This window comes from Callithrix jacchus, chromosome 17 (assembly GCF_049354715.1).
Source record: "Callithrix jacchus isolate 240 chromosome 17, calJac240_pri, whole genome shotgun sequence".
Classification (NCBI taxonomy): domain Eukaryota; kingdom Metazoa; phylum Chordata; class Mammalia; order Primates; family Cebidae; genus Callithrix; species Callithrix jacchus.
Genome location: NC_133518.1, coordinates 34,925,402 through 34,997,490, shown reverse-complemented (window position 1 = coordinate 34,997,490; position 72,089 = coordinate 34,925,402). Strand labels below are relative to the sequence as shown.

The window sequence follows — 72,089 nt, the reverse complement described above, 5'->3', positions numbered from 1 at the left end:
CCTTATGTGAGACATGTAATCTTTCACTGATTGGGCCAGTGTGAATACAGGCCTGGTTTTCTGAGTTCTAACAGTCACGGATGGGAGCTCCTTGTTTTTTGAAGCAACTTTTAGTTTTTTTGCCACCAGAGCCACTGAAGAATGTCTGACCAGCCACAGAAAGAAGCTAGGCAGCTGGGTTCTGAATTCCTTCCTTGTCTAGAGATCCAGGCAGGCTGAAATATTTTAGAAAGAGTTGACTTACCAAACTTTCTTCTGGTTTTCCACAGTGTCATTTTGTGTTCCTAGTTTTAAAATGTCTAGTTTTACATTGGATTTTTGTGTTTTGAGCCTATAAAGAACTAGATTTAAGATTTCACTGGAGCCTGGCAGAATGATTTAAAGGGAGAATTCCTTGAGAAATCGAAATCAGGACTGGTTTTTCCAAAAGTTCTGCTGGGATTATTTGTGATGGCTCTTATTTTTACAGTGAGTTCAGCTCCCCCTTCCCCTTGCCTTCTGCCTCCCGTTTGCATGCATAAGACAGCCTCATTCTGGTGGCCTGTCTTGAAAATCACCATAATGGAATATATATGAGGATTAGGCATAGAAATGTCAGGTCTTATTAAATTTCAGTAGTCAAACTCGCCTTTGTGTTTCCCATTACCTCTCCAGTCTTTGAGACTTTCCAGAGAGGAAGGAAGAATTCTCCATGTCCCATAGGAAATGTACCCTCCCCCAGTTTTAGCAGAACCTTGCCTGTTGTCAGTCATTACTGGAAGACTATGATGTTTTCCACTTTCACTGATTTTTTAAAAAATTCTATTACAGAAAAGACCTTTGGGTGATTCATGCAATCAAATTCTGTTAGGGAGGAGAAAGTCTAGCTGTCAGTGGTATTATTAAATGCCCGGTGTAAAACCACAGAATCTGGGCATTCATAGCTCCTCTCCCCAAGGAGCTTAGTGGGCTTTGGATGCATTACTTTCCTTTATTCATCCTCACAAGGGAACTCAAAAAGGAAGTGGGGGCTGGGAGCAGGCTTCTGTAAGCGATCTTCCTAGCATTTGTAGCTGCTATAGTGTGTGTAAGACAGTAGTTCCTCCCTAACCCCCATAATCCACAGTTTTGCTTTCTGTGATTTCAGTTACCTGCAGAAAGCATTATAAGATATTTTGAGAAAGACAGAGACCACATACACATACATTTTATTAGAGTGTATTCTTATGATTGTTCTATTTTATTTTTAATTATTGCTGCCAATCTCTTTCTGTACCTAATATGTAAATTAAACTTTATCATAGGTATGTATAGAAAAAAAATATACAGTCTGTATAAAGTTCTGTACTATCTGCAGTTTCAGGCATCCACTGGGGGTCTTAGAACGTACCTCTGCAGATAATGGGGGCTACTGTATATAGATTGTTTTTCACTCTAGGGTCCTCCAACTAAGTAGAAATGTGGAGACTTGACAAGGTTTAGAAAAGACCTGAAATAGCTATTAAAGGTAGAGCCACCAGATCAGTGCAGCTTTCAGGGTTTGAAGGCATCCCTGCTTCTGGAGCTGGCAAAGACCTAAGGAATCCACTGTGAGGAGAGAAGGAATGGGCAGGGACACAGGCAGGTGATTTAGGAGACTGAGGATGCACCTCACCCCGAGGCAAACTCTCCCACCCTCTGCCACCAAGGAGAGTGCTGGCACATCTCTCTGGCAGTCTTCCACTTTAAAGAGCTAATCTGCTGGTTGTCACACACTCATCTTCCTGTAGGCTGCCAGGAAGAATCTGGGTCAGTGGGAGTTTACAGCTGTAAAAGCAGCCAGACCAGGTCACGAACTATGGTGAGTCCACATCTCTCCTGGTGGTCAGAGTGACCATAAGCACTCTTAAGAGAAAAGGCTCTCATACCAAACCTGTTACTATGCAAAAAGTAAACCCAGCCCCTTTGACATCTGTTGTCCCTCTGGAACATTGGTCATCGTGCTCGCATGCACGCGCGTGCACACACACACACACACACACACGCACACACACCCCTATCCCCAAGCTCTTATTAGCCCCCAATTCACTTTGCTCACCTACTTTGCAGAAAATATTTAATAAATCCTTTAAGGCTATGTTGCCTCTCCCAGGGGCATTTGCATTTATAAAAGAACCGATAAACAAAACCATTATTTTATATAAGAAATCAGCAAGCCAGGTGGAGCAGGCATTTAAGCCATAGTAGATCCCTCACCTAGACACAGACTACACTGGAGTGTGTGGATAACTACTGTACCTATTCAACATGCAGAGCAGAGGAACAGCATGGAGACTGGCACAGAGGAGAGCCGAATTCTCAGAGGGCTGCCGCCAACTCAGCAGTGAGGGGCTCAGACCCTTCACCTCTCTGGGTGTCCATGTGCTTCTCTGTAGAATGAAGGGTGGGAAGAAGAACCAGTCCCCACCACTCCTTCCACCACCTCCTCTCCTCATCCCTCTTCCTTTTCTCTCACTGTTGGGGCGGCCGTGTGGATATCAGAGTTCAGCTGTATAAGCCAGAGTGGGAAGTTCTGCCTGATTGCCAGTTTTCTTCAGAATTTCTCTACAGGTCGAGTTAGGGAGCAGCAAGCTGGTGGCAGCAGGGAACCACTGTGTGTTGTGCTTTCCATAACATGAGATCCACCTCTTCCAAGCCACTCTTTTCTCCAGTACTGACTAGCTGATCTCCAACATACCTGATGGTCTAGTTTCAGGATTAGCCCTGTGGTCTGACCCACTGCTACTCCAGATGGATCTCTCTCCAACCCCTTCTGTGCTTTTGGCCTTCTCTCTGGGCAGAAATGCACCCGGGAAAGGACATAACTAAACCGGTTGTATCAGAGCAGCCTGCCTGAGAGAGATCAAGAAGGACATAGGTTAAAATGTTAATAAAAATTAAAAAAAGAACCTGCAGAACAGGTATTGCTCTTTTTCAGTCAGCGGAAGCCTGGTGCCAATATCAGAGTGATCCCTACCAATCTGATGAGTGTGGGGAAGGCCACAGAAGAAACCAGCGAATGCTGGTGCGATGTGTGTTATTTTCCTGTTTCTGAAATCCTGTTCTTAGTCTGCATACCTTGTCCGAGGCTCTAATGTTATCCAGGTGATTCATCATCTAATGCTGTTGGCTTCAACATGGATTTAATGGGAATGAAACCAAGTGCATGCTATGTGAAGATTTATTCACTTGAAGGTCCTTCAGTGCAGGCCACCAGGTATGCCCCTGGGCTCCTGCCGCAGCTGATCAGGTGCTAGGTACTGAGGATATGCAGTGAGTTCCTTTCCTCTGCTCAGGGGCAGGTGTACAGATGGGTAACTTTAATATGATGTTGGATACAGAGAGGGCCAAAGCAGGATGAAGGAAGGCCCTTGACCTTCCAGGTGGTGAGCTGGGGACCTTGGGAGACAGAGTGAGGTGTAATTTGCAGGATGAAAGGAGTTACCCAGGTAAGCGGGAGGAAGAGAATGGCATTCCCAGCAGAGGGAGCTCTCTTTTTATATATTGTGGACAGGAAGGAAGTGGGAGATGGGAGGTGGGAAGAAGGTGGTCAGAAGGAAGAAAAGGGATCGCATTATCTCCCTTTCCTATTCTCATCTGCACCCTTTTTCCTGCAGAAATAGAGAGAGAAGAAACACATCTAGGGTTGGTCTTTATCAGCTCAAAGAGGTAGAATACATTTGGAGTACTGTTTCTGATAGCAACAAAACAAACACATCAGAAAAGCCAACCCGCACACAACCTGAATGTCTATTCATAGGAAGATGCTTAAACAAACTCAGTACATTCATATATATTATGGAATAATATGTAGTAATAAAAAAAACAAGATAGCTCTATATGTGCAGAGAGATCTCCAAGAAATATTAGCAAATAAAAAGCAAGTAATAGGAAAATACATATAGTGTATATGTTCCCATTTATGTAAAGAAATATGTACATCTTACTTGCATTCATGTATTTTTGTGTACTTATATACATGCACACATATAAACACATAGGAAAAAGGTCTGGAAAGATTCTTCTGGGTAAGAAAGTGAGATTGGAGGATGGCAAAGAAGGACTTTCACTTTCTGCTCAGTTCACTTCTATATTGTTTATATTTTCACCTGAGCATATATTACTTAGGTAATTTTTTTTTGGTGGGGAGAAAGCAATTGGATAGATGTGAAGCTCTCCAAAGGAGACCTATAAAGTCATCCTTGTTTTGTTCTTTCTTCTCATATTTCTGCATTCTGGGCATTCTCCTAAACTGGGGAGAAACCAAAATGCCCAGAAGTTCAATTCTGCAACTGACATCATCCAAAATGCCAAATGAGAACCAAAGTGTGCTGGATTCTATATTGTTCAGAAGGGGTGGTTAATTTGATTGACTCTTGGGAGCTGTTTTTCTAGCACTAAGTAATGCTAGGGTGCCCTTATGTGATCATCTCTGAGTAAATAAAGAAGTGAAATTGCAATTGAAATTAATAATGACTCAACTTTAATGCTCTTATAGAGAATATAAGCTAAATTACAATGTGAATTTAAATTGTGTCAGAGGCACATTACCCCAGTGGCAATATTTTCTGAAATGTCTTTTCTTTTTTCTTTTCTTTTCTTTTTCTTTTTTTTAGACAGTGTTTCACTTTTGTTGCCAGGCTGGAGTGCAATGGCGCAATCTCGGCTCACTGCAACTTCCACCTCCCAGGTTCAAGTGATTCTCCTGCCTCAGTCTCTCAAGTAGCTGGGATTACAAGCACCCACCACCATGCCTGGCTAACTTTTGTATTTTTAGTTGAGATTGTGTTTCACCATGTTGGCCAGGCTGGTCTTGAACTTTATTATACTTTTGCATAATAAACATATACTCGCCAAATCCCAAAAACAAGAGACTAAATGCTATCTTGTCAGAGCACAGAGATCATATTTTAATCATGTATCCCAACAGCTAGCCCTCGATTGATGTTATTTTCCAAAAACCTTAAATCCCTCCTACTAAATTAAAACTCCATTTTGTTTACTAAACACAGGTGATCCGCCTGCCTCAGCATCCCAAAGTGCTGGGATTCAGGCATGAGCCACCGCACCCCACCTAAAATGTCTTGTTTCACCCAGCTCCACCTCCAAGCACACATGCCTCTCACACATCCATGATTTTGTTGTCTAGTACAAAGCCAACCACAAAGCAGAACATCTAGCACTAACAAATGTTTGGATGACACACTTACGGCAGCTCCCACCAACACCAGATAGGCTTAGGGGATATTTCACTCTTTAGAATCTCCCCTACCGAAGCCTGCAAAAAATTTCTTTTTTTTTTTGAGACGGAGTTTCGCTCTCGTTACCCAGGCTGGAGTGCAATGGCGCGATCTCAGCTCATCGCAACCTCCGCCTCTTGGGTTCAGGCAATTCTCCTGCCTCAGCCTCCTGAGTAGCTGGGATTACGGGCACACGCCACCATGCCCAGCTAATTTTTTGTATTTTCAGTAGTGGCGGGGTTTCACCATGTTGACCAGGATGGTCTTGATCTGTTGACCTTGTGATCCACCCGCCTCGGCCTCCCAAAGTGCTGGGATTACAGGCTTGAGCCACCGCGGCCGGCAAAAAATTTCTAAGCTTATCTGGTGCTGGTGGGAGCTGAGTTCAACCCCACTAGACCACAGAGTCCCAGACTGTAGTCCCAGGTTCAACCTCTGGTTCATGTCAGACCTAGCAAGAGTTTGGGGCCACCTTAACTTTTCAACTTGCCAGGAATAGAAAGTGTTGATGGCCTTTCCCACTGTTTATTTATGTGGGTCAGGTCACTTAACCTGGGTAGGCTCCCATTTCCTCACATCCACAGGGGTGTGCAGTTTCTAGACCAGAGAACGTGTTTAAACTGCATGTCACCCTTGAAAAAAATGCTCTGAAAGTAAAGAAGATCCTCTTTTTGAAGAGGCAATCTCACACCAAAACAAAGCAATCCATAGAAGACTCTTTACTTTTGCCTCAGGAAGTTCTCTCTCTCTCTCTCTCTCTCTCTCTCTCTCTCTCTCTCGTCTCTATCTGAGACGGAGTCTTGCTCTGTCTCCCAGGCTAGAGTGCAGTGGAGTGATCTTGGCTCACTGCAACCTCCACCTCCCAGGTTCAAGCGATTCTCCTGCCTCAGCCTCCCAAGTAGCTGGAATTACAGGAACCACCATGCCCAGCTAATTTTTGTATTTTTTTTTTTGGAACAAGGTTTCGCCATGTTGCCCAGGCCAGTCTCCAACTCATGAGCTCAAGCAATCCACCCACCTCCCAAAGTTTTGGAATTACACTGTGAGCAGCCACCGCAGAAATTCTCTGAATGGAGAATTAGTGGTGGGAATGTTACCCCTGATAGCGCAGAGGTCTCCACATCCAAATTTGTCCAAGGTTTATTACTGGGATCCCTGGACATAATCCAAAGGGTTTACAGCCTAGTTGGATGGGGGAGGAATCACTATTTTGAGTAACCCCTCTCTGAAATTTAGCAAGTTTTATATTTTAAATATGGTAACATCGCTTCTTAGCCTTTTGGCTAAGATCAAGTGTAGCATCTGTTCTCATCAGTTTAAACATAGTAACAAACTACAGTAGGATTATTGGTACCTGTGGCTTAGTCACCAATAGAAATCAAGATAATTTCATATAACATTATAGTTACCCCAGATATCTCAAAATTTTTGCCCTGATCACTATTGCAAAATTATGGAAGTTACTTAACTTGTCATTAGATCTTTTTGTATAATGTTTAATAATAAGAACATATGAAAATCTGTCATAGATTAAAAAAAACAGTTTAATAACTGTATTAAGAACTACAGTGTGGCAGGTAGCTCTTGCTAGGTTCTCTTCACTGGGTTACCATTTGATGTTTCTGGCTTTGAGCTGTTTCACTCACCCCTGGTTGCAGGGACTGAGCACAAACAAGCTTCACTGTTAGAAAGAACAATGGTTGACTAAGCATGGAAAAGGTATACCCAGATGCGTTTTTAGCCCAGTGTATTTTCTTTTCATAACCCAATTTATTTTCTTTTACTGTTTTATCTAAAGGCAGTATTCTGAGCAGGATGCATAAACCTCACCAGTCCACCAAAGGAATCCATGTCCAATAAAGATTAAGAACCTCAGCTCTAAGTGAGGTTAGAATGGGGTTTGCAAATGTTGCTCAGGGTCTGTGTCAATGTCACTTTATTTAAACATTCCTGAGATTCAGCCTCCAGCTCATTGAGCTCCTCCTAACCAAATATGTGAAGGAAGAAGCTGCATCTGTATAAACATCATCCAGCTAAAGTGTCAGGTTTCCTGCTCTTCTTCACAGTTGTTTGAAGCCAACAGTTAAAGACATTAAAAGGATCAAATATCCTGTGTGGCTGGAAGAAGAGAAAAGAACTTTGGAATTACAAACCAAGCATTTTGGTTTAACTCTGCTACGCTGTGTTCTTTGTTTGAATTAAGTGCCACCAATAAGTGCTCAAAAAAGGAAAGAATAAGACATAAACCTGTAAGTTACTGGTTTAATTTTCTCAGGAGGGCGTTAGGGCATCACCTAATAGCTGCTTAACAGCTTGATAATGAAGAGTCATGGCTTCTGATCAGTGCCTAGACATGGCGTGACAAATGCATTTCACCGGGATCTGATCCAGTTACCACTGTGTTGGGAAGGGCTCTGAGGCCATCTCCAGGTCTAAGGAGGGGAAAGGTGCTGTGGTAGATCACTCATGTCTGCTATGGTAAAGGGATGGAGCTGTATGCACGCCCCCATAATTACCCTGAGTCCAGCCCTAACTGGTGCCAGTGGCCACCTTTACTTGAGACCCAGATAGAAATATATTCCTGAACGTTCCTTCCATATCACCACTCTGTGCTGAATAGAAAAGGGAACCTCAGTTCCTGTAACTATTTTGCCAACTTACTGCTTTATACTGATGAATAAGAAACATGAAACACAACATGACATTGTATAAAACTGTCTGGGATGCAAAAATATTGTAGCACAATTGATAAGAGAGAATTGACTTAAAACATTAATTAATAAATTGATCAAAGAAATGGGATTCCTGTGCTTCTTCCTATTTATTAGTATTACAAAGTTTGACCTCATGACTTCTGCTTGGAAACACTCTAACTCCCAAATTCAGTGCTTCCTGACTCACTTTCCCTGGCTTTGTTTCTTTTGTAGGCCTTCATTGGTGGGGAGCTGGGGGAGGAGGTGTTAATGCTACCTCGAAAATACAGAGGACTTTCTCAAACACTGTCTCCTATGATGCCTCCCAGCAGACAGGAGAGGCTCTATTGTAATCATTATTTCTATTTTGCAGATGAAGAGACTGGGGCTCCAGGAATTGACTTTCCCAGAATCCCATTGTCACTTCAGGGCTCTCAAGATGTTGCCTTCCAGAGTTCTGCTTGTATCAGGTTCTCCCAAAGAAAGGAAGTCATTAAACAAGAAAACAAACCAACATTCCACGATGGATTAAAAATATACTGTCATTCACCTATTAGCTCTTCTACGCTGGCCCGGATGGAGGTGACATTTCTGGTTTTCTTATCTTTCCTCTTGTTCTAGCAGAATTTAAGGAATCTGCTTAACCATTTTTACTTTGTTCTACTGCCAGTCCAAACAATTTTAATCAATGGATTCCTAAGCCAAGCTTCTAACTACAGCTCACCAGGCATCCTAGTTGGACTGATTTTGTTTTTGTTTTGAGAAATTATGAAATAGGCAAGTTGTCTTACATGTAAGTATTGACCATTTGAGAAGAGCTGCTATTTGCCTCCAGTTAAAATATGCAAGAAAAGGAGAGGGATGGGTTTGGGGGCTTGCCTTAAACTAAACTAATCAGGATGGCAATTCTTAAGTAATTCATGTTTCCTAGCGGTCTTGTTAAATCAGTGGGTGGGATTCCTGGCCTCAGATTTTGCCACAGCTACTAGTCCAATTCTCTGATCTCTGTTCATCCACACCACAGCCCTGGACTCTGGTCACAAGAGTAGAAACATTCTGTTGTTTCGTCTAATTTTGTACCTTCATTTGTGCATCAACTATGTGCCAGTCATCCTAAAGAAACTTACAGCCAAGTTAAAGACAGACAAGCTAAAGGGCAATTTTATTTTTAAAAAGAGAACTCTACAGAGTATATGTTTGTGAACCCTGGTCTTTGAGATTCAGGGGAAATTTTCTGGAGGAAGAGACATTTAAACTAAGGCCTTAAAGAAGAGTAGGAGAAAGCAAGGGGAAGGAGTGAAAGAAGGCAGTCAAGGTAGAAGAAGACTTGTGCAAAAGGCAAGTAAAAAGAGTGAGTTCGAGTCTAGAGCAGAGAATGTAAGGGATGGTATAGAGGTGGGGAGAAGTGGGAAGAATATGGCTGGGAAGGTAAGCAAGAGCCAAATCATAAACAACCTCACATGTGAACTAAGAATTTGGGACCACATCCTGACAGCAATAGGCAGTCACTTTATTATTTATTTGATCAAAATTGCATTGACTGCTCCATGGAGAATGGACTTTAGAGGAGCAATATTGCAAGGAGGGAGGCCCACTTCAATCCAGGGGAAGCTTTCTGGAAGCCTGAAATATGATGGGGAGAGTAGAGATGGAAAAGAAAAATAATTTCAGAATCACTAGGTCAGCACTCCAGTGCGACAGGTAGTTCTTGCTAGGTCCTCTTCACTGGGTTACCATTTGATGTTTCTGGCTTTGAGCTGTTTCACAAACTCCTGAGGGGGATAGTGATATGCAGGGACTGAGTATAAACAAGCTCCACTGTTAGAAAGAACAACAGTGGATTAAGCATGGAGAAGGGTTCGTTTTATGTCTCATGTCCAGTTAATAAGTTGCAAGGTTGTACATATGTTTCATTATAGACACCAATTCTGATGATCAAGTCTGAGACAGATGTTAGAAGTTTATTTTAGGATGCGCAGGGAAGTAAGGAAGCAGAGGGAGCCATCTTAACAGTGGTCAGACCAACCTTCATAGAGCACTAAAATGTCCCTTAAGACAGCACAGTAACTCCAGAGACTCTAGAGAAGTCTGGCAGCCAGCATTTCTCTGCCTCTGCTTTTGTGCCACTATCTCGACTACTACTCCCTGGACACCTCAGAGCTTCTACTGCCTCATGGTTTCTGTCACCACCATGTGTGTGTGCTGCTCAGTTTGCTGTAGGAGGGTTTCCCCATACCTTGACACCCTGAGCCCCAACCCAAAGACGTGAAATGAAATTATCTTCCCTGATAGCTCAAGGTAGAAAACTCCTTGGGAGGATCGTTATTGGTTTTGTTTGGGCTATTCACCTAGCCCTGCACTAATGGCTGCCTACGCATGTATCCTCAGGCCAAGAGGCTGAGGATACATGTGTAACCAGCGATTTGGGGATTCCAATTCAACCACATGTCATGAGGGAGAGTTCTCCAAGAAAGTGGTGATCCACTAGTAACTTCTGGCAACTTTTATGAGAAGAAAAAAAAAACGTCATTGGCAGGCACTTTGGGCTTCACGTAACGTTTTTCTAAACGTAAGTAACTACATTAACGACTTCGGGTTTCAACTTTTTCTGCTGGAAAATAAGTTTGCCAGGATGTTAGTTTTAAAATGAATCTTACATCTATGGAACATTCATAAGACTTTGTGCAGAAAGGGATAAAACAAAGACAAATTATTACACGCTGTCTTTTTCTCTATCAAGAGTCTTTTAGGGGAAAAAAACGATACCAGTTATGTTCCTTCGGTTGCAAGCAACAGAAATCAATGCTGGCAAATGTGAGCAAGGTAAAGTGTATTGGGAGAATATTGAAAGAGCCAGTCACTGGAACATCTGGGGTCTATGAAGCAGGACTCACAGAACTGACTGACTTTATAGCAGGAATAGTATGTCAAGCATACCTTTAGGAGGAAACAGCTCCAGATGCATACAGGTGGTCAAATTATAAAGAAGAGCAAGAAAATCATCCTCATAACAGTTATGATAATGGTCCCCTTAATAGTGAAGGCACAACTAGCTATATAATTTGTGGGTCTCAGAGCAAAATTAAAATGCAGGGCAACTTGTTCAAAAATCATAAAAAATTTCAAGAAGGCAACGGCAGACATTAAACCAAGCATGAGATCCTTCTGAGCATGGAGCCTTGTATGACTGTGCAGGTCCCAAACCGATGAAGCTGTCCCTTAGGGAAGAGGAGGGCTTCGACTGGTGAACAGCATGCAGAAGGCTTTGGCTGGTTAATAAACGGGACAATCGTGCTACATGGCCATTTGCTTTCAGTTCTTTGCAAATCTTTCGTGTAGCTTTTGCATGTTTCTTAATTGTGTTATACTTCACAATTAAAAAAAAACCAAACTATATCTTCTGTCCTTGTGTTAACCATACAACATTCAGTATTCCAAGGAATCTGAGTGGCAAGTATAGGTCAAGGACCCTTGTCCTGGCTGTGCAGAGGGTAATACTACTATGAATAGCAGCAAAAATGAGAAGGCAAACAATAACAGGATGAAGAATAAGAGGAAGAAGAAGAAAGGAGGAAGAGGAAGAAGAAGGAGGAGGAGGAGGGGGAGAGGAAGAAAAAGAGCTAATACTAGTAGTTGCCACATGTTTTAGGTGTTATTTCTAAATTAACTCATCAAATATACTCATAACAACCCTATGAAGCAGAAACTTTTCCCTTCAGCTTTCGAAATGGGAAATGGGTAGTGTGCTTGGACTTTCCGAGTACTAAGAGCTCATGCCGTGACAGGAGATAATACTCTAACAGGAAGCAGGGTTTACTCGGATATAGAATGTATTGTGAATAGCCATGAAGTAACAAATGTCTATTACACAGGTCAAATTTCTTAAAAAGATGGCTTTACTACAATCTAGTCCTTCTCTGTTTTCTTTTTTCTTTTTTTTGCTTTGTTGCCCCGGCTGGAGTGCAGTGGTACAATATTAACTCACTGCAACCTCTGCCTCCTGGGTTCAAATGATTCTCCTGCCTTAACCTCCTGAGTAGCTAGAACTACAGGCGTGCACCACCACACCCACCTAATTTCTGTATTTTTAAATAGAGACGGGGTTGGCCATGTTAGGCAGGCTGGTCTTGAACTCCTAACCTCAAGTGATCCACCTGCCTCAGCCTCCCAAAGTACTGGGATTATAGGTGTGAGCCGCCATGCCTGGCCTATTCTTCTTATATATAATAATCATTTGTTGATTTTCAAAGCTTAATGCCCCAAGCTAAGTAATATATAGGAGAGACAAAATTAAACAAGACAGTGACCTCCCAGATACTATGTCACTTAAGAGAAAAAGGGGAAAAGAGGGACTACACCCTCTAAGGAAAGTTTACCTACAAAGAAACAATATATGAAATACCTAGTAACTGAAGAAGGTGAGTCTAGGACATGTCCAGGGTCATCATGATCACAGCACACATCACATCCTCAAGGTAGCTTCATTCTCTGCAAAGTTGAACTCAGAAAACTAAATTCACAGTAAGTCTGCCCTCAGATTTAACCTGGCCACAGCCATCATCACTTATTTGCCAAACTAGAACAGCTGAGGAGCACGACTACACACAGACATTAGATTCACAGATATGCAAGCCTGCCAAATGGGGACTCATGAAGAGGGAGAAATCTGGAAATCCCATTAGCGACAGATGCAGTGCAGCATGTGTGTCTGGGGGGGCACTGGCCCAAGCCCTTGGGGAAAGGCAGATCCATCTTGGATCTTGACAGCCACTCCAAACCAATCTGAGGCCAGCGTGAGGGTGAGACGCGGCACAAAGAAGGGGTGGATAAAGCCAGGCAGTTAGCAGCCATCTACTTGGCCCGAAGTAGGGCAGAGACTCCTTGGTTTCCGAGAGAAACAAGTTCAAGTCCTTGGAGGGCCTCTAATTTGATTTTTGAATGAGAACCAGAGTGTGTGACTTTGAATCCTACCTCTATCACTCCACCTTGGGCAGATGACTTCACCTCACTTTTTCTTCTCTGCAAAATGAAAGTCACACATTCTAGGGTTTTGTAATAATTAAATGAAAAAATACATATATACTGGCAATAGTAATTATTAATTGTGACCTATGTAAAATGAGGACATTGAATGAAAGAATCTCGTGCTTTCTAATGCTAAGATTCTGTGATGATACCTGATATCAGATATCCCTGGTCCATTCCTTTTCTTCTTACCAGCATCTAAACATTTATGATTTCAGATTTCTCTAACAGAATAGCTGTTTGATTGAAGGTATTACCTGTGTGTCTATTTTCGCTTGGTTTCATGCCTATTAAAATCTCTGATGATATTCGTGCACTAGCTCACGTAAAAGACAACAACTTTCACCTAACCACTTCGACATTTGCAATCAGTGCAACCAAATGTTGACTAGGGAGGGAAACTTGGAGGTTTAACTTGTGTATTTTTACTCAGTCCTACCTTTCACAGAGAACTCATTCAGGAAGGGATGAAAAGGCTGAAAGGGGCACACAGAAATGTGAAGATAGTCACGTGACAGGAGAATTCTAGATTTAGAAGTTCAACGTGGAGATTACACTTGCTGAAAATAATCTTAATGTATATTTTAGTGGTGAATTGTTAACATTCTTTCCATATTTCCTGACCTCAGCTATTCCCTTTCCTCCGCTGTGGTTAAGGGTAAAATTCAGGAATGGATAACTTTCAGAGAACCAAGGAGACAGGATTTTGCCTGTGGTCAGGGGAAAAAAAAAAAGAAAGAAAAGAGAGAGAGAGAAATTTCAGTTGCTTCGAAGCTGGTTTGTGAGAGGTCAGCGGTGGGGAAGGCAGAGGGAGGCGGTCTCTCCAGGGGCCTCGCCAAGGCTCCAGCTCCCTTTTTGTTTTAATCTGGTTTGTGGTCCCGCTGGCCCAGGGAAAACATGAACTTGCACTAATGTAGCCCAGGAAAAATACTGGAAGAAAAAAAGCTTAGATACTTTGTATAAACTACAGAAAATAAAAGCAATAAACTGCACAAGCAGATGAGACTTTCCTGCTGGAAGTGCTGTGATTTCTCAAAGCCAATAAAAGAGTCCTCAAACACATCCTCAAAGAGACTTGATTGTTTATTGTGGTATCACATTTATGACCCACATAAGTAGCAGTCAACTAATATCTTTATAAAACTCTGATTTATAGGTACTTTGATTGGGCTTTTCTGCCTACTGGGACCCCAAATATGACAGGGCCACCTCCCTATTTGCATGAGGAATTCTTGTAGTTATTGAGTACTGTGGGTGTCCAGTAACCAAGATGGTTACTGTTGATGACAGTTTTACATATGCCACTTTTCCAAGGGGCAAGAGTCACATGCATGTGACCAAATTCTTGGTAGAAGCTCTTTTCATTTTCTTCATGACGATAATCAGAGACAAAGAATTTCCTTAGGAAAAGGTCTCTAATAAAATTATGAATAAATCACTTGGACTGATCCCAAATGAAGAAATCAATTTGATTTGTAGAAGCTAAGCCCTTTAGATTCTTCTTCAACATTTCAGTAAATTCATTTTTAAAAAACAGCAGCAAACCACAAATTCGTCCCGTAAATCATGTAGATCACCCGATCTGGGAGAATAGAGGACCAGGAAAAGATGACGACAGTAACCCAGCCAATGTTGAGTTTCTACCCCCAACCCCGAAAGGAACAACTACTCTTTCAGAGCCAAGGCCTGACTCCAGGGCTGCCCACAGTCTTGCTCTCTGAAAGTCCTGTAGAGAATTAGAGGGGCGGAAGGCAATCATTTAAAGTAGATCACATTCAGTTTTGTTAAAAAACCAAAACAGCTGGGGTATTGATTTGCAAGCTCTGTAATGCCATTGGTATGCCCGACCTGGCCAAGATATTAAAAAGATATTTAAGGAAATGTCAGTAAGTGTCTCAGGCACAAGCTTTGGCATATTCGACCAGCATTGTGGTGCGGTGGGTAATTCATCTTCCTTTATGTTTTGCTATGCAGCACAGAGGGGAGGGGAATTTACAAAATGATTTACTGTGACACATCCATTATAATGAAAGCATGTGCCGCTTGCCAGCACTCCTGGCCCATCTTCTCCCTCCCAGATGCTCGGCCATATGTCCCATGCTTGGTGTGAGAGACAGTTGTGTTGGTTAGAGAAGGAGTCCTGGGATCTCGGTGTTTTTAACAGAAATCCCAGAAAGCTCTGAGGTTGCTGGCTCAGGTAAGAAAAGCAGCAGGAAAGGTCCCGTCGTTTGGGACTAAGTGTTTTTAAAGATGCTTCAGTGGTGTAACCATAGGATGGAGTGAGATTTACTGTCTCCTCAGGGCCAGGAGGACGGCTGAGAGAGGAGCTCAAGCTTTGCTTGGGGAGTTTTCCACCGTTGCTGGCCTCCCAGCTCAAATTCTCTTTCCTGACTCACCCCTCCCCAAGATAGCTGGCTGCTCTCTGCTCTATCTTCCAGCAGCAGCCGTTCCTCAGTTACCAGGGCCTTGCATTCAGTTCTGAGCGGCATGCATCACTGCTACTTCGGGACAGCAGCTGCTACTGTGACCACGTGGAGCTCCTGACTCCCTAACTATTACAACCCTAGCTTCATTGCCTCTGCTCCCGGAATACAATCAGCACGTATTGAACACCTACTGTATGAAAGACATCTTGCTAGGCCTTGTGAAAAAAGAAAGAAATTTGGTATACAGTTGGTTTTGCCTTGAAAAGTTTACCATCTAGTCGTAAATTAGTACCCCCATCTTATGTCCTAGCAAACACTGGGCAAGTTTCTTAACCTTTTTGCACCTTGGTTTCTCCATCTGTAAAAGAGGGAATAGCAGTATATAGGATTTATGTAAATAAATTAATATGTATAAAATGCTTAAACTAGTGCATGACACATAATAAGCACTCAATAAATGTTAGCTAAATTTGACCCCTAGTTGGAGGAAAGAGGAAAAAAAATGAATAAAATTATATTTATGTGCTGTACCTTGTAATAAAATTTTATGTATGTTCACTGAATTCTCCTTACAATATTATGTAAGGTAGATATTACTGTTACTCTTTAATTTTTAGTAAATTGAGGCTCTGCTGGGTTAATATTTTGTTCAAGCGTTCAGTGTTGACAAGCTTACATTCAAGGCCAAAACTACTTGGTGCCAAAGCCCATGATTTGAAAAGACAAATAATTTAAAATTTAAATAATGTTCACAAGACACTAGAGGTAGTCTAGCAAGGTCAGTCTCTGATCGATTTCCCAATAAATTGCATGAAAAGACATTGCCTAAGAGTTCACTTTGATATGGAGCTGGCAACGGCAGGGAGTTTTTACCACCATAGACCTGAATGAAGCATCTAGGAGCCATTCTCGGAAGCCAAGGAGGGCAGTCGAATGGAAAGGGCTACCTGGCAGGAGCTGTATCTCTGCGTGGAGGGACATGGCCAACCTGCTGGAACCAGCAGAGAAGGGGCCAGGAAAATACTCTGATCTTACCTCCTACTTCCTCTCTCCTGCCAGTGCCCTTGGGTAAGCAAGCCCTTTGCTGCTGTCTAAATAAGTCATCCTCCCTGGGCAGAGAACAGGATGGAGAAGAGTAGAGAGAGGACCTGGGGGTGCAGATTTAAGATATCCAACACAGGAAGTTTGTTATAAGATTAGATAACTTACATGGCACTGTGTCTGCTACACAGAAGATACGGACCCCCTGATGGTTTCTATTATTGCTTATTATTTGCCTGGCTTTGGTCGGCTTGGTATTTATGTGTCCAGCTCAGATCCTCTGCCTTCACCACAAACAAAAGAGTTTTCTAATCCCTGTAGTAGCATGAGAAGTGACTCACTAAAAAGCCAATTAAGTTTCTTGTCTACAATCTTTTGCCTCTATGTTTTTTAAAGGAAGCTTTAAAATGGGGTTGGGGGTGGGGAGCTTGGAAATCATTTTTTTAAACAGAGCTTTGTAATTTGTCACAAAGCTTGTTGGAAGTTCTTAACAGAGGAAAGGGGCCTGTTTGTTTAGATTGCTATGCAACAGGAGGCATTGAGTAAATGGTTTCCCAGTTTTTATTATTTTAAACTTCACCCAGGAGAAAATTGATCCAAGTTTAAGAAAGAGAGGAGGAATGGAATATAGACTCTAATGTTTCCAAAATTCTAAATGGCACTGCAAATAGTAGAACCCTAAAACAAACATTCATAACCAAAAAATTATCTTTGTATTTCTCACTTTCAAGGTAAAATCCATAGAAAATATGTCTTCATCTCTTCAAACAGATTTTTTTCCTGCCAATTCATACACTATATGCTAAATAATTACTGAAAGTTAAAAATTTATCACTTGCCACCAAATATCAGCAAAAGGTTAAGTTGCTGTCGAAGAATTATTTTTTACCTTCATTCTTGGCCCACACATACAGAAAGCACAACTAGGCAGAAACCATCATTGATGAAGAGGAAAAAGCGGCAGATGCCTCCTCAAATATTACCCTATCTCAAACTCAGTTCCCAGGTTTTACAAAAGCTTCAGATTCCCCCATCGAGCCATTTTTTGTCAGGCCAAGAGGTTTTGGGTTGACAGTCCTGTTTGTGCTGACCCTCTTAGGCTGGCAGCCTTAAGGCAGTTTCTGAATTTTCTGTTCAAGCTAAAGGGGAAAATGCACATGTGTAAAGTGTCCTGAACTTGGTTAAATCAGACATCTGGAAGCCAATGGTGGGGAAAGAGAGCAAAGGTTACAAGAAAAATAACACTCAGTAGCAACCAGCAAAACAAACTTTTGTCTGGAGCAACAAGAAGGCACAGCAAACACATCAGCCCATGTGGCACTAGCTCATCTTTTTCAAAACAGTTTCTCACTGCTTTTTCTAACGTCAGGAGATACAAAAACATAAAGAAGTAAATACAAATAATTACAATGCCTCATTAAATCACCCAGTCATTAAAATGCCACTACCCTAACACTTTAATATGTTTCCGTCCAGTTTTTTACACATACGTATTCTATAGGTATACATACACAAGATTGCAAAGAAATACAAAGTATATTTTACAACTAAAAAACAGAATTATTTTACTCTTGCAGTTTTATGTGTCGTATTTTAAGTCTACATTATCTTTGTACATTTCCTCCTATCATTACATATTGTCAGAATGGCTATTTCTTCAGTTAGCTACGTAATAGTTCATCCTACAGATGTGGTATAATTTAACCAAGCTCTTGTTGTTGGCATTCATGCTGTTTCTCCAATTTTGTTTTACTGTTATGAATAATATTTTGAAGAATATCTTTGAAAGAATATCTTTGTAATTCTACCTGTCGAATAAATTCCTAGAAGTGAAATTACTGGATGAAAAGGAAGCACTTAAAACAGAGTCAAATTTGCCATCTAGAAAAGTTATGTCAAGCCTTGGTCTTGTGAAGAGTTTAGTAAAATACCTATGTTACTATACCCTATCAGTCTGGAGAGTTACCATCTTTAAAACTCTTGGCCTATTTGAGAGGTAAAAACGGTGCCTTAATATTAAAAATTTTTATTTTTCTTACTTAATAGTAGTCTGAACATGTATTGACCATGACAGATCAGTTTTTGTCATCTTTGAAAACATTGACTTCCTTTTGACTGGACTTCAAAGTGCCAGTTTCTATAGAAAAGTCAACTTCCATGGATGTGTGAATGTAGCCCTCCTAATATAAATATTACAAACTCCATATCAGCCTTCATTTTAATAATAATGCCAAACAATGGATTCTTTTCTGTCACATTTTGCAATATACTCATGTCATCTTTCAAAGGCTGGCACACCCTAGGATTACAAACACAGTCTGTGGCAAGAGATATTGGCAGCTCTCCAACCCAGAATGACAAGCAAGCATCCCTGTCATTCTGATCCCACAGGATGATGGTGCAGGGACAGGGGACCTAGTGACACGGGTAGCCATTGGCAACCTGACACGTGTTCAGCCCTCACATGTTAGAATTCCTGACTTTCATGCCAGGGACCCCTCTGACAGGTAAAACCTACAGAGCCCTTCTCAGAATAATGCCTTTAACTGCTTAAAATAAATACATAGAATTATAAAATAATCCAATTATATTGAAATATTGTTATCAAAACATTTACAGAAATCTGTGGTATAGTAATGTAGGTGCTGATTAAGCACTATTTAAGAAAATCTAGCAGCAGATCTAAAAACTACTATCATAGCAAAGTGGTAAAAAAAAAAGGTAAAGATATTTCAAGATATCACAACAGCTAATGTAATATGAAAACATTTATTTCTATTAATGACAAAGTCCAAGTACTGCAGACACTGTTGTGGTTTATAACCTACATTCGTAATGAAGGTAATGACGCATTTCAGTGAGACTTTAGTAAAAGATGTCATTTTTTTTTCCTGTCTTGGAGCGCCTGAGTTCTCTCCATGGGTCCTAGGTTAATAACCCGTGGTCACATGAAGTGTTCTGAAAGTAGAAAGTTATGTAAATGCATTATCTCCACCTCCTCCCACTACTAGAAATGTTACAGTTTCTCTGGGTCCTCTTTTTTTTCTTTGCTCTAATTACTACCATTCTGGGAAGCTGTTGGAACAGTACCGTAGGGTTGGCTGCGGTGGAAGATCTTAGTCAAAGGGTTGAAGTCACCATGTTAAAAATGCCGTACTTAATGAAGTTGCAGACCTGTGCTCCGGGATCGCATGCCACACGTAGCCCCATTACACCACACTGTGATTTAACAACCCATGCCTGAAAGTCAGAAGCTCAGGGTTCTAGTTACAGCTTTGTCACTAAGCAGCTGTGTGACTGTGAAAAAGCCCCTTGACATTCCTGAGCCTTAGATTTTTATAACTAAAAAAAAAAAAAAAAAAATGGAAAAGACCATCTCCCCTTTCAAGCTCTCACAATATTTGCCTTTTAAAACTTTTAACTTCCATTGTATTTTGATGATGAGTGTATCCTTGCAGCAGAGTTCTTTAGCATCCAGAACAGACAGGCTTGCCTGTTTTCTAAAGTAAAGTTTCAATCTGCTTCTTTGTCCCTGCCAGTCCCTCTTTTCCATTTTTCCTTAATCCTCTGTAAAAGGAGCGTCTTCTTTTCCTGAAAGCAACAGAATCTGAATTCTTCTGTTGATGCTAAAGTAGAACTTGAAGTTTCTCTGGATCTTCTGTTTGTCATATGACTTCTCCAGTCAAGTCTGAATGCCCAGGCTAGCCAGTGTCAATTTCAGCAATGGCTCCAACGTTCCCAAATCTCCACTCACGGAGCATTCTTCCTTCCTCATCAGGTAAGCTTTTCTACGTCTTAGGCAGGGATTTCTTAACTTTCTATGTGTTGCTTCGCTGAACAAGGCAAAGCATTCTGTTCTCCTACTCATATAGAGTTTACAGAGTAAATATTTCTGAGAGCTTTTCCTTCTTTATAACCTAACATTTTTAAACACTTGGCATTGTGCTCTGTTCAAGTGGTTGAGCCCAGATTCAGGAAGAGCCCTGAGCTTTTGGTGTCAGAGTGATCAGGAGTGCTGGGTGAATGAGGCAGCCTGGCAGGGACACCATAGGCCCCTTGAGCTGTAAGAATACTGACAATGCTGAAGAGAAAGACAGAGGCAGCCTGCGCTTGGCGAGCCCAGGCAGGGTTCCCTTTGATGTGAAGTCTTGCTTGATATTGCTTTGTGTGTCTGCGTTTGTCCTTGGCAGGCAGAAGGCAGTTCCTTTCCAACAATGAGGTGCCCTTGTGTATTGCTGCCATCCACCAAAACAGTGATGCATGCAAGCAGCTCCCAGGGTGATGAGGTAGGCAGAGTGAGGTTGAGGCTGGTGAAGGGGGTGGGGAGGACTCTCAAGGAGAACCCAAGTGCCAAGGTGAGGATGTTAGCAAAGAAGCTGTGACAGGCCTGAAACTGCACCAGGGCTCTCAAAACATTTCACTGATTGCACCTTGAAGTAGGAACAATTTGAGAGGGATACAGAGTAATTAGGAGCAAAATGTTGAAAGTGATTTCTTTTGATTGAAATACAAAGAGGTTTAGAAATGCTGACTGCAATTGCCTCAAGTTAGTCTGGGTCAAATACTAGCCTGTGAATGTTAATCATTACAATTGGGTCTGTGGACATCATTAGTGCTGTTCTCTAAATATTTCCAGTTCCCCTTCTTTTCAAACACAAGGTAGATTGTTATTCCTGATCTCTTTGTTTGGACAGAACCATGTGACTAGTTCTAGCCAATGAGCAGAAGTGATATGGGTCTCTTCCTGTCTGGAATATTGAATTATTGATGCAAGACACCCCAGAACTCTTTCTCTCTACAATGAGGGTCACTGATATGGGGACTCTATTATGTCAAAGTCCTCCTGCCAACCCACAAGGGCCAAGTAACATAAACAAGAAATCAACATTTTTTGTTTAAAGCCACTAATATTTTACTGTTTTTCATGATAGAAGCATAACCTAGGTTGTTGTTAACTGCTACAGGTCCCAAAGACAACTTTCCTTGTCCAATTGCACTCACAGAGATTAGATATTGAAAGGATCTTTGATATCCTTGAGAAAGCACCCCTGCCTGATTTAAGCAAGGAACTCTTATAGCCAGGGAATCTCTCCAAAGGAGTAGCATTGGGAGTCGACTGTCTATGGTTGCATCTCAAATCCTCAAGCTTTGGGAAGCCCACAATGTTGTAGAGCCATAGTAGGTTCCAAGAAAAAAGCAAGAAGATGCTCACTGAGTCTTGCTTAGCCTAAAAGGAGCCATGAGAGAAATTAATCAACAGACTACATTAAGTGTGTATTTGCATATATTTCTGTGGTTAGAGGTTGCAGTCCCTAAGCAGCTTTTAATGTAAGAGTGAAAAAAGTGATAAAAGAAGAATATGGTTAGAGAAAATTCAGACTCTAAAGGACCTAGAAAGAATACTGGCTAAAAATCAGAATTCTTTTGATTTTTACTGAACAATTTGCACTGAACAGAATTCTTTTGATTTTTACTGAACAATTTTTACTGAACAATTTGCACTGAACAGAAAGTAATGTGCAGCCCTGGTAAGGCACAGAAGAAGGAACATTGATTGGCACTTCCTGTGAGGTGCACGAGAGCTGCAATTAATCCGGAAATGCTTCCGGGAGGTGTTCGTTTAAAGAACGACTTGACATTTACAAGGAAAGATAGAATGGTGAGTCAGGAGAAGGACAGACAATACAGCCTGCAGCTCTTCTTGGAAAAGGACTCAGATACAGGTCAAGGTGGCTTTACAATTGGTCTTTTTTTTTTTGAGACAGTCTCACTCTATCACCCAGACTGGAATGCAGTGGCATGATCTCGGCTCACTGCAGCCTCCGCCTCCCGGGTTCAAGCAATTCTCATGCCTCAGCCTCCCCAGTAGCTGGGATTACAGGTGGGTGCCACTATATCTGGCAAATTTTTGTATTTTTAGAAGACATGGGGTTTCACCGTGTTGGCCAGGCTGGTCTCTAACTCCTGGCCTTAAATGATCTGCCCGCCTTAGCCACCCCAAGTGCTGGGATTACAGGCATGAGTCACCATGCCTGGCCAGCTCAAACTTCTATGATGACCATTTGTAGGCAGGCTCCTGTAATCCCAGTTATTTGGGAGGCTGAGGTAAAATGATTGCTTGACTTCGGGAGGCAGGGGTTGCAGTGAGCCAAGATTGCACCACTGTGCTCCAGCCTGGGCAACAGGAGCGAAACTGTCTCCAAAAAAAAAAAAGTTTAATCCGAGGGACTCAGTGGGGTGTTACATTTTCAGGTAAGTCGAGAAGAGAAAAGTCAGGTGGACTGATAGAGAATTTTTTAATGCTGGCCGGGTGTGGTGCCTCACACCTATAATCCCAGCACTTTGAGAGGCTGAAGCAGGAGGATCATTTGAGACCAGAAGTTGTAAATCAGCCTGGGCAACATAGTGAGACTCTATCTCTAGAAAAGTAATAATCATCAATAAGCCAGGTGTGGTGGAGCACATCTGTAGTCCTAGCTACTTGGGAGGCTGAGGCAAGATAATTGCTTGAGCCCAGGATTTCTTTTTTTTTTTTTTTTTTTTTTCATGACTCTGGTTCACTTTATTTTTGGCCCCCAGTCAAGTCTCCCAAAGGGTGTCCCAGCAGTCACTTCAGAGTCTCCTGCAGAGTCACCATCAAGCAGACACCTTCCTCAGGAGGCTGTGTAATTGCCCCAATCTTTGACTTCTAGTATCACCATCTCCTGTCACCTGGGTTCCAGTCTCTGTCCAATGACCTCACAGGACTTCAAAGCATAGCTACCAGTTTGAAGGTGCCCTCAGGTTTGGTAGGAACCACGTGGACAAAAGTCTTGTAGAGCACAGCACCCTTGGGCAGCCTGGTGATGAGATCCACAGCCTCCATATTTCTGGGATGAGGCATGTAGACATCCTTAGTGTAGTGGACTATCCCCTCTTCCAGGGCATATAGACATTTATTCTTCCCAAGACCCACATGGGCACCTGGGTGCCAGCGGAAATGGCGCTGTGTTCCAAGGATGTTCCCAGCATGAACATAGTGTCCTTCCATTTTCTTAATGCCTAGGCGTCTGCCTGATGACTTTCCACCGAGGTTTTTGGAGCTACCACCCGTCTTCTTGGAAGCATATCTGACAGCAAGAGCTGTAGCTGGAGAGGGGCTCAGCAAGGATGTAACGGCTGTCCGGATCCTTAGCGCCACCGCCGCCGACGCCATGTTTGCGTTCACCCAAGCCCAGGATTTCAAGGCTGCAGTGAACTATGATCACATCACTGCACTCCAGCCTAGACAACAGAGCAAGACCCCATCTCTAAAGTAAATAAATAAAAAATAAAAGTAACTAATGTGAATAGAAGTAGTCCAGGCAAAATGCTTCAGGAAAGGGCAACAGGCCAAAGTGACAAAAAATGATATCAGCAGAAACATTAAGATTAACACTTGGAATGAGGGTAGCTTTGGGACCTGAGATGCTAAGAAAGAGAAAAATGCTTCTGTATGAAGGACTGGCTAGTCACAGTTATATGACTGAGAGCACTAACTATCGTCCAATGTTCATTCACACCTTCAGGAGGGAACCTCAGTTTCTCCCTGAGTACACAGCTGCTCAGAATAAAGATTGAATTTCTCAGTTTTCTCTTCAAATAGGTATGACCACAGGGAACAAAGAAACAGCAAAACGTCACATGTGATTTCCTTAAAGAGAAGGGATGTGTTCTTACTTTTCTTTCTCCCTTTCTCCTGGCTGGAATGTAGTATGAGAGAGTGAGCTAAAGCAGTCATCTTGGACAATGAAGTGTAAATATGTGTCAAGAATAGCAGAACTGTAACAGAGTAGGAGCCTGGGTTCCTGATGGTCTTAGAGCCACTATCCCTGGACTACTTACTCCTGAACTTTTTTATGTGAGAAACAAAAAATGTAAAAATTTTTTTTTTTTTTTGAGACAGGATCTTGCTTTGTTGCCCAAGCTGAAGCACAGTGGCATGATCACAGCTCACTGCAGCCTTGATCTCCCAGGCTCCCTCACACCTCCTGTGAGGATCTCCCAGGCTCAGATGATCCTCACACCTCAGCCTTCCCAGTAGCTGGGACTACAGGCACATGCCACCACATCTGGCTAATTTTTGTGGATTTTGTTTGTTTGTTTGTTTGTTTGTTTGTTGTGGAGATAGGGTTTTGCAATGTTGCTTGTGCTGGGAAATGTCTACTTAATGTAAGTTGCTTGTATGTTGAGTTTTCGGTCTCTTACAGCTTAACCTCATCTTTACTGATTCAAAAAGTTATCTCCCACTAGTAGAATTACAAATGCTTTTTATTTCCTTCTTCATAATTTTCTGTATTTCCTAAGTTTTCTACAATGAATATATTTATATTTGTAAATTGGCCAAAAAAATGTTGTTGTTTTTCTTTTCAGATAAGTAAGGGAGAGGGTGGAGGACAAGGGCCTGCATTGACATAGACTGAAAGGCACTTCGATGCCCTTTGTAGTATACAAGAGCCTTGGACTTGAAGTACTTTCATTCAAAGACAAGTCAATGTGGGACTGAAGAACTTTCACCCTCTGCCATGCAAGTTTCCTCATCTTTTATTCCAGTAAAGATTTGGTGCAGGAAATAGAAAAGGGTTTAGGTATTTCAAGTAGAAAGGAATTTAATGCAGGGAATGGGGTGCTACAAAATCATTGGAAGAACTGTAGAAATGCACATGAAGAGGTCCTGTTAGACTTACAGATCATGCCGATGTTAGGTTATAAGGTTATAACCCTGAAGCTATGAACCAGAGGTCAGGAAATCATTGTCAACACGCAGAGGTCAAGAAACTGCTGCCAATTTCACAGTTGCTTCACATTCATGAAGCTGGTCACTAGAGAGTGATTGAGAAGCCTGTCCACTACGAAATGCACTTCTGCCAGGGCTTACCACTGGAGTAGAAATAAAAATGGTCTCCACCAGCATTTCACTTTCCAGATCTCACGGGGGGGATCTTATTTCCTGGATTTCACCTCAAATCCTGGCAGCAAGGGAGCCTGAGAAATGTAGTTGTTAGCCTTCCAGCCCCTATGACACAAGAGTGTGCAGAAGGGGGTAGACGTGAACAGTGAGTGCCAAAAGAGCATGTCTGGCTTATCTCTAAGCTGTCAGACATTCTCAATGCCTTTTTTGATGGTTCCCCTGCTTATGTATTTTTCTATAGCCAATTAAAAACTATTGCTGTACAGTTATTATGTGCTAACACTGTGTTAGGCACTTCAGAGTGTACAGGATGATAGCATGGTTTAGATCACCTGACACCTCATGCACTCTAAAAACTTATGTTTAATGTCTATCGGGTACTCAAAAACCATCAGTAGCTCCTCATTATCTATCAAACAAAGTCCAAGGGCCTTAATTTAAACCTAACAGACTCTCCATGTTTTTATGACCTCAACTCATGTTTTAAACCTTATCTCTCATTTCTCTGCTCACTGAGCTCTTGTGGACCAGGAAAACTGGATGATTTTCTATTCTTTATACATGAGCTTCTCTTTTCTGCCATCAGCACTTTAGATTTTTCCTCCCTAGAACGTCCTTCTTTCCATCTCCCTGTGGCAAAGTACTGCTGATTCCTTAGTGTCCAGCTCAGATGTCACCTCTGCTGTGAAGCCTTTCCTGATGTGGGACAGCTGGAGATACTCTTTTCTTCTCAGAATCTTGGGAACTTGGTTTATTCTCCTGTGTAGGATTTAGAACAGTCTATTCCCCATTACAGTTTTGTTGTTGTTGTTGTTATAAACATTATTTCTTACAAAGCAGACCATGGTCCACAGAGGAAAAGAAATTATTTCTTATTTATTTTTGATCCCCCACCTAGTTTCATAGTGTTTATTGAATGGATAAACATAAAACCAGAGGACAGGCTTTGCTCTCAAAGAATTTATAATCTAATAGCAAGAATATAAAAAGTACCAATCACTCTCTGAATAGTATCTAAAATTATTTGTTCAGATATCATACTTCCCAGATAACTGACATCCCGGTTCTTAAATGTTTAATTTTCTGTGAGAATAAATAAGCTTTTTTGTTATTGCCACATGTCATTCATCTTTCATTTCCTGTTATTCCTGCAATTAAGTGTGTAATTTGTGTCATGTTATTTTCCACTTGTTACTAAACCACCAATAAGATGAAAATGTCTCCTTATGTCTATAGCAATAAAAACAATTAGCAAATTGTGTTTCTGTTTCTAATGTAAACCAATTAGTGCAAAAGTTGTAGCTTGAGTATAAATGATGAGGAACGTATTCACAGGTGCATTTAAAAATTTCACATAGGGAAACTCCATTCACCAACTCTCTTCATTTATTAACACCTCCAACTATAAAGCAAATCATAAACCTTAATCCTTTTTAATTAAGCAAATGCCCTGAACATAGAATTGAACACAAAAGCATTATAATTCAATTGTACCTTTTTCTTCCAAACATAGAATTACCCTTTACTAAAACAATAGTGTTTATAAATGTTCTTGTTTTCTTTCTCAGATAAGTTTTCTATGCTCCTCTAGTTCAACTAGTTCATAGGTTCTTCAACGGAAGGAACATAGGTTTCTTCCCTTGAGCTTTTAACCTCTAGTCTATTACACCCGGTAATCTGGTCTTCAAATACTTCTTGATATTAGATTGGCGCAAAAGTAATTGCAGTTTTTTGCCAATGTTTTGATGTCAAATAATTAGTACTGAAAATAGAATGAAATAAATTGTCATTGATTTCTTTCTTCAAAGTTGTCCCTCCAAATATTACCTAAGCAACTACGGTTCACTGTTCAATAGAAGGATAGTCTTTCTAAATATTTCTAAAATTAGACCCAAGTCGGTTTGAAAGATCACATGATCAGGGGCTACAAAATGAGTAGGTAGACAGCCAGCAAACTACATAAATATGGGCTGTACGTACTATTATGGAGATAGAGACACATGCTAAGGAAATATAATGGAAAGAATCATTACCTCCTCTTGGGGCCCACCTCCACCAGTCTAAACCACCAGTGATCATTTGTCTAACAGGTATATGTCTTGGTTATGCTTCTGAATTTTTATAAGGAGCGCTAACCCTACTCTCTCCCTGGTTGGTTATCAAAGCTTATGTATCTGTCCTTATCAGCAATGCAGGCTTTTGTGCTCCAGGTAGGTTTGTGTTAGAGATTACAGCCCTTAACTCCCTGTGGTCCCATTTATATTCAAAGTCCAACTGTGAGAAATGATATTTATGGAAAGGTGGTTCAAGGGCATTGCTGTTCATACATGACTCTAGATAAGCTAAATGTTACCCTTGGATTAAACTAGATCACAACAAGGCTGTGTACTTGAATGCATTGCTCGGATTTCCTGTTAGGAGACCTGCCTTCTCCCAATTTGTGCCTTGGTCTAAACCATCAGCCTACAGAGAGAACCATGAAACTCCACGGTACATGATGAATTTACTGTTATAGTTATTTTATAGGTTGATGTTAGGACATGGTCTGATGTATCACACAGTATCTTCATTTGATGACACCCAGAAATAAGGTTGCTCAATATCAGAAAAAAAACTGTTCATATCCTGTGTAAAAGATACTAACCCAATGCCATTCCCAAGACCTATTTTTGCCCTTCTTTCTCTAGAAAGGTCAAAATGGCAGATTCTCATTTTGTAGTGTCTCTTGTAGCCAGGGATATTCATATAATCCAGTTCCGGCCATGAAACTTAGAAGGAAGTCTACGAGGGTGCTTTTAGGATGGCAATTGCTTCTGATGAAAGCTAGAGATGAAGAAGAGCTCTCTAGTCTTCCCCCGCCTTGGTCATGAATATGATGCCACAAGTTAGCAGTTCACTTGAAACAATGAAGCTACAGGTATGATGGAAACCAACACCCTAAAGATAGCAGAGATGACAGATAGAAAAAGCCTGCATCATCGATAATGTGACTGAACAACTGCCTGTCTCTGGGCTTCTTGCTGTCTTAGAAAAATATCCTAACAATGCCTGTAAGCCACTCCTAGTTAGGTGTTCTGTTACTTGCAGCCTGATGTGTCTTAACCAATAATCTAACAACCAGATTCGTTTTTTTTATTTTATGGATTGTTATTAGTCGGGCAATTAAGTCTACTTTGTCTTACCTTTAGCCACCAGGAAGTTAGAAAATTTTAACTTATATCTACCGTGACACTGTAAGTTCTGCTAGTTCAACATCCTCAATCCTAAACATAGGTTGATGTTTATTTTCCAAAATATTTATTTTGTTTTTTGTATTATATGTACTTTTATAAGTCAAAATTTTTCTAGAGCATGGCAAGGTGTAAATAAACCTATAAACAAACCCCCAAAAATGTAACTCCACTGAAGGATTGAGAAAGTAGTTGCTTTATTAAAGGTTTCACAGAAGGATGACCCCCGGGCCCCACTCTTTAGCTCAATTCACGAATTCCAATCATTCTTAAGGTTGTAACTGAAGTGAATTTGTATGTAGTTTAAACCGTAGCCTATTAAAAACTATGCATCTATTAAATTCAACACTTACTATAAGATCTTAAACTAGGGGCCCAAAACTGAACTTGAGGAAATCTATGAACTCCATGACATAAGCAAATTCTGATTTTACACACAAATGCGCATTTTCCTGGGTGAAGCTCTGAGGCTTTCATCCGATTCACAAAGAAGTCTATTATCCCAAAAAGTTATGACCTACTGGGCTAAGTTACATTTGTCTTTTTTGAGTCCCTCTCCCCCAGATCATCGTTTTATTCATTTGGGTTTTTGCTTTCTGTCAAGACCCTAAGGTATATCGGAAGGCTGATGCTCGCATCATTCTGAGAGTGCATGCTCAAAAAATGTTACTTGTATTGATATTTAATTATGCTGCATTTGATGTCTTTTGAAATAACAGTGTCTGGTTGATCATTCTAAAGGCTCTGAATCCTCAGCTGCATCCAAGTGGGCTTATGATGTAAACACACAAATCAAAGTAGTGGGAGGGAGAAGAAAAATCATTCTTTTCTAGGATAATGCATTTTTCATGAGAAACAGGTCATTACAGAACCATTGCACCCATGCGTGCGCTCATTCTATCTCTTCATCTCTTCTCTTTACAAATTATCTCACCTCCTTCCCCTTCCCTCATCCTTCCACTTTATTATCCTGTATTTGATTACTTTACCATCTCCTTCTTTAATGTATTTGAATGACTTCTAATAATATATGTCTTGGAACTACTTTCCTGGGTAGCTACCTGGCTCTCTGTTCCTAGTGTCTCTTCTTCAGCTGCTGTACATAATACTATCATGCTCCAAGTTGATCCATCTCATATTTTCACAAACTTATATTTCAAATTCCTGACACACAAAAAAGACAATATTCATGCCTGTTTTACCATGATATTTTGATTCTCCCCAAGATTTAATTTTACTGCCATTTTAATCTTTTTCCTATTCCCTTCACATCTGTGAATACAAACCCAATAATTTACTTGTACCAATTTTCTAGTTATGTGAATTCTGTGAAAATTTTCACCCAGTTGATATATGTGAAGTGATCTTAAAAATCTTGAAAAGTCTCTGGCTTACTTAAACCCACTTACTTAAAGGTGGGTTTAAGTAAGCCAGAGATTTTTTCAAGATTTCTGTCATGAGTGGGGGGTGACTCTACATGGGGAAAGTCTTGGTGAACATTTCTTGTGTCTGTTCAGAGTGAAGCTGTTGTTGCTGTTTTTTTTTTTAATAGCAACTAAGTTACAATTTTTACCAACATTTTATTACATGCAGAGAGTAAACATCTGGAAATCATCCTGGGTAATCAGTGTGAATTTTTGTGGTGAATTAGAGGCTTATATTATATGCTAGAGTTTAACGATTACAGTCTTAATGATCTGTATGTTATTCATAAAATGTTTTGTTTTAAATCTGTATTTAAAAAATAATTAGAATTGAAGTCATTTGTGAAACAGGAATCCTGCCACTTTATTTCTTACTTTACATACCTCTCCCTGGGACGGTCGGTTGCTGGAGAAGGGAGTTCAGTATTGGTTTGCCTTTGGTGTGTGCACTTTTTTTCTTTAACCCATTATGTGTGAAATTTAAGAAGCCGTACGGATCTAAGTGAGCCAAGTAAGCTAGAAAATTACCCAGAAATCCCCTTGAACCAAGGAGTGCTTCCAACATTGAATCCTCCACAAGCTTGAACTATAAATGATAACGTTTCAAAAATACTCTTTAAAGGAAGATTCCTATTAGGAAACTTGATCGTCTAAAAGTAGACAAACCTACCTTCTCTTACAAACCTAAAATAACAGCCTACACCCTTATCCAATATGATCTAAAAATAACAGATTGTATATCACCCCTAAAGTATCTTGGCTTGGGCCCAAGAGCTAATACATACATGACACTCAGAATTGCATCCAAAAAAAGAAATGGCATTCTCTTTCTTGTGACTTCTCACAGCACAGTAAGCCTCCATGGCACTATAATCCTAATTAACGTTCATCTTCCTCACTGTGTTCAAGTGTGAAAAATGCAAAGCAGCAACCCTCTTCACAGGGAATCAGGCTCCCAAGAGGCTGCCGTTTCAGAAGGTGTGTCTCAAACTCGATTCTAAGTCTTCCACTCTAACAGGGATTATGTGTCTTCACTCTGAAAGCTGATAACCTGAGGAATTAAAGAGCCGAGACAGGAAAGGAAAACTAATGCAAGGAAAATGCTAGTTTTGATGTTATTTTATTTTTTTACTTAATATGAAGGAGTCATATGGGTATAGGCCAACTAATGCTAGAGGAAGAAGAATACTAGGAATTACAATAGTAAAGAGTGGGGTGAGGGCAAGAAGGAGATGAAGATGGAGAGAAAAACAAAAACAGAAAAAGCACAGCTCAAAGGGGAAAGGCAGCAGGGCAGCATCCTGACTTTTGTGGGCTTCTTCCTCCATAAAAAAATAAAATTTAGATTTTACTACTACACGGGAATGAAGATGAATACACTTATATTATGTATGAAAATATTTTCTTCAACCTGAAAGTTCATCTTTTTCTTCTGATTTTGAAAGAAATAAAAACATTTTTGTGTGCTCCTAAAAGTGCTGTGGGCCTAAGCACTGGGCACACTGTGGCTAATGATTAAGTCGTCCCTGGCAGATAGAGAGAGAGGGAGGGAGGAGGAACATGCTGCTTAGAAGTGAGAGGCAAGTCAAAGCAAGAAAAAGAAAAACTAAATAAGCATATTTGTTGGTGTATTTTCATCATTAGATATACATTATGTATTAAATTATTCATAATCATGCCAGGTAGCCTTTATTTAATACTGCGTGCTAAGCACATTATATTATCTCACTCATCCACATAATAACCTTCAAGTTAAGCAGAAGATGTATCTTGATGCTTCAGGGCCTCTTGTGTCATAGGCTAGAAAAAGGAATTGAATGCAATCAAAAATGTACAGTGAGGTGCACAGAACTCCATTCTCCACCCACTTTTCCCCTGGACCCCCTTTAACATCCCTGGATTTAGCAGTCACCCATTGCCCGGTGACTACAAAATGTACAGCTCCAGCTGTTTTTGTTAGAATGTTTTCAATGGTCAATAATAAGATTCTTATCCAAATGATGATAAAGGATACAGATGGCCAGTAAGCTATCAAGGCTACCCCCTGGTATCCTTAGAATCGCTCTATTTAACCTGCTCATCACTCTTTACTTGAATCATTGCAATATCATCCTACAAGGCCTTTTACCTCAAGTCCCTTTGACCCATGTCCCCACTGCTACCAGAATTATGTTTCCAGATGGCCTAATAAGGGAAGAGAAAAGCATGTCAATGTTTTATGTAACTTCCTGTAGTAACTCCCCTTTAGCTTCTGGATATGATCCATGTATTTTTTTATTCAGCAAATACTTACTGGGAGCTCCATGTCAGGTTTGGGTTTGGTGATATGGATGAAAGATGAACAAAATGGATGGAGTCCCGGCCTTCATTGGCATGTACAGTCTAGGAGACTCTGGAGGGAGTGGATGGAAGGACCTAGAGTGAAGTCCTGATCCAGACAACAGAGCCACTAACCTGTTTTTAAGGAAAATCAGCTTGATGGGCTTGGTGGGGAAGGAGCTGCTAAAGAATCAGATAGTAATGTTCCCAGTGCTCTTCAGTGTTCTCAGAATTCCTTGAACCTTATTAAATTGCTCACCATAGTGTCTTCATAACTGTTATGTCCCAGCCCTTCCCCTTGGAAAGCTAACTTTTTTTTCCCTAATGTCTAAAACTTCTGTGCACATTATTTCATTTCATGTATCTGCTTATTTATACCCTGCTTTGATCCTCCTTCAGCCCCCCAAAGAAAACATCTGGGATTTGGGATTGCTTGACCCATAGTAGGAACTACTCAAAAATGCTGAACACCTTGACAAGTGAAAAAACTGAGACCCAGAAAACTTAAATCTGTTGCCCAAGGCCAACCAACTAAATTTCCTCTGAAAACCACATAAAGTTGGAAGGGTTATCATGAAAAGTAAGTTCTCCACCATAGGCAGTGTCTGAGGACAACGTGGATGCCACAGATCATAGATCATCCTGAGGTCCTTGTGGCCTTGTTCAAGCTGTGATTCTACAAAGCCAAAAGCAGGTTGGTAATTTACAACCCCTTACAGAACTTCCTAAATTTAAATAAATTTTACAGCAATTTTATCTCTTAAGTTCAAGATTTTAAATATTTTAAAGAATTTTTGGATAATGCCTACAGATATTTTTCTAAAGAAGTTTAATAGGTTCTAGTCAAATATACATTCTAATGAGAACTCAAAATTATATTTATCTATATAATGTTATTTAGCCTTTTAGGAAATCAGTGTGCTATAGTAAAAACATAACACATTTTGTTTATTCATTTATTTACTTTTATCTCACCTTAGACCTAGACACACATTTTGAATTGTGTCCAGGAAAGCAGTTGCAAGTGAGTGAGTTACGGTGAATGCCCGAAACAATAATGCAACTTCTGGAAATCCCATGGTGCCAGCCAAAGTTGTCAATGAACCAATAATTAACTTTGAGGAATGTTTTGGTTTATAGATACTTCTAATGACTATGCTGAAATCATGTGAAATAGCCCTCATCAGCATCAACAAGTATTCGTTAGGCTTACCGTGTAGATAGATTAATGAGGATAGGAACCCTTAAATGTCCAAAACTGACATTGCCTCAGGATGCCCTCTTGGGTTCTTAAGCCTAGTTTTTATTTAATTAGAGTCCTCAGCTTTTTATTGGACATTCTACCTTCAAATTATAATAAAAGTAATTATAAAAATATTATCATTCTTATTTTGACTATGCAACTCATTTCTGGAATATGCCTGGCATAGAGCAGGGTGAAATCATACTTAGAAAAAAGCACCCAAAACATTCAAGACATTTTGGTAGGATTCATCTCTCCTAAAAATTTCCTGGTCTATTCAGTGACATCCACTGACCAGTATTGCATACGTTCAATTCTACGGTTTAATCAGTTATTTTTGAACTTAACACCAAGCATTTTCCTACCTCTCTAGAAATGCCAGAGAGGAATCCAATATTCTCCAAGCTCAAGAAACACGCTATTTTTTATATATATATACCACCTAGTCAAGTATCTTCTTTTCCCAGACACGTTCTCTGTGGATGTGAGCTGCAGAGACCTGCCAATTCAACTCTCGATGATAAACAAACCCTATTTGTCTTAAAATTTTCTCAAGGTATAATTTTATCTGTAAGTTTCATTTCAAATTGTGCCTAGAAGGTTGCCCTATGTTTGCAGAAAACCCAGCTTGTTAACAGTAGAACTCAAATACTAAACTTATAAAGATAGTCCAACAGAAGCACCCAAGACAAACAGAAACTTTCAAAAGTTGTAAATAACCAAAGGACACACAACTGATGTTACCGAGTTGCAATATCACAGGCTCATAGTAAATGAGTACAACATGGCTTGAAATATAGGTCGTTTCTCCCATTACCTAATTCAATGTGCACAACACACTCAGATCTTTGCCTTCACTAAAAAAAGTAAACAGCGTGATGACATCATTCACAGCCAATCAAAACACAGCCTCCATGGCTAGGGAAGTGCTGAGAGATCCTTCTGCAACTGAGCATGAGAGTGAGCATGGAATATGTTTGATAAGCCTGTTTTAGTACATGCCCAGGGGTTCTAAGTTGTATTTACAAAATAGCATTTGTTGCTGCTTCAAAAACAGCTGAGGGTGGCCAGCAATATATCACATTCCACAAGAGGAGCAATTGTGGTGATGGACACAGGATGACCAGGAACAACCTTTGTTCGTCGCTCCATCACATGGCTCAATAATAAATATTACTCATCCAGTGTACACATAGGATGTGGTGAGGCAAAACCCTCTCCCAGAGGTCAGAGTACACTCCCTTTTCCAGGCAGATCCCTTAATCAAATTTATTGTCTTTACTTTGGGGATCTACAGTTTTCCCATCAAGTAGAAACCAGTCTTGGAACAACAGATTGGGGCCTATTTATTATAGTCACTTTCAAGTTCTCCTTTTTTTCTTCTGAGTCCCAAACAGTTCATGGTCCCTTGGTCTTGATTAAACCAGTCTTGTATTTTGAAGTTGTGCTTTCTCTCTTATCTAGCCTCCCCTAAGTTCCAAATGATCTCACTTTGCAGCTTCATTGACTAGAGATACCACAAAAATCAGAAGTAACTGATAATGTACTTGGAAGCACAGGTCCATTTTATGAGATTCTGTCTTTCTGGTTTTTCACAAGAACAGTCTTCTCTCAATACAGGGTCATAGATTTATTACTAGGCATTAGCAGAATTATAAAATAGTGTTGTGCAATACACAGTATAATCAGTTTAACACAAAATATTGTATTAGTTTAAAAACACAAATATACTATAGTTTTCCATTTTTTTCTGTAATAAAATAGCCTATTTTCTTAGAAATTCTAAGTATATAGAAAACATCACACTTTACGCCTTCATATGCAGAAAAGCCGTAAGAAAGAGAACTGATAGAACTGGCACTCAAATGCCTACCTTGGACTCACTGGAAAAAACGACAACATCTGACACAAAGTCCATCCTCTGAACCTCTTTACTAACTAGGAATAACCCCGTTTTATAAGTACGGCCTCACTGAGGACCAAATCTGAGCCTAGTTCAATCCCTTCGCTGTGAATGATGCCTTTCCAAGAAGGACTACAAAGATCAGAAAGGCCAGTCCTTGTCTGGATAGCCTGGTTTCTGGAGCAAGTGCCCAACCCATGACTCTAGTCAAGTACCTCACACTTGTTCTGATCCTCCTAGTTGGAGGAAAATATTTATCATTGGAACTCACTGGGCATCTGCATTCTTTTGTTGATGTGGTTTGGCTGTGTCCCCACTCAAATCTCATGTTGAATTCCCACATGCTGTGGGAGGGACCCGGTGAGAGGTAACTGAATCATGGGAGCAGGTCTTTCCCATGCTGTTCTCTTGATAGTGAATAAGTCTCATAAGATCTGATGGTTTCAAAAAGAGAAGTTCCCCTGTTCAAGCTCTCTCTTCTCTTGTCTGCTGCCACCCACATAAGATGTGACTTACTTCTCCTTGCCTTCTGCCATGATTGTGAGGCCTCCCCAGTCATGTGGAACTGTACGTTGATTAATCCCTTTTTCCTATATTAATTACCCAGTCTTAGGTATGTCTTTATCATCAACGTGAAAATGTACTAATACACTTGATAGATTTAAAATTCCTCCTCCTTCAGTAAAAAACTGTCTCGGGACAATGGCACGTAATAAAATCTACACCTGCCACATTCCTAAAATCTAGGCTTTTTCTTGACCAGAAGTCACTCGCAAGGCTGAGCGGTTTCAAAAATCAGTGAGGGCTGGGCATGAACCAATCCATTTTATCTCTACTGCGTCCTCAAGCTAACCATCCTCATTTACTTACCTTTACTCACCTACATCTCCCCAGTCTCTGGGACACTCTTCCTACTGTATTGATATTTATCTTTTCTCTGCAATGTAGAGGTCGTGTCTCAGACACCCAACCATACATGCTGTCGCAGTCGACATGAAAATGTTAAGATTCCCAGGTCCGACTCCCTACCAACATAAGTGTTTTCCCTGACTAGGATAGCTGCTCTGGTGGCCTTGTAAATTTGCCCATTGGATTTTATTTCCCTCCTAAAGTCCAGAGTTTAATGGGGGGAAGTTAAGGCACATTTTCTCAAGCCTCAAACCCTATGGCCCCCAATAAAAAGGGTTTGAGTCTTGAGAAAAGGTGGCTTGAGAGTACAAATGGAAAATTGAAAGCTTCCAGATAGCTGTCAGTCTTTTCCATTGGTGCTCTCAATCTAAGAAGAGATTTTATCTGAGCATCATAAAAAAATGCCAAACAACAAGCCCTTCTCTATTTTGGTCAGTTCAAATCAGTTAGTGATTTTTGCACTTCCTAATATTTTAAAGGACTGTTGAAAGACTGTCCTAACGTTTCTTTTGACATTGTTAAGAAAGTTTTTTTGGAACTACTCCAGAAAAGATTCCAAGTTGGGGCTGGAGGAAAAGAGCCAAAGGCATAATATGGTTTGTATTTAAAGCTTCTCCATATCAGATGAGATTATTTTGTAGAAAGCTCCTTTTTCTTATGCATATTTTTAAGCTACACTTTGCCTGCTGAAATGTAGCCAGTGGAATTATTGAAGCCCCGAACTTCTTTCTGAAAAGTAGCAGGAAATACACTTCTTAGAGAGAAATGACATTTCTGAAGTGGAAGAATTGGTAGAAATTGTTAAGTTTCTCAGAGGGAAATTTTTCCTCACAAAGTTGGTGGCCCAGGCTCTGGTGAGCCCCAGGCCTAGCCTTCTGCAAATCTGAGAAACTGTCAAGTTGAGCTTGGGTGCAACCTCCTGCACCTCACACTGGCACACAAAGGACTAAACACTTTACGTCTTTGTCTGACCAATGCCAAGAAACCCCCTGAGAGTGTCCTACTGAACTACTACAGAAAATATTCTGTAATTTGGAATGTCATTGGAGGCAACAATTTTTAAAGAAATCTTGAAAATCATCCAGAAGGGTTATTTTCAGTACTGTTAATTTTTAGTACTTTAGCTGAAAAATCTCTGTCTTCAAAAGAAAAGTGTCAAAAAGACTAAGGTATAATTAAGTGAACCAAGAGCTACAACTGGTTAGAGCCCCTTTTCTTTCCAGAGGGAGAGCCTGGGAATCTCTAAAGATTTTAAAATCCATTATTCTAATCCAGTCCCTTCAATTCACAGATGACAAATTTGAGCCCCAAAGTGAATCAACTTGTCCAACATTACCAAATGAAACAATCACAGAAGTCCAAAACTCCTCAAGGGCATGTCTCTACGGTCGCTAGGCCTGACATAGGCCCTCGAAAGCCCTGTAATCAATGCTAATTACCTGAATTCAACAATTTATGCTATGGTGTTAATGACTGATACAATCTTTAAACATTACCCTTCTTAGGGGTGTTTGCTTTCATTTAAACGGGACTCAGTTCCTCAGATCAAAGGAGGAGTATCTAAGAGCACAAATGTAGATGTTGTCAATAGGCTTGTTGGTACAGGAGAAAATTGAGGGTAGTATAACAGAACCTCCAGAGACAGATTCTGTCATTTGACAATCATACACAATTTTATAATTTAATTGTGTGCATGTTGAAGGAAGGGCAGGAGGGGAAGGGGATAAAAATATCTGTTATTTTCATAAAAGTAGCTAAAATAAGAAAACCCAAACCAAATAACATTGACTGGTGCAGAATGCTGAAGTTTGAATAAGAACATTCAGAATTGGTTCTACATTAATTCAAGTCAGGACATGTTGTTAGCTACTTCTGATATCATCACGCATCTGTGTAATTTACACTGCTCTGTGGCTTACCATGAGCAGAATGTTTTCTGTTTTAAGATGAGTATATAAGCTTTCTTTTAGTTTAAAGTTTGCCTTGACAAAACAAAAATAGGGTTTTTAGGCCCTATCAAGTTATGCCTTAAGAGCATGATAATAGGAGCTTTTAGGCCTTGAAAATATATTTGTTTCTTCTTCTATTTCTTCTAGCCCATAAGTCGAATACATCATAACTGCAGAAATAAGTGGATTATTAAAGCAAATTTGTTTAAATTGGGTAATAGTTTCTACCAAATGGCAGCAGGTATTATGCTGTGAGCCAATGTGTAAATGAAAAATAAAGAGTCATTCCATTTGTCAGAGATCTAAAACGATAGACTCCCTGGAAAAACTGCACCACCCAACACTATCAGCTTCATTCACTGCTCAACCAGCCTGATCAGACACTTTTCCTCAGTACTCATGACTACATTTTTATTATTACTTTGAGGGTTAGTTGATGATGACAGGAAAAAAAAACGAAACTCACATCAATTATGGTTTCACATTTACTGCAAAGGAAGAGGTTCGATTTTCCAATGTGCTGCAAATCCCAACCGTCCAAAGTCGCACTGTGACTGTCATTTTGACAGACATGAGTCAAAATCACAAATATCTAATTTAAAACATTATGGAGTTGCTTATTTTTCTGCAAGGCATAAATGCTGGCAACACATGAAACTGAATAATACTGAATTCATTAGGAATTCACAAGAGTGGTGAAAGTTTTCTATCTTGAAGATAGGAGTTAAAAAAAAAACACTTACATTCTTCATTCTGTCAAAATTATATTTGATGAGAAAATTGAGGGGAAATTCCAAAATATTTCCTTATCCAATTCTACTATCAAATGACAAATATCTTATTTTGCCATCAATCAAATCATTGTCCTTTTCGCCATTTTGGTGACTCCATCAAAGGATATTCTGCTCAACTGTTTGCATATGTGCAATTGTGACTCAAGATGGTACAGAGGAAGAAATCCTGCTTTCTTAACTCTCAGAGAATATCACTAAGGATTACAATGTCTTTAAATTTGTTCAAAAGAGCAGAAATGATTAAAATACCCATGGAAGGTTCTCTAACAGTCAGAATTCTTGTGGAAAATAAAATAACAAAAGTTACCTGTTGTTGCCACGTATCAACTTCCACATTTGGCCTAGACATCTACAGAAAGACCTCAGTCTTGCTCTCTAAAAACAACCAATTGTCTGCCTTGCCTTATGAAGATCTGCATGCTTATCACATAGTTCTAGCCTTTGTTGAGCTCTAGGTTTGTTGAGAAATATGGTTACATTCACGAATTGTGAGAGACAGCTGCTTCATTTTTGGAATACAGAGAAAGCGCTAGTAATCAGTTTGCAGAATCTTTAATAACCAATATGGCACGGGCGCAGACAAGTCAAGACTGACACTGGCCACAAATAATTGGTATCAATGCGTTGGAGCATACTCACTGAGTACCCATTATTTTATCCTTCAAAAATAACAATGAGATTGCAACATAGGTATCAACATAGAAAGATGTCCAAGTTATAGCCAAGTGAGAAAACAAATTTTCATAACGAGAGGTGTAACATGGTCCAGTTTATAAAGGAATCTTAGAGGAATCGAGTGAGACTTAGAGATTACCCACACAGGATTCTGGCAAACGTGCAGAACCTTGGCAAAAAGATCTCCTGAGAGTCTTACTCCTGAATTCTAGTCCTAAATCTACTAGGTTGCTTAACTCTTACATACCTTGGGTTCTACGAAATCAAGGAGTTAAACTAGAAAATCATTACACTGTTCCAGTTCTCATTTGTCATGAGTATAAGAGCAATTCTTTCTTAGTTCCCTTTAGTGAAAGAAGTGTTTGAAAAAACCTACTTCAAAGATTATTGTGAGGCTTTAAAAGAGCAGGTTTGTGAACACACATTGTGAACTGTGAATATAGTATAATAACAATAATAATCCATAGCTTGAAAAGCTATGTACTACATACATTATAGCCTGTACTACAATTTATTATTCATTCTAGTTCTTCTTAACTTCAGCTCACTTGGGGATATTACGTACACAAATTCTTCATCATTAAGCCCAGAGCCCTAGGTTTAAGGTTACTTTAGAGGCTAAACCATATCAAATATCAGCCTCAGGGGTAAAAAAATCTGTTGCAGCAAAGTTGACTTAATTAAACTTCTGAAAAGTAAATCCTATTTTCCCACTGATGTCCTTATTGACATCAGAATCACATCTCCTAGAAAATATTTCAGTGGATTAGGTTGCAAACTCATTTTTCTATTTAAAGAATTATAGAAGTTGACTAAATATCTTTGAAGGGTCTCTGTCAACTAAAACAGTCTATGGTTCTGATTCTATTGTAGGATTCAGTACAGGAGTTGCCCTGTCTCAAACTGGGATGCCAATGGGCGTATCCCACTCCGATTTTCATGGGGTCTTAGGAACGTGTCTCCCCTCTTGATGTCAATCTGGTTTACTCCAAATTTGTTTCTTTTTTAACTGTGTGGCCACCAAGGACAGAAATAGAATTTGGACTGATGTCACTGAAGGAAAAATTCAATGTAAAAAAACTTTCTAACAACCAGAGCTGTCTAATAAAGAAGTAGCCAGTGATAGAAGAAACTGAGTTACTATGGTAGGAGAAAATAAACAGAGCGAGCTCACCGCTTATTGGGGATGAGTATCCATTTTAGGATATTACTGCTCATCTTTTATCTCTTCTAACTAATTGTAGGCATCCTGGGGAAGCTTTTTAAATTTTGTTGCTTTCTGAATCTCTGAACATATTGTAGATGTTTAATAAATATATTTTTAATAATTGAAAGAATAACACATAGGGAAATCCTGCATTTATTGAGTGGGGCATTGGAAAGCAAAACTTTAAGATGCTTTAACTGTGAGATTCTTGGAAGCATTCATCATCCTGTGGAAAACTGAATTCAATGGTAAGGGTGTGATGTGTTAGTATTTTGTGATTTTTAAGAACTCTTTTCTATCTCCAGATTGTTGTCAGTTCTCTATTTAGAAGATTTTTTCTTATCTAAGGCCCCAATGTTATACTAAGACCCCCCGAACTGAGAAATTACTGTTCTTCTCATTGCAAAATGTCTAAAATTTAAGAGCTATGCTGCCAAATCATCTTTTTTTTTTTTTTTTTTTTTTTTTTTTGAGACGGAGTTTCGCTTTTGTTACCCAGGCTGGAGTGCAATGGCATGATCTCGGCTCACTGCAACCTCCGCCTCCTGGGTTCAAGCAATTCTCCTGCCTCAGCCTCCTGAGTAGCTGGGATTACAGGCATGCGCCACCGTGCCCAGCTAATTTTTTGTAATTTTTAGTAGAGACGGGGTTTCACCATGTTGACCAGGATGGTCTCGATCTGTTGACCTCGTGATCCACCCGCCTCGGCCTCCCAAGGTGCTGGGATTACAGGCTTGAGCCACCGCGCCCGGCCACCAAATCATCTTTTAACAGCATAAGCCACATACTAATTGGAAAAATACCTGATTCTGAAAAACTTTAAGTTTTATATTATGACAAAACCCAAATTTGATAACTTCTGGATTCCACCAGACTTGTTTGTTTCAAATAAGATATACTTGAATTTCATATCATTCTCTAATACAACCAGCACCCTGCTTTGTTCATGTTTGTGATTCAGACTCGTATGCTGAGTCCTAAACCTTTCGTGGGTGGTAAAATGAATTTAATGGATTAAATGCAGAATTTTAAAAAAATGATACAGTGAAATTGAAAAATATCAGAATGCATCATACCTAGTAAGGAAAAGTATTTCTTAAATGAAACTTCAATTTCAGTAATTTACATTTACATATATGCATATGTGTGTTGTGATATAAAATGTATTTCTTACAGTGGATCATGTGCAAAAAAAAAGTTCTGAGGCCCTTTAAAATACTATAGTATGTCATCAGTATAACGTATACATAATATCCACAGCATGTCACTATTCAATTTTTTTCAGGAGATTATTTTGATAGATAATCAGGCTCATACATGTGAAATAACCCAGTTCAAAATTTCTCATTAGCAGTAAGGGGAACAGATGACCCAGTTCCCAAGTTTCATGCACTTAGGTTAACTGGAATTGAAATAAGAAGAGGGGGATGTTATTTATTTTACATCGTCCACAGAGGAACTGAGGGTCAAGTGCTTTGCAACTCACGGTCCAGACGTAGATGCCCCTGCTTCCTTCCCCAGGGTCAGCGCAAGGCATTGTTCCTTTCCTGGAGTTATCTTTGTTGTCTTCCATCCACCTTTATAGCCCGCTATTATTACTGTCTCCTTTACTCTTTTACTTTAGCACTTGGCAAATATGTGAGGCAAAGTTTACAGGAGTTAAATATTTCTAAGACCATTGCTCTTAAAAGGTTGTTAGAAAAGAGTCCTTTCTTCTACCCTCCTTACTTCCCTCCCCTCTCTTTTCTCCACTCTCCTAAGATCGTAACTGTTAAAAGCCACTTTTGTTCTACAAAGTGGTCTGTGTCTCCTTTAGAATGAGAAAGGTTCTATGTATGGTGGCAGTAGTCGGAATAAGTCAAAATGTAAAAGGTTAGAGAATGTAAACACTTTTAAATTGCCTTTTTCAATTTTCTTTTTAGTAGCTTTAAATAGCTATAAATAATATACACTTCATACACAGAGGAAAGTTAATTCTTATAAATATTATTTCAGGAGAAATAAAATGTTAGGTGCATTTCACTTGGTAATATATTCTCCATTTATTGATTCTTTTCTAGAAGACTCCCACTGCCCCCAATTTCTGTCTTATCAGTATAGTGGATAGAGAATATTTTACTTGAAGCTGAATCTATTTTCCCAATTTTTTTGAGTGACTATTCTCTAAAGAAAGTATTATTAAAAGCAGACTTTCCCAAAATTGACTTTAACAGCAATTATTTTCTTTGAATATGAGAAGGATATTTTGATTTCCCAAATGCACGTTAACTGAATTTTTGAACTGGCTAAGTTTTCTCTATTTTTTTCTGTAACAGAAACATTACACTACATTGTCTCCCGGAGAACTCTAAAGCTGGAGGCTCCATGGTATGTGTCTTGCATAAAATAAATCTGCAGACGATAGCAAATTCATTTTTCTCCTCTGCCATAGCGCCTATGGCTCACTAACTTTTGAACTATGGTTGTGCTGAGTGAATTTTCTTGTCAGTCCCTGTAAAACTGCATTTCAGAGAGAGCAAAAGCAACTTGAGTTTTTTTCAAAGGGACCGTGATAGTGGACAAGTCACATGGCTTTTCTAGGCATCAGTAACTTCTACTGCATAAAGTAAGAACTTTCAGATAGAATAATCTCCAGAGTTTGTTTTTTTAAGTCTTTCTAGCAATAAAAAAGTATTGACTCTGTTAACAAATATTTAATCATTTTAAGTCAAACAAAATCAATTTTTACATTATTGTAGTGTTACAAATGTTATTAGGTTTCTTTTATGCTGCCTAGAGAGAACTTCTTAAATATATATTGGATGTCAGTGTTCTATACATAAATTTGAACATTTCTTAATGAAGAAAAAAAGATTAAAACTCACATTGGCTCAATTATATTGGAGCAGGGTGAGAACATCTGGCAAGGCAAGAGCAAAGACAGCCCCCGAGTATCTCCTCCCCTTTGTTGAAATATTACCAGCCAAACATTAGTGACCAAAAAAGACTCACAAATTAGATGACAGCCCATGCCCACAAAATATAATACAATTCGGTCAAGGTACACTAGGTCAGTTGCTAAGAGCCTTGTGTTTTTTCTAATAGTTACATAAACAGTTAGATGTGTTTGCTTTTTTTTAAAAGACTAAGAAAAAGGGAAAATTGCCAACACAATTACCAAAATAATTAATTAAAAGCCAGCTCAGTCAGCAACAGCTGGTTTCAGTCGTCCGAGTGTGCCCTGAGGCAACAGCACGTAGAACCTTGCAGCTCCTTTCTCCAGCAAGGAATGCTGCCATTATCTCGTTCTCAGTGAAAAACCACCTCCCCTGTCTCACCCCTGTAAATTGTTGAACCTAAAGGGCTTTTCCTCCATCCAGAAAAGAAGGTAATGGAAACTAAAGTAAGTAGTTCAACCATAAGTCTTGGGAAACTTCCAAAAGCCTTCATTCCTGCCCAGAAGCTCCTAAAGAGGAGGCCTAGGGTTAGGGAGATAAGCAGTACTATTAAATTTTAGTCTGGAAATGCTCTCCCAACCCCATTTGTCTTTTAAGTAAGGGACCCAGAATAAGAAATATTTGGGAAAGACACGGGAACTACATTCCAATCTTACAAATCCTTTTTGTAACCTTATGTATTGAAAAGTTTAAGATATATATAAAAGCATAGAGGGTAATACAATGCACCTCCATGTATGAATCATTCAGCCTCAACAGTAATGAACTTGTAGCTCATCTTGTTCATTGTTTTGAAGCTAATCCCAGACATCACATCATTTTAGAAGTTTTAGAGATTGTGTGTGTGTGTGTGCGTGTGTGTGTCTGTGTGTGTGTGTGTGTGACAGGGTCTTGCTCTGTCACTCAGGCTGCAGTGCAGTTGAGAGATTACAGCTCACTGCAGCCTTGACCTCCAAGCTCAAGTGATCCTCCTACTTCAGCCTCCTGCATAACTAGGACTATAAGCATGTGCCACCATACTCAGCTATTTATTTATTTATTTAGTAGAGACAGGGTCTTGCTATATTGCCCAGGCTAGTCTCAAACTCTTTGTCTTTAGTGATCCTCCTGTCTTGGCCTCTAAAAGTGCTGGGATTACAGGCATGAATCATCAAACCTGGCCTAGAGATAATTTTTTAACATAAAATTGTCTTCCACTTTTCAGAGGTCAGGAAATCTAAATGAAGGAAGAAAAATGAAAATTTCAGCTAAAATCATTATAGTGGTTAAGTTATATAAACTTCTTATACTCTAAATAGAGTTTTCATTTTAGCCTCAAAATTGATACTTTTCAATCATGAGTCAACAAATATTTATTGAGTGTCCCTTATGTGCCAGGCTCTGTCACCACAAAACCTAAAAATAGATCAGTGTGGGATCTATTTTTCAAGTCTTTCTAGAAATAAAAAACTTTTGATTCTGTCAACTAATATTTAATTATTTTAAATCAAAACCAATTTTCACATTGATACGGACAGGAAATAAGGACACTCTGGGCAGAAGAAGGTGGGTCCCCAGTGAGGGCCTCACCTTCAAGCCTGGAACCATGGCCCAAAGTGAGAACATACATCCCTGTTTTCCCACTCGAATGTTGCCTTTTCCAAAATTACCTATAGCCCACCCCACCCCAGATCCTGTGCCCATAAAAACCCCAGGCTCTGCCAGCAGACAGAGAAGACAAGATGCAGCCAGATGTCAGAGACTACAGTTGGAGAGAAGCAACTTGACTTCAGAGGGACAGCTTGAAGGCACAGCTTTGGAGAGGAGTTGGGCCATCTCCAGCCAGACTCCAGAGGAAGACTATCTTCCCCCAATTTATCCCCTCTTCAGCTTCCCTTCCTGCTGAGAGCCACTTTCATTGGCAATAAGATCCCCCACACTGACCATCCTTTAAATTCATTCATGCAACATTCCTCCTGGACTCTAGATAAAAACTCAGGTGTGGGTGCAAAAGGCTGTCACACTGACCTTCTACTGAGCTGTTAACACTCGAGCTGTCCATGGATGGCAAATCTAAAAGAGCACTGACTCTAAGACTCCTTCTGGGGCCTCAGGGGTCATGGGCACCCCCAAGATGCTGCCATGGGACCAGTAAAAATTTTGTTCCTGCTGGCACCCCAAAATGCTCACCCCAGTTCCTGCACCTCCTCACCTGTGTGCTCCCTCCAACAAAGGGTTAAGTACAGTGGGTTTGAGTGAGTGGAGCTTGCCTCTGCTGGTGCTGAAGCAGCTGGCTAGTTCCAGTGCCTGCACTCCAGTTCCTGCCCACAAAAAAGTCAGGGAAATTTTCTGCTTCAACATCATTGTAGTGCTACAAATGTACTAGCTTTATTAATAGTGCCCCACAAATTAAAAATAAATATTGTGCCTGTTTTATCTATTTTTTAAAAAATTCCAATGGTCCTGATATATGAATACACAGCTAGAGAAACAAATTTTTGTTGTCACAAAGTAAACAAGCTTATATTATTTGTTAGAGCTCAGAAATAACATGATAACCTAAGAATTAGCTTCACCAAAGAAGTGAAAGACCTCTACAAATGAAAACCATAAAACACTGATAAAAGTTGAAGAGAATACACAAAAAATGAAAAGATATTTCATGTTCATAGATTGGAAGAATCAACATTATTAAAATGTCCATATATCCAAAGCATTCTTCAGATTCAATGCAACCCCTATCAAAATACCAATGACATTCTTCACAGAAATTTAAAAAAAATCCTAAAATGTATATGGAACCACAAAAGACCCAGAATAGCCAAGCCATCCTGAGCAAAAGAAACAAAACTGGAGCAATCACAGTACCTGAATTCAAATAATACTACAGAACTGTGGTAACCAAAACAGCATGGTACTGACTGGCATAAAACAGACACATAGGCCAACAGATCAGAATAGAGAACCCAGAAACAAATCTATACACCTACAGTCAACTCATTTTTGACAGAGGTGCCAAGAACATACATTGGGAAAAGGTCAGTCTCTCCAAAAAACGTGCAGGGAAAACTGAATATCCAGATGCAAAAGAATGAAACTAGACCCCATCTCTCACATACATAAATCAAATCAAAATGAATTACAGACTTACATCTAAGACCTAAAACTATGAAACTACTAAAAAAATATTAGAGAAACTCTCCTGGACATTGAACTGGACAAAGATTTCTTGAGTAATTCCCTATGAGCAGGGGCAACCAAAGCAAAAATGGCAAATGGAATCCCATCAAGCTAAAAAGCTTCTGCACAGCAAAGGAAACTATCAACAAAGTGAAAGACAACATGTGAGAAAATATTTGCAAGCTACCCTGACAAAGGATTAATACCCAGAATATATAGGGAGCTCAAACAACTCTATAGGGGAAAAAAAACCTAATAATCCTATTCTTAAATGGGCAAAATATCTGAACAGACATTTCTCAAAAGAAGATATACAAATGGCAAACAGATATATGCAAACATCACTGATCAACGGAGAAATGCAAATTGAAACTACAGTGAGATATCATCTTACCTCAGTTAAAATGGCTTATATACAAAGACAGGCAATAACAAATGTTGGCAAGGATGTAGAGAAAAGGGAACCCTTGTACACGGTTGGTGGAAATGTAAATTAGTACAGCCACCATGGAGAACAGTTTGGAGGTTCCTCAAAAAACTAAAAATAGAGCTACCACATAATCCAGCAATCGCACTCTTAGACATATACCTAAAGGAAAGGAAATCAGTGTATTGAAGAGATGTCTGCACTCCTGTGTTTGCTGCAGCACTGCTTATAATAGCTAAAATTTGAAGGCAACCTAAGCATCCCTAACAAATGAATGAATAAAGAAAATGTACATATACACAATGAAGTACAATTCCACCATAAAAAAAATAATATCCTTTCATTTGCAACAACATGGATGGAAATGGAGGTCACTATGCTAAGTGAAATAAGCCAGGCACAGAAAGACAAACTTTTGCATGTTCTCACTTATCTGTGGGATTTTAAAATAAAAACAATTGAACTCATGTAGATAGTAAAATGATGGTTACCAGAGGCTGGAAAGGATAGTTTGGCAGCGGGGATGAGGGGTAAGTGGGGATGAGGGGTAAGTGGGGATGAGGGGTAAGTGGGGATGAGGGGTAAGTGGGGCTGAGGGTAAGTGGGGCTGAGGGGTAAGTGGGGCTGAGGAGTAAGTGGGGCTGAGGGGTAAGTGGGGATGAGGGTAAGTGGGGATGAGGGGTTAGTGGGGCTGAGGGGTAAGTGGGGCTGAGGGTAAGTGGGGATGAGGGGTAAGTGGGGCTGAGGGGTAAATGGGGATGGTTAATGGGTCCAAAGATATAATTAGATGGAATAAGATTTAGTATTTGATAGCATGACAGAGTGACTACAATCAACAATAATTTATTGCACACTTAAAAATAACTAAAAGACTATAATTGGATTGTTTGAAACACAAAGAAGGAGAAAGAGAAATGCTTAAGACAGTGGATACCCTATTTACCCTGATGTGATTATTATGCATTTTATGCCTGTATCAAAATATTTCATGAACCCTATAAATATATACATGTACTGTGTACTCACGAAAGTTTAAAACAAAACAAACAAATAAACAAAAACCTAAGTTCAGCTTATTAGAATTCCTAAACATGAACAGAAGATCTGAGATAACACTTTTTGCCATCCTTCGATATTTGGTAAGGTTTTCTGGTAGATTTTCTACATAGAAGAAAAAAACCCCTTTGAAGAAAAAGAAGAGCCTTTATGACTTTAACAGGACAACCCTTTCCCAGAGTCTCTCAGAAGCTAACATAATCCTGTACACACAAATTAGCCTGTGCCTACATTCCTGGAAAGACTGCAGTAAACGCAAATACAGGCCTCATTATGGGGTCATTTTACATTTCAAACTGCAGTTTGCTTCATAATCGAACAGTTCATCTTTACAAACTAGCAGTAAGGCTCAAAAAACAACACACACACACACACATACACTACTGCTTAACAACAAAGATCCTCATATCTACAATTTATTTTTCTTCCCTTTTCTTAAAATTCTATTTTCTGACCAGTTGAAGAGTCCTCCTGTTCTAACTTAGTTCATTAAAAATATCAATTTCTTTCCATGGACCTCCAAATTAGTTTTTTAATTTAAAAAACGTTTTACCTCAGTTCTGAAAGGACTGTCTCCTGCAAACATTCCCACTTCTGAGTGTTTGCTACTTTAGGAGAACAAAAGTTTCAGTTTTTAGTATCCTTAGAGCACACACTTTCTCTCTGCCTCAGATAGACCCAAATTCTCAGAAAACAAAACAGAGACATGGGATGAGACAATGAATTGTCACTTGGCCTCACTGCAAGTGAGATATACAATCGTCTCTGATGGCTTCTAGGTCTTGGGCAGTTTGAACACTTTCTTTATTGTATATATTTAAGATGTATAGCACGATGTTTTGATATACAATGAAGTGATGACTACAATCAAGTAAACTAACATGTCCATCCTCTCACATACTTACTTTTTTTTTTTTTTTGAGACGGAGTTTCGCTCTTGTTACCCAGGCTGGAGTGCAATGGCGCGATCTCGGCTCACCGCAACCTCCGCCTCCTGGGTCCAGGCAATTCTCCTGCCTCAGCCTCCTGAGTAGCTGGGATCACAGGCACGCGCCACCACGCCCAGCTAATTTTTTGTATTGTTAGTAGAGACAGGGTTTCACCATATTGACCAGGATGGTCTCGATCTCTTGACCTCGTGATCCACCCGCTTCAGCATCACAAAGTGCTGGGATTACCGGCTTGAGCCACCGCGCCCGGCCCTCACATACTTACTTTTGTGTGTGTGGTAAAAGTACCTAAAATCTCTCTTAGCAAATTGCCAGTATACAATATTCTTAACTGTCATACTCATGTTGTTCATTAGATCTCTACACTAATTCATCCTATATAACTGCAACTTTGTCCCCTTTGACCTACATCTGCCCATTTCCCCTGTCCTCTCACCCTAATTACTATTATCCTCTCCTTTTCTATTTATTCAATGTTTTCAAAGATTTCATATATAAGTGAGGTCATGCAGTATTTTTCTTCCTATGGTCTGGTTTACTTCACTTAGAACAGTGTCCTTTCCATTCATCCATGTTGTCTCAAACAACAGAATCTTCTTTTTAAAGCTGAATAATATTCCATCATACTATATATATCACAGTTTATCCATTCATCTATTGACAGATGCTTTGGTTGTTTCCTTATCTTGGCTATTGTGAGTAATTTTGCAATCAACATGAAAGTGCAGATATCTTTATTAGGCGGTGATTTCACTTCCTTTGGGTATATGCCCAGAAGAGAGATTGTCAGGTCATAGGATAGTTTTACTTTTGGTTTCTTTAGACACCTCCATAATTGCTGCATCAATCTACATTCCCATCAACAGTGTACAAAAGTTTCCCTTTCTCCACACCTTCACTAACACTTGCTATTTCTTATCTTTTCCATAAAAGCCTGGACAAAGTTTTGTTTTATGGCAGAGTCTGTATTAAGTATTACTAACCTTAGATTCACAGTCATACACATTTTTCAATGTTCACTCACTGAATCAACATAGAAATTTAAACAGGGGAAGTTTAGTAATTATTTCTTCACATTTCTATTTTCCTCAAATGTCTTGAACACAAACTGTGTATTTGCTAAATAATGTTTTGTGGTCCTGAGTCAAATATTATTAAAACTTGATATGTTGGGAACTCCAAGCCAAGAGGAGGAAATACTTCTAGACCTTTCCATAAGCTGATATGTCTTCAAATGGAATTTAAAAAGGTAAATAAAAACTTATTTGAGGTCTATATGGAATTGATGATTTCCTTTTGAAAATAATCATTCAAACAATTACTTTTGAAGTAATCTCTTCAATGCCTACTAGGCTATTTTTCATTCCCACCTCCAATATTAACATACCATGCATGACATGCAGTTCTATAGAACCAAAAGAAATTCAGGAACTCCTAAACAAAAGAACTTGAAGGTCAAAAAGGGAGCATTCTTACAGAATATTTTGATAATAATATAATTCCAGATGCACAGACTCTTTAGGGACTTAAAGTCCTAAATCCCTAAAATTATACATGAGAAAATTGCAACCTGAGATTGTCTAAAATTTTTAGTGGCAAGAACCAGTTTCTTATTTCAACGAACATTTATTGAACATCTACTCTATAGCTGGCGAAATAAGACATTTTGGAATAAAAAAAATGCAAGACACAGTTCCTACCCCATCCCCAGTTGTTCACAGTCCATTAGGGATAACTGCCTAGTGAGCAGAGACACAGAGTGATAGACTCTGATAGAGGCAGTCACAAGGTGAGGCCCAAAACTCACAGAGCAAGAAACCAGAACAAACTTTTTGGAGGGGGTTGGTCCTGAGCTGAGTCTTGAAGAAGGTGAAGGAGCTGCTTAGGAATGGAAGTGATCAAGAGAAAAGGCCCTGACTGTCTAGGTCTTCCTGCATTCACATTAAACTAGTCTACGTTTTTAAATGTTTTGGTTTTGAGTTTGGTTTTGTCCATGAATTATTTTATCTCTAGGTCAGAACATAGTGCCAAAGGAGTGAAAGCCACACCAGCCACCTTAAAAATGTCTCACACTAACCACAAGGGGGAGTAGATTAAAGATGGCTGAATTCAGGTAAGTCACTCATCACCATCACTAAAACTCACCAGCAAGTAGCTAGTGTTGTGGGGCATGGGCCAAACCTCCATATAAAGGCAGCTTTGCTTACGGAGTTATTCATTTTATCAATTTGTATGCTTTTCAACTATCACTTTAAAATGTAGGTAGAAAATAAAAAATATTCAGTAAAAATATGCAAAACACAAATTTATTAATTCAAGTATTTATTGAGTTCCTATTATTTGCCATGGAGATACTTCAGTAATAGTCTAATCATACACTTAATCCTTTGTAAAGAGATTTGGGGCTTTAGTTTTTTCCTCATTTACTCCTTTGTTGATTTAAGCCTGAACTTGGAGGTGTTCAGAGACTAGAAAGACAGTCATAGACAAGAATCTATCAACGTATAGAGGATGGGAGGGAGAAGGAGTGATTTGAAAGTATCTTCAGAACAGGCTGCATAAGTGGCTGCAAAGTTTTCAAAAGTGGGGTTTCTGGATATCTTAAATTTGCACATAGTGCCACAGTTTGTAGAGTTGGAGGATGGTGGTCAGAACTCACCATTATTCATTCATGGTAGCTGTGGGTTCTTACCTGTCCTCTAGGATCTAAACAATTGTCTATCTTTGGGACCTCTGAAAGACAATATTTTTGATCAAAATTTAGATCCATGTTCTCCACATGTAAATGTTTTTATAAGGCAAATAGGATAAACATTTAAAAGCAGAACCATCACTTTTCTGTCCCTTTTCAGTGTTAAAGATGTCAAAATAAGAACATCTTGGTGAGTCCTCTGGCGATCTCTCCTCTCCTCTCCTCTCCTCTCCTCTCCTCTCCTCTCCTCTCCTCTCCTCTCCTCTCCTCTCCTCTCCTCTCCTCTCCTCTCCTCTCCTCTCCTCTCCTCTCCTCTCCTCTCCTCTCCTCTCCTCTCCTCTCCTCTCCTCTCCTCTCCTCTCCCCTCCCCTCCCCTCCCCTCCCCTCCCCTCCCCTCCCCTCCCCTCCCCTCCCCTCCCCTCCCCTCCCCTCCCCTCCCCTCCCCTCCCCCCCCCTCTCTCTCTCTCTCCCTCTCCCTTTTACCCTCCTGGCTTGCCAAGCATGGTCCAGGACTAAGAAAAGGGATAGATCAAAGGGACAGTAAATACAGCCTATGCCTGGAAGACTTAACATTTTAGCCGCTTTGTTGGGGATTGAATCCGGAGGCCATTGCAATAGAGTGAAAAGAAAAATGATATAGGAGTCAAGACACAGGTAAAATTCTGGCTTTGCTGCTAAATATCTGGATGGTTTAGGCAAGTCATTTAGTCAACCTAGGCTTCAATTTCTCTATCTGTAGGAAATAATGATGGCTGAAATTTGTTGAACATGTATTATGAATCTATCAACAGTTCTTAGAGGCTTATTTTGATGGGGATGAATAGATCAATGGTTTTCAAACTTAACTTCTGTGAAAAGGAATCCTTTCATACAATGAAGTCTTGTATGGCTCCCCAATATCAAAGTAGTATATCTATTTTATAAGTTACCATATATAGCATTTCCTCATGATACACCTGAAGATTATCATGATCTGTGATTTCTACCACATCAAGCTTTGATCTATAACACATTTGAGTAGTAAGCATTTTCTAACTTAGTATTTAAAATAATAAATGTAATGAAATGTGTGTGGATCCCTAGGACACAGTTTAAAAGCCACTGAATGGGTTTATCTCTGCGGTCTCTTCTGAATCTGATGTTCTTCCTGTCTGAGCCTGGCTCAGATGGCAAAACTACTGCTGAGAACACATACACACCAGTCACTTTTCTCCCCTGTGAAGGAAGAGGCCTCTTTTATTTCCCAGCAGATTCAATGCATAATATTAAAAATCTGTCAGTGTGACTAATTTTAATTTAGTCTCTCCTTCAACAAGTTTTGGGGCTAAAGGGATTGCTACATCTGTGACAGTCGTAACTGCTTTGAGATTCCACTTAGACTCACAGTGTGTACATCTGAATATTCCCAGAAGTATCTAGTCAAGTTCAATAAAATTTTGAATGTCAGCTGACCTGAAATCCAGTAAATAAGAAACCTGAACTAATATCATATCGTGAATTTCAACAATGCTGCTTGGACAGTGAGAAGGGTTCTCATCACTTTTTACCTATGTGACCCTGGCCACTTTTCATTTTGGGACCTAGTTTCTTGAACCAGAGTTCAACATTATTTCCTTTCCAACTGAAGTATTCTTTATTCTTATTCTCTAGTTAGTTAACATTCTTCTGTGATCAACTATACTGCCTGTATCTCCACCACTTCTCATTTATCAGCTGGACTGCTTTTATGAACATGCATTCTCTACAGATTTTCCACTGTGTAATTCTGGTGATTCTACATATGACTTAAGTGTTTTATGTTTGCATGTAAAACTGGAATTGCATGATATCAGATGAATGGTAAAAGTTATATTTTAATTTTTAAATTCAGAACAACATTAAATAGCAAATAAAAGACATAATATATTTATGTATATATGTATAAGATATCACATGTACCTGAAGAAAACTACAAAACTCTAATGAAAGAAATCAAAGTAGATCACAAATAAATGAAGGGATATTCCATGTTCATGGATAAGGAGACTTAATGTTAAAATATCAGTTTTTCCCAATTTGATTTTCAGATTCAATGCAATCTCAATAAAATAGCCCAGAAAGTTACTTGGTGGTGACCAACAAACTGCTTCTGGAGTTTACATGGGGAAGCAAAAGACCCAGAATAACCAACAAAATATTGAAGAAGAACAAAGTCAAAGAACTGACAAAATACATCCTCAAGAGTTACTGCAAAACTACAGTAATCAAGACAATGTGGTATTGGTGAAAGAATAGACAAATGGAGCACAGGAATAGAACAGAGAATCTGGAAAAAGACCCACACAGTAATGTCAACTGATCTTTGACAAAGGAAAGTTACTGAGGAAAGGATAGCATTTTCAATAAATGATACTGGAACAATTGGACATCCACATGCAAAAAATGAATATAGACTCTAACCTTATACTATACAAAAATTAATTTTGAATAGATCACAAACCTAAATGTAAAACTACAAAACTTCTAGAAGACAACATTGAGTTAGATTTCATTACAATAAAAAATTCCTGCTCTGTGAAAAACTCATTAAGATGATGAGGGCCAGGCGCGGTGGCTCACGCCTGTAATCCCAGCACTTTGGGAGGCCGAGGTGGGTGGATCACGAGGTCAAGAGATTGAGACTATCCTAGTCAACATGGTGAAACCCCGTCTCTACTAAAAATACAAAAAATTAGCTGGGCATGGTGGCACGTGCCTGTAATCCCAGCTACTCAGGAGGCTGAGGCAAGAGAATTGCCTGAACCCAGGAGGCAGAGGTTGTGGTGAGCCAAGATAGTGCCATTGCACTCCAGCCTGGGTAACAAGAGCGAAACTCCGTCTCAAAAAAAAAAAAAAAAAGCAAAAGATATATCTGAGAAAGGACATATATATATATGCTTTTATATATATTTTATAAAAATATTCACAAAAGATATATATGAGAAAGGATATACAATGAACTCTTAAAACTCAACAATAGACTGGGTACAGTGGCTCACGCCTATAATCCCAACACTTTGGGAGGCTGAGGTAGGCAGATCACGAAGTCAATGGATCAAGACCATCCTGACTAACATGGTGAAACCCCACCTCTACTAAAAATACAAAAATTAGCTTGGCATGGTGGCATGCACCAGTAGTCCAGCTACTTGGGAGGCTGAGGCAGAAGAATTGCTTGAACCCAGGAGGCAAAGGTTGCAGTGAGCTGAGATCACACCTGTGCACTCCAACCTGGCAACAGAATGAGACTCCATCTCAAACAAACAAAAAATATCAACAATAAAAAAGCCAAACAATTCAATTAGAAAGAGAGAAAAATATCTGAACAGACATCTCTGCAAAGAAGATATATAGATGGCAAATAGCATATGAAAAACTGTTCCCCATCATGTGCCGTTAAAAATTTGCAGCTTAAAACAAAAATGAGATATCACTACATACCTATTAGAATGGCTAGGAACAAAATGAGTTAAAAACATGCCCACACACAAAAAACTGCACATAAATGTTTATAGTAAATTTATTCACAGTTGTCAAAAATTGGAAGTAACCAAGATGTGTTTTGGTAGATGAATGAATAAACTGTGGCATATCCATACAATGAAATTCAGCAATAAAAATAAGCTATCAAGCCATAAAAAAACATGGAAGAGAAAGCTGAAATGCATGTTGCTAATTAAAAGAAGCTAGTCTGAAAGCTACATATTATATAATTCCAACTATATGACATCTGAAAAGACAAAACTATAGAGACAATGAAAAAAGATCAGTGGCTTCCAGGGGTTGGAGGAAATCGTGGGGAAATGATGCATAGGTGAAGCACAGGGTATCTTTTTTTTATTTTTCAACTTTTTTTTTGTCTCAATCTGTCACCCAGGCTGCAGTGCAGTGGTGCAATCTTGACTTACTGCAACCTCCACCTCCTGGGCTCAAGTGATTTCCCCAACTTAGCTTCTATAGTAGCTGGGACTATAGGTGCACCCATCATGCCCCGCTAAGTATTTTGTATTTTTTGTAGAGATGCGGTTTCACTAGTGTTACCCAGGCTAGTCTCAAACTCCTGGACTCAAGTGAACCACCCTTTCACCCTCCCAAAGTGCCAGGATTATAGGTGTGATCCACCATGCCCAGCCCCAAATTCTATTTTAGACTCAGGAGGTACATGTGCAAGTTTGTACCCGGTTCTATTGCACGATACTGAAGTTTGGAGTACAAATGATCCTGTCACCCAGATACAGAAGAGTACCTAACTATTCATTTTTCAACCATTCCTCACCCCTGTAATAGTCCCCAGTGTCCATTGTTGTCACCTTTATGTCCAGGAATTCTCAATGTCTAGTTCCCACTTATAAGTGAGAACATGTGGTCTCTGGTTTTCTGTTCCTGCATTAATTTGCTTAGGATAATGGCCTCCACTTCATCCATGTTGCTGCAGAGAACATGATTTTATTCCTTTTTTTTTTTTTTTTTTTTTGAGACGGAGTCTTGCTCTGTTGCCAGGCTGGAGTGCAGTGGCGCAATCTCAGCTCACTGCAGCCTCCATCCCCTGGGTTCAAGCGATTCTTCCACCTCAACCTCTCAAGTAGCTGGGACCATAGGCGCATGCCACCACATCCGGCTAATTTTTTTTTATTTTTAGTAGAGATGGAGTTACACCATGGCCAGGATGATCTCGATCTCTTGACCTCGTGATCCACCTGCTTCGGCCTCCCAAAGTGCTGAGATTACAGGCATGAGCCACTGCGCCCAGCCATTTTAAATTTTTTAGTAGAGACGGTGATCATACTGGCCAGGTGATTTTGTTCTATTTTATGACTGCATAGTATTCCATGGTGTATACGTACCACATTTCCTTTATCTAACCCTTCATTGATGGGCACCTAAATTGGTTCTATGTCTTTGCTATTGTGAATAGTGCTGCAATGAACATGTAAGTACAAGTGTCCCTTTGGTAGAATAATTTGTGTTATTTTGTATATATACTCAGTAATGGCATTACTGGATCAATGATAGTTCTATTTTAAGTTCTTTGAGAAATCTCCAAACTGCTTTCCACAGTGTCTGAACTAATTTACATTCCTATTAACAGCGTATAAGGTTTTACTTTCTCCACAATCTCACCAATATCTGTTGTTTTTTGACATTTTAATGATAGTTATTCTGACTGTTGTGAGATGGTAACTCACTGTGATTTTGATTTGCATTTCTCTGATGATTAGTGATGATAACCGTTTTTTTCATGTTTGTTGGTGACTTGTATGTCATCTTTTGACAAGTGTTTGTTAATGTCTTTTGCCCATTTTTTAATGGAGTAGTTTGCTTTTTTCTTGTTCAACTCTAAGTTCCTTATAGATTCCAGATATTAGATCTTTGTTGAATGCATAGTTTGTGAATATTTTCTCTCATTCTGCAGGTTGTCTGTTTACTCTGCTGATAGTTTCTTTGGCTATGCAGAAGCTCTTTAGTTTAACCAGGCCCCACTTGTCAATTTTTGTTTTTCTTGCAATTACTTTCAAGGATGTAGTCATAAATTCTTTCCCAAAGCTATGTCCAGAATGTTGCTTCCAATGTTTTATTCTAGGATTTTTATAGTTTAAGATCTTACAATTAAATCTTTAATTCATCTTGAGTTAATTTTTGTATGTGGTGAAAGGTAGGGATCCAGTTTCAGTTTTCTGCAAATGACTAGCCAGCTATGAAAGGATATTTCAGATCAGCGAAACTATTCTGTATGATACTGTAATGGTAGATACATGACATTACGCATTTTTCAAAACATGTAGAACTATACAAATTAAGAGTGAACTCTAATATAAACTATGAACTTTAGTTAGTAATTATGTGTCAATACTAGTTTGTCAAGTATAAAAAATTTGCCACACTAATGCAAGATGTTAATAATAGTGGAAACCTGGAAAGGGTAATATGAGAATTCCACTTTCTTCTTCTTTCTTTCTTTCTTTTTTTTTTTTTTGTAAATCTGAAATTGCTCTAAAAAATAAAGTCTAGTAATTAAATACAACACCACCATTACAAGCCAATAGAGAGCACAAAAGAGAATAAAAAGTTTTTTTAAAGTAGCTTTAACAGCACTTTTTTTTTCCTGTTTTGCTTTCTGAACACAGGGTCCCACATTTTGACTTTGCTGTGGGACCAGAAAATTATATAGCTCTGTTTATCACTTTGTATAAATAATAGCTAATGTTTATTTAGCACATATTATGCAATAGGTATTATGCTAAGTACTTTCACATATTACTACATTTAAAATTCACAATCCTATGATATTTTATATATTTTATAATGATCTCTTTTACATATTTTAAATATTTTATAATGATATAACTAATCTCATGATAATATTTTCATGCCTATTTATAAATAAGGAAATCAAGGTTTAGAGAAGTGAGTGTGTTGATCGAAGTTACTTAGCTGGTAGGAGAAAGCATCAGATTTGAACCCAACCATCTGATTCCCAGCTCCTGACCACCAGCAATAACCACCACCATGTTAGAGTTCAAGCTCTCTGAGGTACTTCTTTAACTATGCTACTGACCATCAAATATAAGCATCACTGATTACAATGCTCAGGCATGTGCCAAAAGGACAGTCCTGCGATTTTAATCATCCTGGGTGAAATGTGAAATATTCCCAGCCAGCCTTTTACAAAACCCCTCAAATTCTTTGGATGATGCAAGCTGCAGAAATGCACAAGAGTCATATGAACGTTAGGAACAGTACTTCTTTAGATACTTACAAATTATGAAGAATTAATTTTATCTTAAAAATATGCACCATGTATATATGCTTTTATAAAGCAGACCTAGGTGATCAATTTTGAACTGAGAAGGCACACACTAGATTTGAACATCAACAGCAAAAAATCAAAATTAATCCTCTTAAGCTTCTTTGGCTAAGTTCTTTGCCATACTTATCCTGCTTTCTTTTTGACTTGCTCAGCACATAGCTATGGGGTTAAGCAAAGGAGACCTTTTCATCTGTGTGGGTTTTGAGGCACAGTTGTCTGTACAAAGTTTAGGGCTCTCTGCCAATCCCATAGGCCTCAGCTCTGCAGCACAGATGTATGCCTCAACTTACCAGATAAACTAGGCTCCAGTCTCTCTCCTATTAACAATTGATCTTAAAAGGAATCTGACATGAACGTGTCTGCCAAATTTGGCTCTGTACTTCTGACTGAAAACCACATCTAACTGAGTGGTTGAGTCTGTCGTGGAGGGACTCGGGTCTTGGGAGGTTTGAAGTGCAGTAGGGGGTTTTAGTCCTGCTGTGATGAAGCTAGCTAGCCCATGCATCTCTGCTTCTTTGGCACATGGTGGAAGCATGAGGGATATGTTATGATAAAAATCCCAATTATGCCTTCCACCATCTGTTAATAGCATGTGCTTGTGTACACGTTGCCAGGAAATATCGAGAACAAAGGAATGAGAGGCCCTCATTCCATAGACATGGCTCTCAGCTCCCACTGAGGTTCACTGGTATGGTTACAGATGCGTCGATGTCCTCAGCACCCAGCCCCACATAGCAAGGAAGTCCACGGTCCTGGGCAAAGCTAGACTCATCCAGGTCTGTTTGGGAAGAGGGATCCAGTGGAGTACAACATTGATATTTTTCTTATAATATCTCAAAAATACAAGTAAAATGGAGATAACCAATTAGCTTCTACATCATGTGTATATTAGACTGACTTACAAAGTCATTTAAAAAATACAGCTCTCCTTGAAAAAAGGCACACATGGCATGTGTTAAATAAAGTTATATAAAAAGATTAAAGTTTAATTTTAATTACATTTTAAGTATGTGAGTTGGAATCATTGTGCTTTATCACATCAGGGGATTTTTTTTCTTCAAGATGAGTGAGAATAACTATAATAGACATGAAAACATTGTAGAAATAAGCAACAACTTTGTATAGATAATTGGAACCCACAGATAAAGTAACATACTGGGCCATTAGTTTCCACCTCTTTCTAACTACATTAGTGTCAGAGTTAACAACTAATAAAAATTCTACTAGGCTGGGTGCTGTGGCTCACACCTGTAATTCTAAGCACCTTGGAAAGCCAAGGCAGGTAGACAACTTCAGCTCAGGAGTTTGAGACCAGCCTGAGTAAAATGGTGAGACCACATCTCTGTGAAAAATACAAAAATGAGCTGGACTTGGTGATGCATGCCTGTAGTCCCAGCCACTTGGAGTGCTGAGGCAGGAAGATCGTTTGAGGCAGGAAGCTGAGGCTGCAGTGAGCAGGGATTGCACCACTGCACTCCAGCCCGGGTGACAAAATGAAACCCTGTCTCAAAAAAAAATTCTACTATATTTTTAAGATCTATTTTAGAATGTGATCCTAGAAAATAATCTGGACCTTAAGAGATGTGTCTAAAACATTACTAAACAAAATTCATTTAGTTTCCGAGTAATCTAATGAAGATTCCTGATATTCTCATTATAACACACAATCAGGGATCTTGTCATACTTGTTATATAGACCACATTCAGAAATTCCTTGGTAGAAGTTAGAAATGTAACTATGAGAAGCAATTCTTTATCTACATATAAAATAAAACAAAACTGGAATCCTGTTTTTTGTCCCCAAACATCCCTTTGATACTACCATTGAGTTTTTATAATGAGGACAGTTTTCTTCCAGCGCCCTCACTAAACGACAACCTTCTACCCTCATCGTGCACAATTCCCTTCCTTCCTCTCCAGCAAACATTCCTCTATCCAAGTCTACTGGCACCACTTCCCTTTGCCAGGTGAGTCACACGCTGCCACACGCCCACTTTGAGAGCTGGCTGCCCTCAAGAGGAAGCCACCTTGATTAAAATGAAATGTGTGTGTTTTTTTCTAGTGTGGTCTGCACCGTTTGGAGAGGAAAAAATTGATGCCCAAAAAGTGAAATGACTCTGACATGGCTTCTTAAAGCTGTGAGGGATACAATTTCTGATCCCTATTTTAGTAGAGTAGTATTCCCTCTGCTACTTTTCCTGCCTCTCTCTACTCATTTGTCTTTTGCTTCTCTACTCATTCCCTCTGTGACGCTAGCAGAACTCCTAGCTCCAGTTAAATCATAATAGTTTCTCCTCAATCCCTTTCTCACAGAATTTAATGAGTTAGGAAGAGAAAGCCCTCCTCTTCCAAACTTTCTTCCTTATTCTTCCCATTGTCATTCTTGTACACAAAATTTAAACAAGTTAATACTTAGGCACATTATTTTTAATGTATTTTTTAATTTAAAAAGCAATACTTGTAGAATACTTGAAAGATACAATGCATGAAACAATAGTTACCTGTAAATCCACACCCCAAAGAATAACCACTGTGAAGACATTGATGTATTTTCTTTCTTATAATGTTTCTATATATTGCTACATGTTTTAGCATTTTGGGGGACTAAACTGGAGCTATAATTTTGCTTCCAGATTGGTTTCTCATGTCACTAAAAATTATTGAAGAGCATGAATATAATGAATGCCTTGTCATTTATCATACACTCTAAAGAATTTTGTACTACTGGCTAATCATTTTTAATTGACTCTGGCTCAGTGGTGTGTTGGTAAACCGGCTCTCTTAAAAAAGAGCCCTGACTTACTGTATTTGCCAGTTTCCATGGTGTAAATGCTCCTACCATGACAGATTTCAACAATTAGCTCACAAAAATTCCTAAAAATTTAATCCATTATTATAAGCTGGTATGTGCTAGTCCCAACAAACCACTGACTATCAAATATTATAAAGATGACATATTCCGGTTCTCAAGCAGCCAACACTTAAGTAGGGCCCTTGATAAACAAGGAAATGTCTTTTAAACCCATAGTTGTCTCCATTCTTCGCCATAGTGTATTTCATCTAGCTGTGTTCATAGTTGACAGACTTCACTTCAGAGTGACCCATCTCCAGTAATGACCTCAGGAAAAGACTGGCAGACAACCTAGAATATCCTTCGACAGTTTTCTTTACATTCTTTACCCTGGTCTCTTGAAATCACTTTCCATAGTCTTGTGCTTCCTGCCTTTCATTGCTATTCAATCCTAATGGTTTCCAGATGTTTAACTTCCATTCAGTTACAGTTACATACGGTTTGAACATAGAAGAGGACAGTTAATCTGAAATGAAAAAAGAAAAAACAAAGTAAAACACTGACATGTAACTAACTTTGTGAGTAGGTAGGATGAGCTTTCAAGTCATCTCTTCACCGACTGCTGACTTGCTCCTTAAAAACAGTCCTAAAACTGTAACATAAAGACCAAATGAATAGCTTTTCTGAAACTCTTATTACCTACAATGGAATTCTGTAGGCCACCACCTTCAGAGTAAATGTGTCAAAGTTGAATTGATAAATTTCATCCACCATCACATTATAATAACCATTGGTCTTCTTAGCTAAGCAGAAAATTAAGTAAAACTTTCAAATTTCATCTGAATTACATGTCTTATTTCCCCACAAAGCTTAGTGCAGTGCTTACCTGTGATGACAATTGTCAGTACACATTTATTGAGTTAATGAAGAGTGACATGGGCATAAAATGTATTGCAGTAGAGAAAAGCCTGAATATTATGAGGCTACTGTATTACAAGCAAAGCTTAGGGACTGAAAATACCTGGGTTGAAATCTGAGCTTCTTATTTGTCAGCTGTGTGAACTTAAGTGAGTTATTTAATCTTTCTGAGTTTCTATTTCCTCATCTAAATATTTGGATGACAATATATTCCTTTGTAGGGTGGTTGTAAGGTGTTTTGGTTATCTCTTACTAGGTAACAAACTACTCAAAACTTAATGCTTTAAAACAGCCATTTATTTTGCTTTTGCTATTGTTGATAAGGAATTTGGGAAAGGCTCAGCTGGATAATTTGTATCTGTTCCATATGGCATCGTTGAGTTGGCTGAAAGTGGAGGGTGTGAGATATATGGTATATTATATACCTATATGTATTAGCTCCTTGCTGCTTCCTGGCCTCTCCCTCTTATCCTCTAGGGGTGGGAGTTGGCAGACTTTTCCTGTAAAGGTCCATATAGTGAATATTTTAGGCTTCAAGGGTCATATGATGTCTGTCACAGCTATTCAACTCTGCCATTGTAGCATGAAAGCAGCCACAGACAGTAAGTAAACAAATGAGTGTGACAATTTCAATAAAATTTTATTTAAGTTTCATATACTTTTTGCATATCACAGACTGTTGTTATTCTTTCGGCTGCCCTGCCCGCCGTTCTTAGCTAGTAAATGATGCAAAACAGGCTGATGAGCCAGATTTGGCCCACAGGGTATAGTTTGCTGACCCTGACTCTTGGGCCTTTCCATGTAGCTTGGGTTTCTCACAGCATGGTGGTCCCAGAGTAGTCACATTTCTTACACAGTAGCTAGGTCCCCATAGCAAATATTCTGTGAGATGGGAAGTGGAAGCAGGTAAAATCTTAAGACTTGGGTCCTGAAACTGGCATAATGTCACTTCTGCTGTATTTTCTTGGTCAAAGCAGCCATATTGGAGGGGTGGAGAAATTGAGGGAGTAGAGATTGGAGGGGTTGAAGAAAATCTCTTTCTGATATGAGAATGGCTAGGTCACCTTGCAGAGGAGCACATGGAAAGGAGAGATTATTGTGGTTACAAATGCAATCTACCACATGAGGATTAGGAATAATATTTATAAAGTACCTGCTTCTCATGATATGCACCCAATGATTGATTGCTCATGTTGCTATTAATAGTGTCATTATTAACTTTAAAGAGGGAGCAATTAGCACTGAGATTCATATTGACCTTCTTAGAGGAAAAAGGTAGGGAAAAATTGGGCTTTTAAGAAATTCTCACTTGTGTTTCCCTCATCTACAGTAATGGGGCTCATAATAGTAACTGTTTTTGAGTTGTTTTAGGAAGTTTATTGAAAAAAAAAAGTGAAAAGTGCTTAAGTAGAGCACACCTGAGTGTCATAACTGTTCATTATTACTATTATTTTATGTCATGGTTTAGAAATAATTTATTGTTTTGATTATCATAAGCTTTTCTGGGACTTCCAAAACCTTGACTCTAAAATGCATTGATGGGCATGGTGGCTCACACCTGTAATCCCAGCAATTTGGGAGGCCAAAGTGGGTGGATCACCTGAGGTCAGGAGTTCAAGACCAGCCTGGGCAACATGGTGAAACCCCATCTCTACTAAAAATACAAGAATTAGCCAGACATGGTAGTGGGCACCTGTAATCCCAGCTACTCAGGAGGCTGAGGCAGGAGAACTGCTTGAACCCAGGAGTCAGAGGTTACAGTGAGCCCAAAATCATGCCACTGTACTCTAGCCTAGGCAAAAAAAAAAAAAAAAAATACATTAAGATGCCAAGTCACAGGATTTAATAACTTCATGAATTATATAACTGATATACTCAAGAGAAAAATGTTTTTAAAAATCAAAGCTTGCATTATAAAAAATTACATATATAACAATATAAATATAGGTGAATACATCCATTCATGTACACATCACAGTCAAATTGTGAGGTAAATTTTCCATTAAATATAGATTTTTAAACAACTAACAAACATGTTTTAGGTGCATTTTGCCAAAATAAAGTGGTAGCCAAATATGAAATATTGATATTGACCACTATAGGAACAATCATAGACGAAGAAAAACAATAAACAGAAAAGAAACTGATTCAGAATTGTAAATAGGGTGCAAATTGGGGTTTTGTTGATTGATACTGGTTTCAGTTGGTGAGTTTCTAAAATAAGGCAGCAAATGAATAAAAGGATCAGGACACCAATGAAAGCTCGAAACAACTGCAAATAAATTAGATTCCCGAGTAATAAATCTTGAATTTTGCTGTTTGATCACCCTTATCAGGAAGAAGCCTGAGAAAATAGAAGAGCTCTCCATCCTGCCCAGAAGGTCAAGGACACACTTGGCATCATCAGCTCCGCATTCCTAAGGGGAGGATGCTCCACTGAGAATGCAAAGAATGGCTTCTCGGTCTGGAGAAAACCACTGCTTCTGGGGCTGTATTTCTGCTGACCCACGGCAAGGCAGCATGTTGCAGTTTAAGAATAATACTCTTTGATGCTATTCAGCCATTTAACAGAATCTTTGCTGACATGGGAAAACAGCCCCCAGTATGTTGTTAAGAGAAAAACAGGCGCAAAGCTGTAAATATAATGTGATATAATTTCTGTCAGGCAACATAAGATACATGAAAAAAAATTATAAGGCTTTGCCAAACATAATAGAAGCCACCCACATGTGACAGGATTTGGGGTAACTTATTTTCCTGTTTCTTTTGAGTTTTTCTTTGTTTTCCAAGTTTTCTGCAGTACGTGTTATTTCTAAAGTACAGAACAGTTATTTTAAAACATAACTGAAATAGAAGGAAGTGAGGTAGCAATAAAGTGATACTGAGAGTAAACAAATCATAATATATTTGTCAGTGCTTAGTAAACAAATCAGCACCCTACCTCTGCACATAATATTTCAAAGTAACCACAACATGCTATGTTAAAGATTTAATTAAAAATTTTATATAAGGCTGAATTAGGAGGTATTACAAATATTGTATAGCTGTTAGATATTGCTATAGTTCATTAACTAATCAAAATTTATCAAGAAAAAATGCACATGAAATTGCAGTTGCCAACATATAGACTCATTTAGAAGTCTTTAAATACTGTCATGTTAGAGACCATGGCATCATCATGTCTGAATCATGGGGTCTAGTCAAAAAGGCTGTGGTGGAATCAGGTGGCAGGGTGAGTGAAGGAAATCCATTTAAATCAACCAGTACACAGTAATTCCCTGTTATCTATGGGGAATAGGTTCCAAGACCCCCAGTGGATACCTGAAACTGCAGATATTAATAGTACTCAATGTTATATACACCCTGATTTTCAATACATTAATACCTATTATCAAGTTTAATTGATAAATTAGGCACAGTAAGAAATCAACAGTAATGAATAATAAAGTAGAACAATTATAACAATATGCCAGCATCTCTACTCTTGTACTTTGAGGTCAGTATTAAGAAAAATAAGAGTTACTTGAAAACAAGCACTGCGATATCATGACAGTCCATCTGATCACCAACACGGCTACTAAGTGACTCACAGGCAGGTAACTATACAGCAAGGATGTGGATACCCTAAAGAAACGGATGATTCATGTCCCATGCGGGGCTGAGTGAAATGGTGAGAGATTTCATCACCGCAAAACGGTAAGCAATTTAAAATGTATATAGATTGTTTATTTCTGGAATTCTCCATTTGATATTTTTTATCCTCAACTGACGGCAAGGTAACAAACCACAAATAAGGAAGGAACTACTGTATATGTTATGCTTTGAGGGAACAAAAAGGCATTGAGGATGGAATTTCTGAGCTTCCCTTAGGTTGTGTTGACACGAAGAAACCCCCCTTCCACAAGGCAGTCACTACTTCTTTGATTTCTTTATCTCCAGTGCATAGCATGTGCTGGAAGGTATTGCGCAGTAAATATCTGTGCCATGAAAAGGGCCAAAGTCTTGCTTACAGGTGGTGAATGTGCTAAAAGTAATCCCAAGGTCCATATTCTAGAAATACTACTTTGAATTAGAGTCTTGCCAACACACAGCACACTTATTTACTATTAAACTGATAGGATTATCAGAATTGATAAGATGTAATTATCATTTCCTTACACTTACTCAGTACTTGCTTACTCACTGATTAGTCATCAGTCACAGGCTCTAAAGTCGGAAGGAAGAACTGCTGGTTCCTGCTGTAAATTCTCTAACAATACTTGTGAAGTCTTTTCATTTTGTCTCCTTAACTTTCAGAAATCCCCGCTTTACCCAATCAACTAAAATAAGAAAGACTTTTGGTTTAGTATTCCCTGAGTTTACCGGAAAGGAAATGGCTTTGTGTCTGCCAAAATCTGTATGCCAACTTGGGAATATCAATTCTCAGAAAGCATTATTTCAGTCTCTTCAGACTTGATTTTGTTTGACTCTCCTGTGCTGCCTTCCCTATATGGTTACCTAACAAGGGCTGTTCTGAACGCCTGGTTTGATTGCTGAAGGTGATTGATAAGTGATACACTTTTGTCCTTACACAGTTTGTCCCTGTCAAAATGTTCCCAAGCACTCTGTCAATTGGGAATTTGGCTTGTAAGTTCCAATCCCCAGGAATCCTCAAGAACAAGGAACTGACCCTGCTGTTCCCATATTAAAAGTGAATCAGGGAAGAAAGAAGCTTTCCTATACACATGTCCATTTGCTTCATTCTGGATGGAGAAGCACATGCTGATCACTCAGGGTCCCTTCCAACTTCACTGAAATTTGGTATTTATTCCTTTGTGCGTTGTTTCAATGAATATTTGTTAAGTGCTAACAATGTACAGAGCTTTGCAGTAGGTTCTCCGGGGCTATATGGTTGTAAAAGACACACCTCTAACCCTCAATAAGTTTACATTACATGCCAGTTTGCCATCTAGTTTGTTCAAGAAAATCTCTTCCAAATAAATAATACTAATAGGAACAATTCCATCCCAAGCCAGTGGCCTACCTATTTAAAAAACGATTAGAAACTGCCTAATTTCTGTGTGTTTTTTAAAAGGTGTATCTACAGAGTCCCAAATAGAAAAATTCAAATGGTTAATTCCTAAGTACAAATTAAAGTTCCTGCTATTCTTCCTTAGGAGACTAGGTGTTGGGAACCTGAGGTCAGATTTTTAAAAAGGAAACTTGACACATGCGGATGGTGTCACGTGGCTTCTCTACAGTAACTAGTAATTCATCGAAGTGAGAGGTGAAGTGACCTAACACAGATTCTAGGACATTCACAGACATAGGCTTTGTGTTTCTTAACCATGCTCAGATTTTTCTTAACCAATTGAACATTCCACTTCTTTCTTTGTTTCTTAATCCCTTAGCTCACTCTCCATATTCCTACTCTTCTGCTTAGTTCTCTGATACCTTTGGCAATGCTGACTAATTTCCTTCAGAGATCACTGAAGGCTATTAAGTCTGTTCCAGAAACTCCTCCAATGCACATGTCATCAAGGCATAAAGAGGTATGATTGCAGTACCCCCAAACAAAAAGAAAGAGTTTTCTAACAAACCAAAGTATTAGCGGTGATAATCTCAGCCCAGTGTTTTTATCATCTGGGTTTTTTCCCATTCTCTTAATTAGATCGGGCCACACATTATGTATGGCATGTTGTTAAAAAGTTTCTCAAGGGCAGAATTTGTGGCAGAGAGAGAGAGTTCCAAACTGGAAGACTCAAAAAATAAACAAAGATACCACAAATGAGCAGATAAAATGTTCACATTCTAAAATTTTTTTTTGAAAGAAAGAAACAATCCTCAGAGGTAAAAAGAATGATCACTAGTGGCAAAACACACATGCACACGAGATAAAGAAGATTAGACACTAAAACTGGGAGCAAAAAGGCAGTGGAAATAAGTACAAAAGTGCACATAGACAATGCTGTAGTAAAGAGAATGAAATAAGAAAGGCATCAGATTGAACCAAAAGAGAGGCAGTGAAAGAATTATGAAACACTGGAAACAGAAGTCAGAAACAAAGGTAATTGAAAACTTCAAAATATAGTGACTTAGAAGATGAAAGGATAAGCTGGGTGCGGTGGCTCACATCTGTAATCCCAACACTTTGGGAGGCTGAGGCAGGTGGATCACCTGAGGTCGGGAGTTCAAGACCAGCCTGGCCAACATGGCAAAACCCCATCTCCACTAAAAACACAAAAATTAGCTGGACATGGTAGCAGGCACCTATAATCCCAGCTACTCAGGAGGCTGAGGCAGGAGAATCGCTTGAACCTGGGAGGTGGAGGTTGCAGTGAGCCAAGATTGCCCCATGGCACTCTAGCCTGGGAGACAAAAGTGAAACTCTGTCTCAAAAAGAAAAAGAAAAGAAAAGAAGATGAAAGGATAACTAGAAGAAATGTAAAGATAGGAGGAATGATTTAATGGTGTCTAAAATAATTCTTAATCTCACCTCCCCATCGTAAAGAAAAAATAATATTTTGCATAGAATAATACTTGCAATGGAAGGTTCAGAGAGTTATACTTCCTATATGCTTGCATACTCACTGAGCTACTTCTTTCCTTCATTGAAATTTCACAGAAAAATTATATCTTCTGAAGCAATCTTTGACAAAAGATTATGGTGGTATCTACTGTTTACATCAGAAAAATTATGCTACTTTTGGGAAAACCCAAGATCTCTGTTTTGGGGGATGGGGTGCAGAAAAATCTCATCACAGCTGCCTGGAATGAGATAAAAAAATAAATTGCTTTCACCAAGGTGCGACATATGCTAATCCCACCATCAATGTAGTTAGTCTGTCTTTCTGTAGCAACATTCACTCTGAAGCATCTGCACAGCGTCTTGGTGTCATCAGTGTAACTAGCGTTGCTTGGATATGCCCTGTGTGTCTCTAAGGTCTGAATTTAGTGGGACAGAACAAACTCTACAGTTTAGGTTAGGACATGAGAACAGTACAGAAGCCAATCATTGGCATGCATGGGACACTAAGGGAAATGTTTCTTTAGATAAATGTTTTCCTTCTCTCCTACTCATTTCAAGATCCAGGATGTAGGGCATTTCTGGCCTATATACTTGGCCCATTCTACACACTCCTAGAAACTCAGGGTACTGCTGCAGTGTGCATCTACCCACAAGGTGAATAACTGGGATGCATAAATACTGAGTAAAACCAGTCATGTCACATATGAGGAAACTGTAGCCTGAGTTTAAGGTTCATACCCACAGTTTTGATCATGCCAGCATAGGTCTAGTGACTGCATGGTAAATGGTGGCCTCTGAGGGCAGTGAAATGGTCAGGATGTAGGCTTCAATAGTTCAAGCTTTAGGTTGTTTTCTGCTATGGAAATGGGAGGCTTATGGGAAATCCCTAAGGCTCTGGCCAACACCAGGGCTTAATAAAATTTGGTTAGTAAAATGAATAAATGAATGAATTATTTTTATAACTTCTCTCAAAGCATGAGGTAATTACAGTCACCTCCCTCATCTCCTGACCACCCCCAGTCTACTATAGAAGAGTCAGCATAGGCAATAATCTGAAGACCGTAATATTTTGACTTGGCAGCCCTGCATTTATCACTTTCTCTCACTGTTTGATAAAATCATTTGATATGAAGTATGAGGGACTTATGTGTTTCCTTCATGCATCTTTTTTAAAAGCAGTTTTTTTTTTTTTTTAAAGAAGGGAAAAAAAAGAAAAAGAGGGAAAAAGGAATATTACTTCATTCCTAAAATGGGTTTCAATAATGGCCGATCAATATTTTGAGTGTTTAAAGTGGTTAATGCATATTTTATGTGTTTAAAATGGAGACCTCTATTGTGTTTATTTGTTCTGGCTCTGAGTTCAAGTCCTGGATATCGTTATCAATTTGTTGTCTCGTTGAATCTAAATCTCTTTATGTGTCTTATGTATCTGGGTGTTAAGATCTCTTATTGTTGCATTAATCCTTTTACCCTTGCATCCTTGTAGCTTTGAAATCTATTTTATTAAATGTGAGAATTGCAACTCCTGCTTTTTATTTATTTATTTTTGCTCTTCATTTGGTTGGTGAGTTTTTTTTCCATCCCCTTGTTTTGAGTCTTTGTATATCTTTAGATATATCGTTAAATTTTGTGGATAATATATATTTTGTGTGTTTAAAATGGAGAGCTCTATTGAGTTTATTTGTTCTGGATCTTAGTTCCAGTCCCGGATATCATTATCAATTTTCTGTCTCGTTGAATCTAAATCTCATTATGGGTCTTATGTATCTGGGTGTTAAGATCTCTTATTATTACATTAATCCTTTTACCCTTGTATCCTTGTAGCTTTGAAATCTATTTTGTCAAATGTGAAAATTGCAACTCCTGCTTTTTATTTATTTATTTTTGCTCTCTATTTGGCTGGTACATTTTTTTTTCCAACCCTTTATTTTGAGTCTATGTATATCTTTGGATATACCGTTAGATTTTGTCTGTATCTTTTAATTGGGAGATTTGGTCAATTTAAATTTAGGGTTGCTGCCATTTGATATTAACTGGCTATTTTGTCCTTTCGTTTATAAAAATTCTTCTTTATGTTAATGCTCTTTACTTTTTGGTGTATTTTTAGAAAGGGTCATACTGGTTGTTCCTTTCTGTGTATAATGCTTCTTTTAGAAGTTCTTGTAGAGCAGGCCTGGTGGTAATAAAATCTCTGAGTACTTGCTTGTTCCTGAAAGATTTTATTTTTCCTTCAAATGTAAAGCTTAAATTGGCAGGATATGATATTCTGGGATGAAAGTTCTGTTGATTAAGTATATTGAATATTGGTCCCCACTCTCTTCTAGCTTGTAGGGTTTCCGTTGAGAGATCTGCTGTAAGCCTAATAGGCTTACCTTTATGGGTAACTTGATCTTTCTCTCTGGCTGCCCTTAATATTTTCTCCTTCGTTTCGATCTTGGTGAATCTAACGATTATGTGCCTTGGGGTTGGTCTACTTGAGGAATATCTTTGTGGTGTTCTGTGTATTGCCTGGGGTTGAATAGTGTCCTGCTTTGCTAAATTAGGAAAATTTTCCTGGATAATGTCCTGGAGAGTATTTTCCAGCTTGAATTCATTCTCTCCGTCACATTCAGGTACACCAATCAAGCGTATATTAGGTCTTTTCACATAGTCCCATATTGCTTGGAGACTTTGCTCATTCCTTTTTATCCTTTTTTCTCTATTCTTGTCTTGTTGTTTTGTTTCATTAAGTTGATCTTCGACCTCTGATACCCTTTCTTCTGCTTGATCCATTCGGCTGTTTAAGCTTGTACAAATTTCACTAAGTTCTCGTGTTGTATTTT

The 72,089-nt window shown here is 39.1% G+C and overlaps 1 long non-coding RNA gene and 2 pseudogenes across 1 annotated transcript; 1 reads left to right on the top strand and 2 right to left on the bottom strand.

Moving 5' to 3' along the window:
• The first annotated feature begins 6,500 nt into the window (after positions 1–6,500).
• Positions 6,501–6,702, top strand: LOC118149081 (U2 spliceosomal RNA; annotated as a pseudogene).
• A 16,239-nt stretch (positions 6,703–22,941) lies between these two features.
• On the bottom strand, positions 22,942–23,631 carry LOC100399387 (mitochondrial ribosomal protein L27 pseudogene; annotated as a pseudogene).
• A 7,172-nt stretch (positions 23,632–30,803) lies between these two features.
• On the bottom strand, positions 30,804–62,371 carry LOC144579986 (uncharacterized). Its single transcript, XR_013528793.1, has 3 exons — positions 62,231–62,371; positions 32,134–32,189; positions 30,804–31,056 (listed from the first exon to the last, which is right to left on the bottom strand). It is a non-coding gene; the product is annotated as an uncharacterized LOC144579986 (long non-coding RNA).
• Between the last annotated feature and the right edge of the window lie 9,718 nt (positions 62,372–72,089).